The 72,089-nt window shown below is 37.7% G+C and overlaps 1 long non-coding RNA gene across 1 annotated transcript; it reads left to right on the top strand.

Moving 5' to 3' along the window:
- Window positions 1-52,039: 52,039 nt before the first annotated feature.
- Window positions 52,040-66,271, top strand: LOC116586345. The gene is made up of 3 exons (XR_004283994.1): window positions 52,040-52,102; window positions 65,460-65,517; window positions 65,966-66,271. It is a non-coding gene; the product is annotated as an uncharacterized LOC116586345 (long non-coding RNA).
- The last annotated feature ends 5,818 nt before the right edge of the window (window positions 66,272-72,089 follow it).

The raw sequence follows: 72,089 nt of genomic DNA, 5'->3' as shown, positions 1-72,089 counted from the left end.
ATTATTGTAATAACCTCTGTACTAATTTGCTATCTTCTAACTTTGCTCTTCTCTTACTCATTCTCCATACAATAGCAAGAGTGATCTTCTCTAGAATGTAAATTGAATCCCATCATTCTCTGATTTAAAACTTTCTGTGACTTCCTTTGCACTAAGAATAAAGTTCAAATTCCTTAATGCAATCTGCAAAGGCCCACAAGACCCAGCTTTTGTCTATTTTGCCAGTCTAATGCTTCACTGCTATCCCCATTGTTCACTGTGTTCTGACCATGCGGTTCTCCTGGAAGTTATTTATAGGCTACTTGTCCTCTCAAGACCTTTGCATATGAATTGCTTTTCTAAAGTGCACTTTTCCAATTCTTGGTAAGGTGCTTCCTTATCCTTAAAGTTGCAGTTTATAGACTACCTTTTCTTAGATATAGTCCCTGATCATTCCATCTAGGGAAGTCACCCTAATCCATTGTTATATATCATTGTTATGTATACACGTCATTGTTTCCTATGTGAAATTTAACATTTTTTTGGGGTAATTTGCAAATTTAATTTTTAAAAATCTTTTCCCCACTAAGATCTAATCCCCATGTGGTAGACAACTGCCTGTCCCTATTGCCTTTTATTGGTCTTCTAATGTCTAGTGCAGTGTTGGGCTCTGTGATTATCCAGGCTTTCTATCTCAGGGCATCACCCAAACTACAGAGTTGAGAAGGGGAACAATATAGATACAGGTAACCTTACTGAGTTGAGAGGATAAATACCTGACTTTGTGGGGTCTGAAATTCCTAAAATTGGTTGGTTGAAAGGATTAATGTATCTTTCTTTAAAAGAAAGAGCTGAAAATAGAGTTAATTGATATATCTGGTAGAACTCTATAGATCAATTGATAAATCTGGTAGAACTGGATGTAAAATGGTGTAACATGAGAATTTAGCACAGTATCTGACTTAGCACTCAATTCATTATTGCTAAACCTGTGAAAATTGACAGGAACCTTCAATTACACAATGTTGCCTCTTCATATTGGAGATAATTAACATAGAGCCTCCATTTCATTTCATCCACAGGAACATGGAATTCATTTCAACTTGTTTTTTCTCTGACTGATAGTAGAGTGAACAAGATTGTTTAAAATACAAAAGCAAAGCATTCTCCTGCACTGCTCATCCTAGTTCCCTTTTCTCCCTGAAAATAAAGGGCTGTATACAGTGACAAAACTATCCCTTTATTACCATTCTGCAGATTATCACAATGTATTCAACACCTAGAAATCACTGGGAAGGCTTAATGGCTTTCTGATATCCTGTAGTACAATGTGTGAATGTACAAACTGCTTCACACTTAAACACCTTCCTCAATACCCCAGTCCACAAACATGTAATGCCTGTCAAGCCTCAGGCCATGGGGAGTAGAAGGTTATATTTATGAAGAACGTTCCTAGTCAGGATCATCCTTCTTTCTTCTTCCCTGTTGTGATATTTCTAAAACTCATGATGCTAGTGTTGCCTGTTATTTTGAGATTAGTTACTTCAGGTTCCATCAGTTTCTTCCTGTTGTTTTCTGGAAAGAAGACAATTTACTTGGCCCCCAAGAGATTTCAAACACTCTTTTAGAGCCTTTACAGTGATAGATTTGTAATCTCATGTATTTGTCATATTAGCCATAATAAAAGGTTGCTATTGACCACATTTTATGGATGATGAAGTGAGGTTCAGATAAGGTAATTAACATATATGTTCACACACCTGGTACCTAGGGGAACTGGGGTTTGAACCCAGCTCTCTTTCACATTACTAAACAAGAAAGTTTATTCATCTTAACACTTCTTTAGTCAATCACATATGGAATAATCTTGATGGAGTGAATGTGGTCTTTTGGAAGTTGTGTGACAGGCCTTGAGATAGTGACCAATGTTCTGTTCTCTACCTTGTTTGGTAGGGAAGTTTGAACTCTCCTAGCCATGTATGTGCCCTTTGGGGTTTGTTAGACAAATATTTCAATAGTTTGTCTCAAGCTTGTCTTGCTTATATGTAACTTTTATTTTTATTTTCGGTTGGTAGAAGAGAGACAACTTTTTGAATTTGCTAATATTTTAAAGATAGCAAGTGTCATAAAAAAAAAAAACCCAAACAAACAAACAAAAAAAACAAAACCCAAGCAAACAAGTCTGCAGTAGTAAGTTACTGCAGAGGGCCTGTTTTGTATTAGACGGTCAGGGAAGATCTAGTACCTGCATGAGGATTTAGACTATTTCATGTGGGATACATAGGGAAACTGAGGTCCAAGATAATTAAACAAATTATCCAAAGACACATAACTTCTTTTGTGGCTAAAATAGGACCGGAGACTGAGTTCTACCATTACATTTTATTATTATTATTACTGTTATTATTATTTAATTAACCTTGCTATCTGGTGAAGTGAGTCTTCCTTTTCAAAATTACCTTTTAAAAAAGATTTTATTTGTTTATTTGACAGAGAGAGACACAGCAAGAGAGGGAACACAAGCAGGGAGAGTGGGAGAGGGAGAAGCAGGCTTACCACTGAGCTGGGGGCCCAATGCGGGGCTCGATCCCAGAATCCCACAATCATGAACTGAGGCAAAGGCAGATGCTTAGCAACTTAGTCACACAGATGTCCCTCAAAATTGTCTTGGGTACTCTTGTCCTTTCAAATGATTTTTAGGATTGTTGACAAAGTTTCACCAAAATACTCCACTTATTTATATCAGCATTAAATTAAGTCATTGATTAAATCAATTTGGGCATAATTGTCACCTTTACCTTATTGCGTCTCCCTATCCAAGGGACTGTGTGTCTCTTTGTATGTTAAAGTTACGCTGAATGTCTTTTTACTAGGGTCTACATTTTATTCTTAAAAATTGATGTATATTTTATTATTTTATTCTTAGACATTCCAGCTTAGAGGGTGAGTGGAGCATGTATTTTTTTAAAAGTACATTTCAAATCACTTGCCATGGTTATATAGGCATGAAGGCAATAGATTTTTTATATTGATTTTTTGTATCCATTTGGCAGCCTTGCTGAAGCTTGTAAGTTTTGATAGTGTATTTGAAGTTTGTCTTGTTTATATGTTATGTTTTCTTTATCCATTCTTTTTCATGAAGAGTTTTGACTCTTTTGATCTCATTGGCCTTTTAAAAAGACAGTCTATTCTGAGAATTTGTTGTTATTTTGTGAGTTTAAAGCAGTTCATTTATTGTAATTACTAATATATTTGGGTTCATTTCTGGAGGCAGCAGAACATCAGAGTTACTAGTACAGACTTTGCTGTATAATTTGTGTCTTTTTTTATCAGTGTCTGGTACTTCATAGCTCTAGCTGTTGAACACATTGCTTAAGGTCCCTCTGCTTTTCTTTTCTCTTCTGTGACATGACGGTTTATTATTGGGTAACTTGCTTGATGGCTGGGAGGAATCCTTACTTGATTGTTGAAAGGAATAAAGGATTGATACTTGTAAAACATTGAGAGCAGTGTTTAGTGCATAGAAGCTTTATGGAACTGTTAGTTGTCATTATTCACAATATCTTACCTGTTCTTTAGATTTCATTGGCTTTTTATTTGATTTTCTGCTTTCTGGCATTTTATGGATTCACTGTTCCTTTTATTATTCCTTCCCTTCCATTATACACACAACAATGATTTGGAAGTTTTCTATTTCTTTGTATTAGAAGTAATCATTAGCTCCTCTGAATTTGTCAGACTTAGAATATCTTAACCTTTCTCACCACTTCTGACTTTTATATTGTTATCAAGTATTTTAGTATCACCAAGTATTTAATTCCCCAAATTAGTTGTCCTATTTCTTTTTACGTAGTCAGTGCATGCTTAGATTTGTTAAAATGTTTGCTAATTTCTTGGTTTGCCTTTGTTCTAGTATCTCATCCCTTCTTTCTCTGTTAAATTTCCTTAAAAACATTTTGTACTTTTGGGGTACCTGGCTGGCTCAATCAAAAGAACATGCGACTCTTAATCTTGGGGTCATGGGTTTGAGCCCCACAGTGGGCATAGAGATTACTTAAATAAATAAAACTTTAAAAAATATTTTGTACTTTTAATGTTTCTTTCACAGAGGGTCACTTAGGGCTTAGTGTTCTCCCTCTGTTTTAACTATCTTGGTTTCCCTCTCACTTTTAAACGACAATTTAGCTCAGTAGTTAATTTTAAGTTGACAGTTATTTTCTTCCAGTTCTGTGAATTATCCCTTTGCTCATTGACTTCTGTGATTGCTCTTGGGAAACCTGCTGTCAGTCTATTTCTTGTTTCCTTTTAATGTTTTCTTTTCATTTTAAAAATTTCTTTTCAGTGTACCAGAATTCATTGTTTATGTACCACACCCAGTGTTCCATGCAATACATGCCCTCTGTAATACCCACCACCAGGCTCACCCAACCTCCCACCCCCACCCCTTCAAAACACTCAGATTGTTTTTCAGAGTCCATAGTCTTTCATGGTTCATCTCCCCCTCTAATTTCTCCCAATTCTCTTCTCCTCTCCATCTCCCCATGTCCTCCGTGTTATTTGATATGCTCCACAAATAAGTGAAACCCTATGATAATTGGCTCTCTCTGCTTGACTTATTTCACTCAGCATAATCTCTTCCATTCCTGTCCGTGTTGATATAAAAGTTGGGTATTCATCCTTTCTGATGGAGGCATAATACTCCATAGTGTATATGGACCACATCTTCCTTATCCATTGGTCTGTTGAAGGGCATCTTGGTTCTTTCCACAGTTTGGTGACTGTGGCCATTTCTTCTATGAACACTGGGGTAGAGATGGCCCTTCTTTTCACTACATCTGTATCTTTGGGGTAAATACCCAGTAGTGCAATTGCAGGGTCATAGGGAAGCTCTATATTTAATTTCTTAAGGAATCTCCACACTGTTCTCCAAAGTGGCTGCACCAACTTGCATTCCCACCAACAGTGTAAGAGGGTTTCCCTTTCTCCACATCCTCTCCAATACAAGTTGTTTACTGTCTTGTTAATTTTGGCCATTCTAACTGGTGTAAGGTGGTATCTCAGTGTGGTTTTGATTTGAATCTCCCTTTTAATGTTTTCTTCTTTTGATCTTGGGTTATTTACAAAATTTCCTTCAATTTTGGTGTTCTGCAGTTTTGCTGCAGATGTGTCTGAGTGTGGATTTATATTTTTCTTTTTATCGGTACTCAGTTTGCTTCTTAATCAGAGAAATACGCCTTTAATCAATTCTATAACCACCACTTTGTGCTTGACTGGTGCCTTTTCCAGTGCTTCCTGTTTTACACCACTCCTAGTAGGTGTAAGGTTTTCCTATTTCTATCCATCTCTCTTTTATATTTTCTATTGCTTTATCTCTTAGTGTTGTTTTCTGGTTAGTTCCTTCCAATCTATTTTTTCTTGGTGTTTACAAAAGAACCCTTGATATTTATTTTATTAGTTTGTTCTCTGTTAAAGATATGCCTTATCTTTATATGTGAATAAACTTTATCTCCTACTAGTTGCTAAGCTTTCTGAGGGCAGTTGGCTATATCTTCTGTGTCTTTGGGGGTATTGTTTCTTAAATTGTTTATTCTAGAAACAGACTAGCCTGAGTTGAATTCTGGCTCTGTCACCTACATTCTTTGAAATCTCAGGCACCATTACTTTGCTTCTCCACAGCACAATGAAAGTATTAATACTACAGCCTTCAGAAAGTATTTAGGTACTTAGGTAAGGCACTTACCTGAGGTACTTAGAAAGCACCAAGTGAAAGTTATACTTTTTCCATAGAGAAAACTGTTAAATGACCCTGACTTCACAAAATGATTTGGCACTTGGATTGAATTTTGAATAATAAATCAGTTAGTGCTTAATGATGGAGGAGGAAAAGAAAGAATAAGTGAGCACTTTAGGCAGAAGAAACAGCATGTACACCATTAAGGGAATTGTAATGTGTGACATATATTTGAGAAATGCACTGCATTGCCTTTGACCAACTACACCCTCTCAGCACCCAAGTGTCAGTATGTAAGCTCATTTCCTACTGCTCTTTACTTGAGAACACCCCCTTGACCTGGCCACCCAGCACGTGAAATTCATACCTTCAGGGGTTGCTCTCAGTCAGTGGTGGATGGGGCCGGATAACAAATCTGCCTTTCAGATGTGATAACCCTGAGTTGTGTTTTACATTCTTTTTTTTTTTTTTTTTTTTAAGATTTCATTTATTTATTTGAGAGAGAGAGAAAGAGAGTGCAGAGTGAGAGAAAGAGAGGGAGAAAGAGCAGGTGGAGGAGCAGAGGGAGAGGGAGAGGAAGAAGCATGCTTCCTGCTGAGCAGGGAGCCCAATGTGGGGCTAGATCCCAGGACCTGGAGTCAAAGGCAGAGCCTCAACCTACTGAGTCTCCCAGGTGCCCCGATCAATCTTAGAACTATTAAGTTGTATATAAAAGCGTTATGGTTGGGCTTTTTGGCCCCAGGTATACAATGTGTTTCATAAATAGTATCTATTACCATATGCATCCTCAGTATGTTTTTCAAGTAATTCAAATCTTCTTTTCTGTTCTTTCCTATTCCCTTCTTCACGTCACTTATTTGATTTTGGGTAAAGGGGAAAAGGAAGATAAAAAGTGCCCCCTTCTCCTATGTCTCACTGTTTTAAAATGCACCTGTGTTACTTGTATATGAAAACAAAAATCTAAAATAGAATTTTCAGATGCTGAATGATTGGGTTTCTTAATTATATGTCCAAATATTTCTAGGTAATTATCTCTTTTGTTCTTCCACTGTTATGTGTCAACCTTCTGATAAGACTGCAAAAACAAGATATGTTTGAAAGTCTTTCAGTCTATTTCATGCTTCTGAATGTAAATGCTTTAATTATTTGAAATTCTCTGAGGTCTCCCAATAAAAGCCTGTCAGAACTCTGCAATTCCACTCATGAAAATCTCTCTCAGGAAACAACTCAGGGTTTGTGATTTAATGAGATATGCATTTCAAATAGTATGACAGCGACTCAGTAGGTATTTCAGAACAAAACTTTTGATAAAGGTTCTGTGCTCCTCAAGGGGATCTTTAATTTTTTGGATGAAGTCAATTCATGAGGTTTTTTGTTTTTTGTTTTTTTGTTTTTTGTTTTTTTAATCTTGCAGGAAAACAAAAGTTTCATGTCTCATTGTGCTTTCCTATTTTGAAGGATTACGAAACTACCCAAAGTAAGGGGTAGGCCACTTGCCTTCCTGGAGTCCTTGAGTGTCCTCTGAGATAATGGAGTTGTATATTATAATATGTAATCACACCTGTAATTATATGACTAATGGTTAGAAGGGTTGAGAGGTTATCTAGTCTAAGCAGATTCTGAAGATGAGAAATCTAAGATCCAGAGGATTAAATGGGTTACCTAAGACCACTAGTCTGATTAGTACTGGCTGAGGACTTCTCTTGACTCCTCATTCAGTGCTCTTTCCATGTTATAGAAGAGTTTCTGTTTTTTAACATTACTTTGAAGAGTTCCTTCATTTTGACTGGCTTCAAAAGAAAAATAAAATTATTCATTTTTAAGCTCCTGCCTTGTATAAGAGAATGTTTAAGACATAATATGATGTAGGTATTTCTCATTATATAAGCTCTCTCCAAACATTGGAACTGAATAGATTATGATAAAATCGTTGAGATGGGGCTGGTATCTCTTGCTATACACACTCCTCCTCTTTCACTATTGAAAGTGCAGGAATAAGTTTTGTAGATTCACTCAATATCTCAACTTATTTTTCTATTCTTCCTCTTGTATCAACTAGATTCAATAATGAGGTTGCTTTGATTCACAACAAGACAGATCTGGGAAGATTATGTATTTTAACAATCACAGAATCTCTGAATTTAAGCAATTTAAACGGTCATCTACTTCAAACACCGATCTTTCTGCAAAAGGCATTTAACAACTACCGCATTTGATCCAATATGTTTCCTAGTTGCAGGGGCCAGGGACCAACATGTGGAAGCTTTGGTGTACATGGAGGCTAATTTGAGTGGCCTATTTCTGTCAATGACTGCTCAGGTGATAATTCTCTCACCCGCAATATCTAAAAGTCTCACAGTGTTAAGTAAAAGATCATTTTTAGTCTTCACCTTACTGGAATTACCAATCATGATCTCCACTCTTTTGGCCTTATTTATTTATTTTTTTTTAAAGATTTTATTTGTTTGAGAGAGTGAGCAAGCAAGAACACAAACAGGTTTAAGAGCAGAGGGAGAAGCAGACTCCCCACTGAGCAGGGATCCCAAAGTGGGACTCGATGCTAGAACTCTGGGTTCATGACCTGAACTGATGGCAGACACTTTACCTACTGGGCCACCCAGGTGCCCTTCTTTTGACTTTTGCAATAGCCACACCTTTTCTCTCTTTGAAATTGACTGATGTTTCTACTGTTCCATCTTACTTCTTGAATGTTGGTAATTAGCTATCGTGTTCTGTTCCTGTCCCAGTTCTTCTCACTCTGTGTAATGATACTATACGCATGCAAAGTACTTAATATGTATTTGGTCCAACTGAAAAAAGAGCACATGAATTCTTCCATTTGTTCCCAAGATTTCTGATGCACTTATATACCCAAAACAGCAAATTCTCTGTCACATTCATGATCTGGACTCACGTTTATAACCAACATGCTATGTCTCCATCTATATGTTAACTAGATTATTCTAACTCAGTATGCAAAATAAATCTATAGTGTTGTCTATCTCAATTGTAGAGCTTACTCATTCCCCATAGTTAGAAACTAATTGCCCTTTGTCTTCTCCTGCACTCTTACCAATTCCAATCCAATGAATTACAAAATTCTGCTGATGTTTATTCTAAGAAGTTCTCTCATTCATTTTGCTCTCCATCCTTGTCATTACCAACCTTGATTGGACGTCCATCATTTCTCTTGCTGGCTACTTAAAGAGCCTCCTACCCTCCATCCTTGCCTTGAGATTATGCTCCATCTAATCCAATTCTCTGTAAAGATCCACAATATGAGGATCTGAAATATAAATCTGATTCTATTTTTTTTTTTTTTTGGTTCTTGTTGTTATTTTCAATGACTCTCTGTTTTCCAATGGATAAAATCTCAACTGTTTGCAATAGCCCAGTAGGCTCTCCCTGTGAACCACTTTAGCTTTATCTATCAGCACTCTGTCTCTCACTTCATGCCTCATTTGCATAATATTGCTTATACCCCTTATGCAGATGCCTTGTTATTCTTCACTTTCACACCTTATATATTTGAAGCCATTTTTCCCTCCTTCTCTCTTCTCCAGTCTATTCCTACCTATTTTTATGAATCAGCCTGGGAAGCATTCAGTGAAGCTACCCACAAAGACTTTAATAATTTCCTTAGTTGGATTATGTGTTTCCATATACTCGGTCAGAGTAACTAACACTTCATTAATGACATTGTTTTATAATTATCTGTTTACAGATTGGACTCATCTATAATACAGAAATCTTAGAGTGTGGAGGCTGTGTCCTTTTTATTCTAGTCCCAAGATGTGGACTAATGCTTGAAATACAATAGATCCTCAATAAATAAGAATGCTAGTGAGAGAGGAACGCTTCTTTAGTCTTCATCTCATAAATCCAGAAGGCTCCAACTGGGTAGCATTGGAGATAGAGTGCTTTACTCTGGGAGCTTTGTTGATGGATTCATCTGTGATCTCCCAAATTTATGGGCTATGGGGCAAGAGAGGAATGAGCCCTTGGGTACACTCTTGTTTGCCCTGGTAAAAACATAGTTCTGTCTATTCAACTGCATAAATACTTGTCAGGGCATTCCCAATTTTAATTCAGACTACCACATTGCTTGCCTGGATGTCTGGGCTGCCCTTCCATAACTGGTATCCTTGCCTTAAATCTTATCTCTTCCAATCCTTTCCCCACATATAATGTAATTTCAGTAATCTTTCTCAGATGCTAAAATTCTTTCTTATGTTCTGAAGCTCTTAGACAAAATCCCAAGCTCCTAATTCAGCTCCTAATAACTACATTTTATGATCTGATTCTTGCTTGCTTCTCTAACCTCATGGCTCACCATGCTATCTTGGACCATCTGGTCTCCTGATAGACTGAATGGCCTTTGGTTTATCCAACCTGTCTAGGTCTTTGAATTTGCTTGGGACACTGTTCATTTTTGCCCCCATCCTCATTGCCAAGTTAGCTCTTAACTCATCATTCAGGTCATAGTTCAGGTATTGCTTCCTCCAGAAAGCCCTCCTTCTGTCCAAATTGAGGTTAGGGATTTTACTTCCTCCCCTCTAATGATTCCCCTGCCCATATTTTTCTGTAACACTCCTGTACTTTCTTCATATGTAAATATCACACTATAATAATTGTCTTTCTTATTATCTGTGTAACCCACTAAGCGAAGTCCTGAAAAGATAGAAACCATGTCATTTGTGTTGCTTGTTGTATGCTCAGCACCTAGTACAAGAACTTGCACAAACAACCTAAATATTTATCAGATGAATGAATAAATACAGTATAAAGCCATTTTATACTATCTACTGGATTTCATATAGCCATGCTTCTGGGAAATTACAAGATAAAGACCTGAAACTCTGGATTTTAAAAAAAAAAACACTTTACTAGGTGTGTTTGATGTTTTCAGGTATACAATTAGGCATCTGGATTTTCTGGCCTCTTGGTCCCTTCCAGACTTAGTGAGCCTGAATTTCTGAATAATCATTAAGAATAAATTACTAAAAAGGGTAATGTGGTGATTGATGGAGTAAAGGTAAATAACCTCATTTCTACTTATGTAAAGAGGAAAGTCCCTGCTCTGTACCAAAGTGAGTGGGAGCCTTTAAGTCACTGACCGTGGTGTAATATGCCAAGAATAGATTTCTGGAACCGTCATGGAATTTGGATCTAGTTTCATGATAAGAGCACACACTCAGGAAGACTGAGTATTGTAGAGCATTTTGTCTTCTTGTGAGGTGTAGAGCTGAAATTTATTAGTGACTCAGCAAGCCCGCTCTATTTTTAGGCCTAAAGGTTAGCTTGCAACACTTCTGAGAGTGGGAGACAGAGAGGAAGTATTACCAGTTCAACTGAGCTTCGTTTTATTTATAAATTCTTTGTTGATTAATTTTAAATTGGTTTTATTTAATTTAGGACCTGAAATAGATCAGATGCCCTTCTTAGTTCCTTCATTTGAATCAAAAGAAGCCAAAATTTAATATAAATATATATATTTATAAAATATATATAAAGAAATAGTGGGTGTGCTATATTTGTGGCTTCATTTGGTGCAGTGGGAGTTAATGGAATATGTAAAAAGGTACATCTTTCTTTCCTTGTATTTGAGTGAAGGGTCCAAGGAACTGTCCCTTAAGAAACTTGTTTTGTCTCCCATTTCTCCTATAGAGAAATAATCCCTAGCTGTAGCTTGCCTGGTTATTTCTTATGTGTGACATTGGTTATTAGAAGATCCAAGGAGGGAAATGATGACTCATTCTGGATGAATCAGGAGCACTCATGTGTAGACTGAGCAGCGTGGGTTTTATGACCTCTTCTACTCTGAGTTCAGGAGGTCTGTGAGGGTGAAGTTTTGTCCCAAAATAAATTCTAATGAGAGGAGTCTGGTGATGGATTGAATTAAACACAGACTCTCTTTCTAATTCGAACTCTGGGTCAGTGGTGTTAATTGGGACAGACCGGCATATTGTTTTTAGACAACTGGAGTTTGGTCAAGCAAAAATTCAACTTAGAATAACAAGAACTGGCCTCTGCCTCAAGCTGTGTGTTTCTGCCTCAAGCTTAAATGATCTGTGTGATCACTTAAACTATTTCAGTTTCAATTTCCTCCTCTTTAAGAGGGAGATTAATTTGAACATGGCATGGAGGTCAGGAAAATGCACCGTGTGGGTCAATGGATATTTTTTTGGTGTTACTGACTACACTAGGGAAGTCGGAAGCTATAACAAGTGTCATGGTTAATGCCTGTCAGTAGACTTAGCCCCACTCAGCTCATATACATGTGCACAATGAGCTTCCCAAGTTGTTCTCAGGCCCTCCTTCCCATGCCTTCATTAGGGATTTGTATACACTTCCCTGAACATCCAGGAGGCGGTTGACAAATTCATGTGTTTAGTTTCCTTTTAATGGAATAACTGCCACATCTATGTGGAAGGAAGAGCTGAGATTTACGGTGCATCCATTCTAGGCCAGACAGAAGCTGTGCATAAATTACCTCGTTGAAGCTTCAAACTGATCTCTTGAGGCAGGTATTACTGTGGTTCTCACCGAAAGAATAATTATGGAGGAAATAAAGTTCAGATCATGAAGTCTTGTTTCTGTTGCAATTTTCAGGGGTTAACACAAGAAGGAGCTATAAGAGGTATTTGATCCAAGATGTGCACTGAGGTCGAATGGACATCCTGGTATCAGTTTTGAGAAAGATTATGGGCAGAGTCCCTATGTACAAACAGGCAGGTGTTTCACAGCAGGAGGGAACAGGAGCCACAAGGGCTTGAGTTGCCAGTGAACCCACCCCGTGCTCTGCTCACCAAGCTGCGTGCCCAGGCAGGGAGCCGTGACTGCCCAGAGAATGGGTCTGGATGCCTCACATCTCCTAACAGTGATCATGGCCAAGCCATCTGCCTGTGGAGCTGTCCTTTTTCTAATTTCCACAAAGATAACATGTGGTTCAGCTGAGGCTTTATGAGTTAGAAGAGGCTGAGGGGCACCTGGCTGGCGTCGTCAGAGGAACCAGTGAGTCGATCTCGGGGTTGCAAGTTCAAGCCCCATGTTGGGTGTGGAGATTACTTAAATAATTAAAGCTTAAATAAAAAAAAAAAGAGTTTGAGAAACAAAAACAAAGCTACTTAGCTGAAGACTGAGCTATTGTACACGGAGTGAAACAATCCAAATTGTTTATGTTAAATTTACATTGTTTATGTTAATGACATCTTTTGGCTGCAGAGCTTGGTATTTTAATACTTAGAGCTCAGTGTTTTCATCTTAGTTTCAAGGTCTGCAGTGCAATATGGTAGCCATTACCCATAAGTAGCCATTTAAATTTAAAGAAAATTAAATAAAAAATTCCCTGGTTATGCTAGCCACATTTCATGTGCTTAATAGTTATAGCTACATGTGGTTTGTGGTTGCCATAGTGGTCAGTGCAGGATTATAGAACATTTCCATCATTGCAGAAAGTTCTACTGGGCATTGCTAGCATTATCAACTTTTTCTAAGCTATAGACTGTTGCTTGATCTGCCTTAAATTATTCAGACTACTGTAATTTTATTTCCTCTAGTAAATGACTACTTCCCAAACCTGAGTAGCAAGCAAATGCATAGAAAAGTTTTAATGCAGTTTCCCAGTTTTCTAACTCACATTTGTTTATTCTTTAGCTCTATTCCTGGCCCTTTCTCCAGAGGCAACTCATGTTATCAGTTGTATGTACTCTTCCCGAGATTTACAAGGATAGAAATAGCACACTCATGTATGCAAACACATGCCTTGTTTCATTATTTTTCAGTCAAGGGATAGCAGACTTTACAACTTGTTCCACACCTTAATATTTTTCACAGTATATCTTGGAGATCATTTTTTGTTAGTATATAAAGAGCTTCTTCATTCATTTCAGTATGGTATTTAATTATATGGTGTGTGTGTATATTATGGGTGTGTATATATATTGTTTCTTTATTGTTTCTGTTATAAATGCTGGAAAGAATGACTTACACATATGTCATTTCAAGTTTATAGGATAAATTTCTGGAAGAGGAATTGCTGTGTCTAGATGTTATGCATTTGAATTTTGAATAGATAAAAACATATTTCCCATAATAGAATCATATTGATTTCCACTTTGGTCAGCTGTCCATAAGTGTGGATATTTCTCTACATCATCACCAACAAGGTGCATTATTGATTTCTTCTCCAGTGTTTTAAGTGGAAGATTATACGTCTGTGCAATTCTGATTTGGATTTCTCTTATTTTAAGAGGAGACAACTTTCCTGTGTTTCATAATCATTTTTTTTTTTTTTTTTTTTTTTTTTACTTTGCAAAGAAGTGTTTCTTTATATCTGAGGTCTTTTTACCTGGGATACAACTCATCTTGACTTACCCGGCTCCCTGTTCCCTGGGATATGGCATGCCCTATCAGTACTGAACTGGAGTTTTAGAAATGTTCTCTTAAAATGTTAAATAAATATGCTGCTTAATTGTTTTTAGATTTCTTCTTTGGGTATTGTAGTTCTGTAAGTGTTGAATCCACTTTATCTAGCCTGCTTGTCTTTGTCTCTCAAAATTTTAAATTATCATGATTTACTTTATGTTTTTGTCTTTGCATCGGTCATCTCCCTCCATTATTGTGTTTTTTTTTAATTAATTTTTTTTTTTTTTTTATAAACATAATGTATTTTTATCCCCAGGTGTACAGGTATGTGAATTGCCAGGTTTACACACTTCACAGCACTCACCATAGCACATACCCTCCCCAACGTCCATAAGCCCAGCCCCCTCTCCATTATTATATTTTTAATAATATCCATTCTCTTTCATGTTTCTTTCACATTTGTCTTCATGTAGTTATTTTGTGTGTGTAATCTTTCTCTGGGCTTTTTAGTTCACAAACATTGTGTCCTTTAGTGTCGACAACTCATCCTTAAACACATGTAGTCTTTTTTTTTTTTTTAAGATTTTATTTATTTATTTGACAGAGATCATAAGTAGGCAGAGAGGCAGGCAGAGAGAGAGAGAGGAGGAAGCAGGCTCCCTGCTGAGCAGAGAGCCCGATGCGGGACTCGATCCCAGGACCCTGGGATCATGACCTGAGCCGAAGGCAGAGGCTTAACCCACTGAGCCACCCAGGTGCCCCACACATGTAGTCTTTTTTTTTTTATAGGGATGATTAATTCATTAATCTGAGGGACTATACCTAGTGGAATATTTTGTGATAATTTTTATCTGTTTCTTTCTTTTTTTTTTGGTGGCTTTCCTTTATTTCACTTTCATTTCATATTTTTATTTCTGCATTTCCGTGACATTTTTATATAGATACTGCATGGTTTCTTATGTTCACTATGCACCTCTAAAGGAAGCAAAATTGTCCTGGACCTGGTATTGATAGAAAATTGGTATATAGAAGGGTCGTTATTATATTCAAGACTAACTGGGATTATTTTAAGGTCCTTGGGTTTGTGGGGAGTTAATAGAGCAATTACTTCTCTCCAGCTTGGGGATTTTTGACAATGTAAGGTCTCTCTTCTGCTTTGTTGGTTCGGAGACAGACAGCTTCCTGAAAATATAGCTTGTCTGTGCAGTAAAATTTTTAGCTCCACCATTATTTACTCCCCCCCTCCATATGTGTACCCTGTTCTGCTGGCAAAAACAAAGACATTAGCAGTCATGACTCTTGTTATGTTCTTTTAAAAAGCTCTCTTTTACTGTTTGCTTTTTTCCTTAGTCTTACTATCATGATTTCTTCTACCTGATTCTTTGCCCTTGCTGCATTCCCATTGTGTGAATAGCCCCTAAAATTATCTACTGGTTCTATGTTTTATGTTTACCATTTTTACCAAAAACAGAATTTTAACTTTATTTTAAATTCCTAATCTTAGGAAGAAAAAAAAGTGAATGCTCACTTTAATCTGCATTATTAAATTGGGCATCATAACATTACCCATTGGGATATTTGTACTTTCTTAACTTTTCCAAAAAAAAAAAAAAAATGAAGACATGGATCTTAGTATTTCGGCCTTTATTAATTGTTTTATTTTGCTCCAGCTCAAAATGTCCAGTTATTTAACAAAACTTCTTTAGGGAAATTCTACCAATACCTCAAATTTGTATTGTTTAGAGATACATTTAACTTCTTCCCTCTCAATAGTATTTTTCTAAAATTATGAAACCTCCCTGTCAGCAGGTTTTAAACATTTCCACTGTGCTTCATTCCTTTATGTGTTCCGTACCCCAGGGGCTGTGTAACTAGTCACCAACTGCTTTAACAACTACATTAATTATAACCTACTATGTGTATGAGACAGTGTGATGGATGCTGGATAGTAATGGCCTTGGACTTGGGTTAAGGATATATCTACCTTGAGCCCTTAAGCTTTTGAGAACCCTGCATGTCATAAATCTACATTCAGAATTATTTTAAAACTCACAGGCATCTCTCTCACTTAGGGTGAGAGTCCAGAACCTGCACAGATGTTTTTGTGGCCCAAAAAAATGCTTCTTCATGTATCTTGCTCATTTTCTTGAAAGAAAAAGGGCTCCAAAGCCCCAAAATTGCTGGATTGTGCCCCTGTCATGTTGAATATGGACACTCCTTTGGAGTAGGGGGGATTTGAGTAGGGAAAGCTCTTAGAAATAAAAAATACAAATTATTTTAACCTGTCATATTTTTTTCTCAGATAGCTTGAATTCCATAAATTTTAACACAGCCAACTATTTTTTCCCACTAGGGCTGAGCAATCATTTTTTCTACTTCTTATCATTCATAATTCATGGTTCGAGAGTTAACACATTATTTATCACAGTTAACACATTATTTATCACAGTTGGACATGGAAATAAAGAACATCTTATAGTATTAAATAATTTATATTACTCCTAGGTGAGTGTACTTACAGGTCTTGCTAATACTGTACATTAGCAAACTAGATGAAGGTTGATCACTAAAATTTCCTGTAGTCTCATTTATATAAAAATACCTCATAAGAATAAATTATATTGGTTTTAAAATTAAATGAAAATCTCCAGCTTTACTAAAATAATCATAACTTAAAATTTGGTATTCATTAAATATAGTATTTATCTTATGCTTTTGAGTAACTTAAAAGAAAAAATAATATTTCTGAAATTATAGCTGAGAAATACCTTCACTTGTTTATACTTGCTTTCATATGCAATTTTGACAAAAGTATATTCAAATTTTGGTAACTATATTTTTACATCTTTAATCCTTTAGACCACTGATGTCAATAGATCATAAATTATATTTAAAAAAAGGATCTTGCCTGAGTAACATAATTCTTATTGAAATAAAGTCAGAAAAATAAATTTATTGAAAAAACATATACTTGTTAATGAATTATACATGTTTTTTACTTTATTACTCATCTAATTGCTGATCCATTAACAAATTACTCAGGTATGTACAATAACATATACATGTAGCTGTCTTTTAAATTTTGCTGACTTTTAGTCACATAAAAACATAATTATGTTTTTATAAATATATATAACTTTGTTTTATAAATCTAAAGTTATAAAAATATAACCTTAATATTTTTTCAATTTTTTTGTTTAAAGGTAAATATGTCAAGGTAAGAGAATAAAAAGTGTGTCAAATCCTCATTTGTGAGTACAATTTATTAACTTTCATATTTTAAGGCATTGGACATGTGGGACTGTGTTCATAGTTTTGCCTTTGGCTCTATAAATACACAGGAAGATCCTGACTCCGTCGTTTAGGAGCTCATCCTTTAAGTTCTACCTTCTCAACTTCTCAAAGTCCCTTTCCATTTCTCTCTCTACTGTTTTCGCTGAATTCACCCTCTAAAGAGTCTCTAATTCCAGTGGGGAGATGATGCTTTATTAATATTTGAAATCCTCACAATATGACTTAACACATAAGGGCTTAATAAATAATTGAGAATTGGGCTGAATTGAGTTGAAGGAAAACTAAAGAAGAAGAGAGGCATTGTCCATGAAGAGAAATAAGCAGATGGGATTGAGGGAGGGAAGGGGGACTGCCACTCAGGAAGGTTACTTGAAGGCTCTTACATCCATTGGAACTGTGTTGGAAATCACATAATTTCCTGAAATAAAAAGTAGCTGGCTCATGTTTCACATTATGATATAGTTGTTCTTGGAGCCAGACAAAATTTCGAAAGAAACATTATGTGTGAATTCAGAGAGTCTTATTTGTTATGAGACTCTTTGGGAGATAGCTGGAAAGAATTCTTATCCTTAGATGCTTTTGTTCACAATTGGAAATCTGATCAATGTCTTGCCTCCAGGCTATAGACTCACAAGTGATTTTTTAAAAAAGCTGTGTGTGGTTTTCCATTCATAATATGAACCAAGCTTTCTTTCCTACATGCCTATCACTAAATGAAAAAAATGTACTGGGGAAAGCCTGAGAAGCCTTGAGAAAATTGAGCAGTTGTCATTTCTGTGGACAGAAGATAAAACACTGGGTGCTTTGAGACTAGAGTTTGGCAAAGTCCTTTTCTGAGTGATTCTATTTACTATTGGAGATACATCTCTGTATCTATATCTATATATTGATATTGATAAAGATACAGATATATGTATTAGTTTGCAGCCTGCTGTTTTGAAAAGAAAGCTTTGAAAGTATTACAGTGTGCCATTGCTCAGATGACATGAAGAAAAGTCATGTTTCCATCTCTTAAAGGCAACCAAAAACTATTTGTGATTGTTTTGTCACTCCCCGTGTAAAGGTCAAAGATTAACTTGATATTTTCAAATATTATTGTTAATGCTGGGTGGGGGGTTAGTTTGCTTTCGGATCTTTAAAAAAGAATGGAAAATTTGAGGGAAAAAAAATCCAAACCTGTGAGTAAATTTTTAAAAATTCAATGTAAGTATAGGTATTCTTGCTCAGGAAGGACAGTAGGGTAGATGCATGGCTTTTGGCTTGAATTTTTTAAAACCATATCTATGGTGTCTATATTATTTGCTAAGATCATTAAGAAAATAATTGCATTTGATGAAATGAGTTCCTATTTAATTTGCTACTTTGTGTAGTTGTCAGCTTCCTAATCCATGGCTTAAAAATGTATTTCCAGCTAATCTAGGGCAGAAATGCTGCTCAGAGGAACCAACTAAGAATTGATAATTGACAGTAATTATACATAGATACTTCAAATAGATGCTATTTTTAAAAGCCGTCATGGAGGATGGAGGGCAGGGGAAGAGCAAAGTTTTGATCTGGACTTCTTTGCTGGTTTTTCTCTGTTGAAAAGGTATTTCCTAATTAATAGAATTACTTGCAGATATATAAAACAGATTTTATGTAGTTTTCATCTATTCTACTTTTCTTTAACTTTCTACCTCAAAGTCTTAGGAAGAGGGCTGGAGAGTTAGTTAGTGTACTAAAAAATATGTGAATAAATATAGCAGGATAGAGGTTTTGCCTCGTTCAAAGAAGAGGAAAGATTTCATACAGGGAGTAAATGAGAAGGCAGCTTAGATAATGTACCAGGAAGTTTTCATCAGAAATCCCAAAACTGATTTTTCACAGCTGGAGACTTTTGCCTCCAAGTTAATTTTGGTTTAAGTGATCACTCTTAGTAATAGGAAGGAAATATACCTTATAGAATTTACAGGTTTCATGTGTGTGTGTATGGGTGTGTGTGTTTAATGTTTATTTTATGCTATAAAGGTAATCTACTTTTATGGAATACATTACTTCCAAAGCAATTTATGTCTAATAGAAAACTTGAAATTCATGCATGGGTGAAGACTCAGTCACTACAAAAATTAAAGGCTGAAGTTAGAATCACAGTTAATTTTCATCAGCTCCTATTAGGTAATTATTTTACCTGGATCTCTATGCCCCACACCTCCGTTCCAAGGGCTAGTTTTTACTCTCTTCTCTTAACTCTCAATAGGAAGGTAACCAGAGGGCTTCTTTCATCCTTAACCCAAATGATCTAAGGCTACAATGAAGACAAAGCCCAAATTCATCTTTCAGCCTCCATCCTGATTCAATTTCGATTCTACTGACTCTGCTTCTCACCTAGATTTGTTAAAGACCCTCTGATTTTGCTTCTGACTTCACATCTTTTGGCGACCTGCTGAAGTCAAGATAAAATTCCCAAGGAATGTTGTTAGCTTGGGCTTCCCTCTTTTCCGTACCAAACTTGGTAATAAAAGTCCTATGTACATATGACCAAAAAGAAATATGTAAATGATCAGAAAAATCCTGTGTCACAGCAGCTTGGATCTGTGAGACCTTCACATTTTAAAGAGGCATTAATTAGAAAGCTGTTAAACCCCTGTATAGTTCTTTGGCAAACTGAATCACAGGTGCAAACTGCCACTTAATTTATTCAGTGCATTCGCAACTATTTATTGTGTACACATTATATGATATGCATTGTTCCAGATGCTGAGTATATGGCTGTGAATGAAACAATCAAAGTCTCTGCCTACATGAAATCTATCTTCTAGTGGGTGGAGCATATAGTCAGCAATTTTTTTGTTTCCTTACTTGGTAATGCGGCTTGGTAGGCTCTTACTAGAGCCCATACTAGCAAGATTTGGTTAGGAAAAGCAGACTTAAAATAATAGAGGCCATTACCATTACTTTTTAAAGGTTGATGCCCCTAGCGTTCACTAACCTATCACCCCCAATCTGACAACTCAGGAAATGTATCGTTTTCATTTCCCCTCTTTTTTTATTTAAAAAAATTTTTTTTTTTACAAAAACGTTCTGTATTTTGGTTATCCAAAAATTGTCATTCATCAATTAGGGAAGTATCCCCAAAACAACTGAGGAGAACCTCAGGAGTCTTCCTGGGATCGTCTTCTGTCAAGTACCGTCTCAATTTTCCATAAGGTAAAGTCTCCCAGTAATCAAAAAAACTGAATTGACCCCAAAGTCGTTCCAGACATTTGATTTGCTGATTCAGAAGAATTAAGAGGGTCAAATAGTTGAAGGACATAACAAAGGCACTAAGAAAGCCTATGGAGCTGGCTGATAGGCATTTCGACTGCTAGAAAGGCAGAACAAATCATATTAGAGAGCATAAGAGAAAATCAGAGTTTCTCCGTAAGATCATTCAGATTCTTTTTGCTTTTTTGCTTTTCCCCCATAAACTTACTTATATCCATAGTGAAAAAAACAAATAGGTTTATTTTATTCAAGGTCTTATAGTTCCTATGAGCTTGCCTAGACCAGCTAATCTGGTTCTATTCATAAGTCTTTGGTAAAGATCTGATATATTTTCTCTGGCCATATTTTTCTTTGACTGTGTTTCACTGGAAAGATTCACTCTTTGAAGAATTTATCTCCCACTGATTGGTTCTCTGGCTGCCTGCTGTTGCCTGCTCTGAAGTTGACCTCATGATTTGCAATGCATTCTGAGGTGAATGAGTCACTTCACTGGCAATAGTCATGCAACTGTGAAATCTCTCTCGTGGTTTCCCTGGGCATTTCTGCCAACTCAGAATTCCAGAGACTCTACAATACTGACTTCAGTCCACACACCCAAAGAGGAGGAAGCTGGTTACTTAAAGCTGGACAGGGCTTCTGTGTATGTTTACGCAAGAAGGTGGGAAGGCTCTGCAGAGACTGAGCCTCATGCAAATTTTCAGAGGCATGGCACTGCCCCTCTTTCTCCTTAGTATCCAGAGGATTTCTCAAATAGAGAGTAGAGCTGGCCTTACCTCTCCATCTTGAAGACCTACCGACATTCTCTTGGGATCTAAGGTTCACAACTGGTCTCTTTTTCCTCTTTCTCAGTCTCTCTCTATCTCTCTCTCTTTTTAATACCCTCAAGAATAACATAAACCCCATTAGTCAGAAAAAGACCAACCATTGAGAATCACTGCCATTGATCACGAGCTCCTTGACAGTTAGCCCTGTACTATTATTGTTGAAGATAGTTGCAGGCACTTAATAGGTACTTAGTATGTGTTGATGTGCTGAATAAATGAGAAACATTTGCTATGTTACCGTTGTAAATGAGAACAGCTGTACAAAGTGTGCCAGATTCAAGCTAAACGAATGTGATTGGCTTGCCATTCACACTGCTAGTTTTGGTTTGGGATTTTGTATCATCTAAAGGACAGTGTCTGCTGAAGAAAAACTTCCTAGCAGCAGTAGGCTGCTCTTCCAACAGAGATCATCCTTCTGCATCTAGACATTTTATATGCGGAAGGAGAGTGCTTCCTTTGCATGTCTGAGCTATAAAGCTTTACTATCTCTGTCTCCAAACTGTTGTAAATGTTTTTAAGAGCATAGTATGGAATGGACCCAAAGAGAGCCAAGACTAGTTTGTATTTGTTGAGAAGTTGTGATACCAGCTTTCTAAATAAACAGCAGATTCACAAAATCTCTGAAAATGTTCCTATTTCTACTCTGAATGGATGTATCAGGTCTAACCCATTAGAAACAGAAGAGATTTGTCACGAATAGCTTGGGAATAAAGGAAAGAATTGCCTTTCAATGCAGAAGTCTTCTCTCTTGAGCCACAAAATGCCTCATGTTGAATTTCCAGCCACACTGGAAATGGGTTGCATGTGGGAATATCTTTTTTCCAGACCAATCTAGTGCCTCCCCAGATTGACTCCAGAAGTGACATAGGCTTCTGTTATTTCCTTTTAAAATGCCTTTTAAAAAGTTTGATGCCCAACTTCTAGCTGTGCTCAAAACGAAGATGCTACTGCTATTACAAACCTAACTTACAAAGACAACTGGAGAGACCCGCTTTAGTGATAATCCTTCCATAACAACGTGATGTTGCTGTTCAGTTGAAAGAGTTCCTGACATTGGAGAGGGTATGTGCTTTGGTGAGTGCTGTGAAGTGTGTAAACCTGATGATTCACAGACCTGTACCCCTGGGGATAAAAATATATGTTTATAAAAAATTAAAAATTAAAAAAAAAAGAAAGAGTTCCTGAGGGTGAAAGTGCAGTAGACTCAGCACATGGTGAGTAGCAAGTATGTTGCAAGGCACCAGTTCCCAGGGCTTCAGTATTAGCAGTTGGAAGCATGGTGAATCTGTGCATCACTTGTAAAGTCTGGAACCATGAAGGCCATTTAAAAATCTATAATCTCTTCTTAATAGGAAAGCCAATTGATTAAAAAGTAGATCAATCCAACACTTTATTTGGCATGAATTTTGTTGGTTTTTGTTTTTGTTTTGTTTTGTTTTTGTACAGACAACAGTGTCTTTTGGTCAACTCTTAGCGAAAGTAAAAATTCACAGAATCACGTTTTGTATTTTTGTTTAGGATTAATTTCCTGGCATATCTGTTATCTGTAACCAAGGTTTGCTGGTCTCTTGCTGCCCAGGTTCAACTCCATTAAGAGGCAGATGTTTGATTCCTCTTTTATTGGGAAGGCATTATGTGCTTTCTCAGCCACACAGAAGATCAGTGCTTATAGAAGAAATCGGGACTCTTGACCCTATTTTTTTTTCTTTTATTCTATTAAGACAAAATGGTGCTTCTTGGGTGCAGATTTTGCTTTTGTGTCTCATGTGTCAGTACAATAGGCTTTCTCATTTGTATTTTGAGAGAAACTAATTTTCAGGTCAGTGTTTAAAAGTAATACACCAGAGGTGGATATAATTCTAATTATTCCAATATCATAGAGGTAAATAATTACAGATTCTCTCTTCTTCCTCTCCCCACCCTCCTCTAACTTATGGAGCACTCTGTGCTAGATACTAATTGATGAGTCCTACATTAATTAATATATTTAATCCTTGCAACAGTTTTTTATGGTATATAGTCAGAATTTCTTTTTTTTTTTTCACATAATAAAATTGAAACACTGAGAAGTTAAGAAAATCCTAAGGGGTTAAACAGCAGCAAATAATGATGTCACTGAAGTGGTGTGAATCCTGAAACTACACTCTTAACTGGACACTATAGAAGCTCTTTTAGCTACAAAATCTCTCATCAGATATGTGATTTACAAATATCATCTCCCATTCAATGGCTTGTGTTTACAATCTCCTAACAGAATCTTTGAAAGAGTAGCAGTTTTTAATTTTGAAGAAGTCCAAATTATCATTTTCTAAAATGTATTTTGATTTTGGTGTCATCTATAAAAAAATCTTTCACTAATTCAAGATCACCAAAGTTTTCTTCCTTTTTCTTCTAGAAGTTGTATAGGTTTAGGTTTGAAGGCTTTGTGACCCATTTTTTAAAAGAGAGTTATTTTAGAGAGAGAGAGGATGCATGGGAGGGGCAGAGGGAAAGGAGCAAGATAATATTAAGCAGACTCCATGCTGAGCATGGGGCCCCACACGGGGCTCCATCCCAAGACCCAGAGATCATGACCTGAGCCACAATGAAGAGTTTGTGTCAACTGACTGAGTCACCCAACTGCCCCAGTGCTGTGACCCATTTTGAATTAATTGTTTATATGGTGGGAGGTATTCATCAAAGTGTATTTTTGTTTATTTTTTTGCATAGGGATATTCGATTGTTCAAGCATGATTTGTTGAAAAGACTGCTCTGTCTCTACAGAATTGCCTTGGCAGTGGTCAAAAGTGATTTGTTTGTGTATATGAAAGAGTATATTTCTAGACTCTCTGTTCTGTTCCATTGATCTATTGGGCAATTGATAACAGTGCCACACTGCCTTTTTTATTGAAGCTTCATAGTCTTATAATCAGATCATTTGAGTTCTCCATTTTTTTTTAAGTTGCTTCAACTGTTCTAGATACTTTGCATTTCCAAATGAATATTTCTAAAAGCCTAATAGTACTGCACCAGTTCTATAGGTATTTGAGGAGAATTGACAATTTAATAAGATTGAGTACTTTCACTTATGAATAAGATGTAATCTCTCATTTATTTATGCCTTTTAAAACTTCTCTTAGCAAAGTTTTACAATTCCAGTACACAGATCTTATATATCTTTTGCCCAGATTATCTGTAAGTAGCTCATATTTTTTATCTCTTGTAGATGGTAACTTCTAAAGCTTTCGTGTCGTTTTCATTGGTAGTGTATAAAAATATGATTGATTTTTATATTGATTTTATATCCTTTAGTTCTCTTAAATTCACTTATCTGTTCCAGTAGCTTTTTGCAGATTCCACTGGATCTTTTTTATAAAAGATGATCATGTGATATACAAAGAAATGTAGACAATGTCAATACAACTTGACCTAGTTGTCATTTATAGACTACTATATCCCAAAAGAGCATAACATATATTCTTTTAGAGTATAGTTTTAGAGGACTCTTTTAGAGGACACATTTACCTAGAAAGGCATATTCTGGGTGTGCCATACAGTAACTTACAATAAATATTAATGTTTTCCAGTCATAGGATGCTATTGACCACAGTGGAATTAAATTAGAAATAAAAAAGGTAGTATTTGTGTAAGATTTATAGATGTATTTGTGTAAGATTTGTAGATGTTTTGGTCATTATTTCTTCAAATTTTGTCTGCCTCCTTTCATTTCTACTTTGAGGACTCCACTTACATTATATGAGACTGCTTGAAATTGCCCCAAGTTTACTGGTGATTTTTTCAATTCAATTTTTCTTTTCTATGTGTTTTTCAGATTGGATAGAGTGGTTCCATTGCTATATCTTCAAGTACACTGATTTTTTTCTTCTATAATTACTATTGTCATTATAATTCTGTTATCTGTATCAGTTCTTGGTTGGTTTTGATCATTTAATTCCCCCCACCCCTTCATTATTGGTCATATTCTTTCTTCTTTCATTCCTGGCGATATTTAAGTGGATATCACATATTATGAATTTTATCTTGTTGAGTGCTATTTAGTATTTCTGTATACCTCAAGCTTTGTTCTGAGATACAGTTAAGTTACTTGGCAAATTTTATTTTAGTTCAGTTTTTGGTCTTGCTTTTAAGGTTTGCTAGGTAAAAGTGAGGCAGCATTGAGTCCAGGGCTAATAATCCTACGCTATAGAGGCAAGACCCTGCTGAATATTCTAACTATAGCTTGTGGAGAAGCTACTATTTTCAACAATATGTAAGAATCAAATACTATTCCTTTTAATCCTTTTAGATGATTCTCTTTCTAGACTTGACGCACCATCATCACTGTTATTCAACAGACCTATATAGATGTCCCCATACAACTATATCCTGTCTGGTATTCTAGGCACCTTGTTCTCCCTGGACTTTGTGCACTATCCTTTCAACATAAGAGATCCCAGACTCTACCTGTTTCATAGTCTGAAAACTCTCTCAAGATACTGAGCTGGGCTCATCTTGCTTGTTTCCCGTGTCTCAGGGATCGCTGACCTAAGCTGGCTGGTGTCCAGTGTTTTGAAAACAATTGTTTTGAGCATTTCTTCTTGTTTCGTTGGATATTTCAGGAAGAAAAGTAAATCTAGAAATAATATAAAATTAAAATTAATTAATTTGATTTTAGAAAATATGAAGATCAAAGATTTCTTACCTATATGTATTCATTAATATCATACCTACTGCATAAGGAAAAGATCTCTTGAATTTCATTTCTTTGAAACTATAACCTTTTTATCTGTCTACATTTATCTTTCCAAAATAGATGGTTTCTTGCTTTCTCCCTCTAAACCTAAAACATTCATGATCTCTTAAAGGAACTGGGAGGACAACTCTTGTTTGCCTATTAGTAAATAGTTAAATTAGTATCTTTCAAATGTGCTTAGATAGCTAAACCACCACCATAGCAAATGTAATCAAAGATGAATACATTTCATTCCATTTTATACACTAGAGAATTTTTTTTACTTGTAAAAAATATAATCACTATGTGTACACACCTCCCACATCTCCAGAAGTATTACTGGCTTAATCATCCATTAATCTATTCAGTGTGTGCTTATTGATTATTTATTGTGATACATGCATGATCTTGGATATAAAGTTTCATTACTGTTCATAACTATTTGTTAACTGTGTATTTAGGTCAATCAGAATCTGAGCTGAGACTTCTATTATAATGATTTGTTCAATAATAGAATTGTGCCTGTGAAACTCATTGCTACCTTCTGATACAAGGCAATCCAATTTGAATTCTACTCTCAAATGATTATAGTGTTGAAATCTTAAGAATTGATGAGAGAACTCTGGAATATCAAGACTGAAGTTCATTACTTCCAAGAATATTACTGAAAAAACAAATATAAACTTAAAGCGTCATTAACTATATTTTTAGCTATGTGATATTTTGTGATACAGTATTTAGTGTTTTTGTGATACAGTATTTAGTGTTTAGATATTAATTATATCAACTATCATGCAAGTTCACAAAAAATTTCCAAAAGTTTTCTAAAATATGATCATCACTTTAGTTTTTTTTTTTAAGTAATGAGTCCTCTCTAATGCAAAGAATACCTATAACTAGAAGTGGAAATTGATAAAAATCTGTTAAAGGGAGATTTGGCAGTCTGAATCAAATGTCTTAAATATATCATATCTTTTTATATGATATTAAAAACTGTTAGTGGGTGCACAAAGTTGAGCTTTAAGAACATAGTCAACACAATGCGTCCTATAATAGGAAAAATTAGAAACAACTTAAATGTTAAAAAAATGCATTTTAAAAATAAATTGTGATACATGGGAATAAAAGGCACAACATGAGGCCCACTAAGTCAATTATAATAGTGATGTAATGGGACAGGTAGTAGCCAACTTGTGGTGAACTTAACATAATTCATAAACTTTTCAAATTTCTAAGTCGTATACCTAAAACTAATGTAACATTGTGTGTCAACTATACTAAAATAAAAAAGAACAGGAAAAAAAAAAAAGAAAAATTGTGATATAATAGTATAAGGAAATACTATGCAATTATTTAAATGTGAGTAAAAAACTTCACATTCCAGAGTGTATGCATTATATGACCTCTTTGTACCTGCTTGTGTGTGTGTGTGTTTGCATATATGTGAGATTTACATGAAGCAACACATGCACACATGTATATAAAGACCAAAGGACACACATGGCAAATACTAGTAGGTTTTTGTTTTGTTTTGTTTTTATCTAGGGTAGGTTTTTGATCATTTTCTTGTTCTTCTTTTTCTTTGTTTATATTACTATATTGTAATGGTGTTAGACTTCCTGAATTGAAAGGTTACCCTGAAACACGCCCATGTCACCTCTGTGACTGGGGACTGAGTAGAAGAATGCATAGGAAAGCAGGCAGAAAAAGAAAGTCTTATCAGCTGAACCTGGACGATACAGCCAACATCATAGTCAGGCCTCCTTGCCAATTGAATATTAGTCCCAACATAGCCCAGCTCCAGCATCCAATAACACACAAGATGAACCCAACAGTTGTTTAGTGCCTGCTCTGGGTCACTGATTCTTGACTTTTTACCTCTACCTAGATCCCTGTGGGACTTTTTGCTCTTTATCTTCCTCTTCTCCTGCTCTCATTTTTTCTGCTTTTACTCCTCCCCCCACCTAGCAGGTACTTATGGATCTATAGACATCAGATTTTGAAAGAGAAAGGATCTGATTGACTTTATTAACCATTATCCTTAATAGAGGGCCCCACTGGACTAGTATCTCAGGCTCAGTCAACTCACTGGTTGGGGCCTTTGGCTTAGATGCCCACCCCTGTTCTAGTCATCTTTAGTCCACAGGGCATGTGCCACGGAGCATGGCAACTCTGTGCAGAAAGTTCCTTTTATGACATAGTAGCTACTTAGAGGTTTCTTTAAGAGGTCAGTGTAGTAATTAAAGAAACAAAGAAAGGGACAATCCATTATTCCAGAATTCTAGAGAGTTCTCATGATTAAAAAATGTTTTCGAAACCTTATGTTGTTAAAATCTGCCTCTACCCCCAACCTGTTCTGTTTTCTCATACTTCCCTCTTAACTGTTCTCTTCAAAATTGGAGAAGAAATATTTATTTCCATCTCTTTCAATCATTCCTCAAATGACAAAGTTTCCAACCTCTCATTAACTTGAACGCTCTGTTCTATGAGGGGGACAGGGTCCAGTTTGTCCATATGCCATTAAAATGTGACTCCCAGAAATAAACACCATAGCCAGATGTGATCTACTTACCTGTAATTGCAAATGACCTAAACTTTCCAGCAGCTATGTCAGACTCCTGGTTTCTATCGAAATGCTCTCTAGCGAGGTCTCTCTCATTTGACACTCGCACAATGAATTTATTGTAATGTGAATGCAAGAATTTGCATCCATTAGGTTTCACCTACTGTATCTTCAGAACAGTTGTTAGTGTTCTCCAATTTACAAGCACTTTCACAGACATTATCTCATTTAATTCTCCCAACATGTTGATTTTGGCCCATAGCTCCTGCTCGGTCTCTAAGATCATTTCCAGCTGCCAGTTTTTCCTATGTTCATCATCAGCACTGCACTTTTCCACACAACCACTAAGGGAAGTGGAGTAAATTTCCCCTTAGACCATTAAAGAGAAACTGCATGGAGCCAGGACCAAGCAGGATAGGATGTACAGTGTTTGGGGACATAAACAGGGCAAGGATGAAAATCATTATGGCATCAAGAGAAGGCAGAATAGAAGTCAGTAGAACAATATTTTCTCCAGAATGTTCACAAATATGCCTTTCTCTTTGTGTATGTATGATGGCAGTCAAATGCAGGGATGGGGCTTTCCTCAGACATTTATAAAGTCATGAGTCAGATACAATACATGACATTTGAATAACTTTTATACTTCTGTGTTTACCTTTGTCTAAGTCTTCTCAAGTTCTGTCTTCATGTCTTGATTCTTTCTCACCATGGAAATATGAAAGCTTTGTGGTTCAAGGCGGTGCTCTTCAATCAGTGGGTTGCTGCCTAGTCGGCATGATTCGCTTGAGAGTCATTCTGTCCATAGCATTGCTTACTCAGTCATTACCTTCTCGCCTCATTCCATTGCCTCTATTCTATATAAGGAGAGTACTCTATCTTGTTTGTTTCCCTGCCATATTTTCACTGCCTTAGATCATAGATGAAATGCAGGATTTTTTTTTCTTCTTTGTAATAGTCTGAATGCTACTCAGCTGTAGAATATAGATACTAATCTATTGTTTTATTAAAATGAATTGGCAAGTACCCAGTTTTGAACAGAGCATTCTCTATTGACTATCCTGATAGCTTCAAAAATTTACCAAATTTGGATCAAGAAAATTGTATGATATCTATGATGCATTTTCTTTGTGTAAAGCAGCACAATCCAATGTCAAATAGAAACAAAAGCATAGCTAGAGTATTTTTGTAAGTATTTGAATTTTTTAAGTATTTGAAAAAAATTGATCTATAATTTTTAAAAATCAAGCATAGCTGATATTCTTATGGAAATCACTTAGAAACCCTCATAGATCCTAATAATTTAAATGAAATTATGTGTTGGATTAAGATCGTCTCATAGGTAGCTGCATGTATCTCTGTGTGTATGTCCATGACACGGTGTCTCTGAGGGGTATGTACGTGTGATTGTGGAAAGGACAGAGCATGAGGAAAAACCACACTCCTACTAACTCATTCCCTATATTTGGTATCAGTTCAGCACTGTTAAATGTAAACGGAAGCAAAAAAATAGCAAGAACTACTTGTTATTGGCAACAAAACACTTGGGAAAAGATGAGGGCGTACATACAACATTGCTTTCTTACCGATCCCTTTTCCCACAGTTGTTAGGGGGACTGCTAGTAGTTTTAGCATATTTCATGAATGCATAACAAAGTAGAGTTTTTAGAAGTTGAAAATCAGTTGCTGGTGAGTCTGCTGAAATGGGTCATTTTACAACTATTGCCACTCTCAAGAACTGATTAGGATATTTGGTCCAAGCACTGCATATTTGCTTGCTTCCTCAACTGCATTTTTTTCCACAGGGGTAGACCTTGCCCTGTGTGACAGGTTATAGGCATTACTTATCTCATTTATCCACATGCATAGTCTTTTACAATAGATATTTTTACTTCCATTTGACCAATGTTGAAAGGGAACTTCAGAGAGTTGAACAGTTTGCCATAGGTCATTCAGCCAGCAAATGGTAGAACTAAGACTCCAGTTCTCTTGGACTGCATAGCTGACACTTTGCTGTGCTTAGAGTGCTTCCCCCGTCTCTTTTGGACTTGTTCCTGTCTGTCCTGTTTACTCTGTGACTCATAAATGGGATGACCTAATCTACATGTTGCTTCCTGATAACTACTTTAACACAATGCAGTAATTAATGATCAATATTTTCAATACTTGTTAGTAGCAAACCATATGTTTCAACCCTTTTTCCCCTGAGCCCAGAGACCTAGTGAGCTGTACTCCAGAGGAAGCTCTTCAATAACTGCTTACCCTTCCTGTCACCCGTCTGCCTCCATACGCTAGAGCAAATCCATACCTGTATCAAGTTTGTTAGTCTCCTGTTAGAGACAACACCTCTGCCTGGAGTTTAAACGTAGTCCTCCTTCAGGTGCTCCCTGCAGGAGACCACATTTATGCATTTATTTAGATAGTCAGTGTTCAGAGAAGAACAAAGAGGCCCTCCCCAGTGGGTTCTGTCTCAGGGGACCTGAGAAATGGTGGTCCTTGTTGGGTTTTATCTAGGCTCCTTCGACAGTCTGAAGAGGATCTTTCTTCATTCATAGCTTGGTTTGCTGTTCATGAATAATAATGCCTGTGCTATTTGAATTAATTTGAAGCCATTATATTGAAGCCAAAACATGGAACAAGATGAGTATCCTGGACCTCCCTGAGTTTACTATGCTTTGGTAAATGGACATTAGTAGACTTGTTGCCATTTTTCTTTACTCAGGCCCTAGCTGAATGCTACCTCAGCTCTGTATTCATTTGTATCTCTTTGTATTATATGAGAAAGCAAGTTTATCATCTTAAAACTCTTCAGGACTATGTCTGCATCCTTGAGGTTAGTCATACCCTTTTTTATTCTCTGACCCAACAACCTCCTATTTTCATTTAAAAAATAAGAATTAATAGAACAGTATTTGGAAAGAATATCTTTCCTTAAAAGGTCTTATTAAGGGGTGCCTAGGTGGCTCAGTGGGTTAAAGCCTCTGCCTTTGACTCAGGTCATGATCTCGGGGTCCTGGGATCAAGCCCGACGTCCGGCTTCTCTGCTCTGCAGGGCGCCTGCTCCCCTTCCTCTCTCTCTGCCTGCCTCTTTACCTACTTGTGATCTCTGTCTATCAAATAAATAAATAAAATCTTTTTTTTTTTTAAAAGGTCTTATTAAATAGTATTGCCTATTTCTCTACTTAAGGTTTTATCTTCTTAGAGGCTCTAATTCTAGAAACTCTAATATTCACTTCTATTTGCAGTTTGATTTACACATTTTTTTTTCAACAACTATTTATGAGGCTCAGGCTCTCCTTGAGAGACCATGCCAGTTGCGAAGAATGCACAGCTGAGAGCAACCATCTCCACCCCAGCCTTTACCCAGAGGCTTTCTAGGCAGAAGTCAGATTTTAAAACAAATCTTATTGCGAATATTTCTTTTCCCCCCTCTACTATGGTGAGGATAGGATAATTTTTACTTCATGTGATTTAATAAAAAACTTTTAAATGCCTTTAAAGTTGAAACACCTTGTTTATAAACAAAGGGAAAACAAATTAAAGTAACTTACTTTGTCCATCTGAAAACAATTTGTACTATTACTGGAATTTATTGAAGATGTAGATGGATCAGATGCACTAGATTAGTTAACAAAGTACAGGTGAAAAAATTGGCAAAACAATGAAATTTAAAACATGGATATTATTTGAAGACCCATATAGCAAGCAAATCCTATGGTGTTCCTCAAGGGAAGCTATTTGAAAGAAACTCTGATTCATCACTGAATTTCTTACAGGAGTATAAAGTGATCGGGCTAATACCATTGGAAAAGTAGGTACTTAGGTAAGAAGATTCACTTATCAGATTTACTTCCTCACTGTGAGATAATAGAAAGTGTAGGTATTGGTTTCTGCCCTCCAGTTCCCAACATGGAGCTTCTAAAGCCCTTGTAAATTCCCAAGTGATAAGAACACTAAGAGCAACTCTTGTTCTTTTTTTTTTTTTTTTTTTTTTAGAGCAACTCTTGTTCTAACATTTGGTCTTTGACCCTGTTCTTGATAGAGAGCTCCTAAGACCCTTGTAAATTCCCAAGTGATTAGAGCACTAGAAACATCTTATGTTCTAATGAGATGAGCCTGGACAGGCTGTTGGATATGAACTGGTTATCAGAAAGACAAAGCTGTGATTAGAAGCTTGGAATTTTCAGACCTTTCCCTCATTTCCACCGTCTCTAGATAAGGGAGAAGAGTTGTAAATGGAGTTAAGGAAGACTCCATAATATCCCAATAGTATGAGGTCTGGGAAGCCTCCAGTTCAGTGAACATAGCTACATACCGGCAGACTGACATGACCCAACTTCATGCGGACAGAAGCTCCTGCACTCAGACCCCTCCCAGACCTCACCTACATATATCTTCATCTCACTCTTCAATGTATCCTTTATAATAGCCTTTTTAAACTGGTAAGCATAAGTTCTGTGAACCATTCTAGCAAATTAACCAAACCTGAGGAGGGCATCATGGGAGTCTCTCTTTTATAGCCTAGTTGGACAGAAGTTGTGGGTAACTTGTGACCTACTGATTGTGATTGGTATCTGAAGTGGGAAGCAGTGTTTAGGACTGAACTCTTAACCTGAGGGATAGGATGCTATCTCCAGGGAAATAGTGTCAGAATAGTGTTAAAATTATAGGATACTCAGCTGATTTCACAGAATTGCTTGGTGTGGGGAAAATGCACACATTTGGTGCCAGAAGTGTTGGGAGTAGGGTCATAGTGTGAGAGTAAAGGAGATAAAAAAGGAAAAATTAGAATTTTCCTACTCACCTATCAAATTACTAAGCATGCAATAGAATGTTATCACAAATAGTAGAAAGCTAACAAGTATCTATTAAACATACTTGAAATCAATAGCACTGGAGCATATTAAAAGAATCAGACTACATTAAAAATATTTAAAGTCTACTTTAGTCCTTTAAGAGCAAAGTTGATTATATCTTCTATTTACCTAGATATTTAACAAGTTCAGCTTCTAACAATGATTTACCCAAGCTGTACAGATTCTTAGAAGATACTATTTTAGTTCATTTCAGTTCTCTGCCACCCCAAAAGTAATCAAAGGTGTGTTCCTAATGAACACCAGGACCAAAGGAAACAAACCTAAAATCCAAACTAGTGTAATATCAATGCTAGATGTGCTTTCAATAAATCTTCCTCTATCTCCATACAAGCTTTGGCAAAATCCTCTTGTCTATCATCATTAAAAATATATAGCTAAGAGATTCCACAGGTACTGACTTATTGATGCATTACTTATTTGAAGAAATTAGCAGAGGAGAATGGAAATAAAGAATGAGCTTTGCTTCTGAGTCCAATCTCAAAAGCTTCTTAGTTCCTGGGGCTGGTTTTGGTATTCTTTAAGCACACATATAATCCTAAAAAGTACCCTTTTTGGTGCTCTGACACTGTCTTTGTCATTCATAGTTTAGAGGAAAAAAGGGCAAAAGTTGAGATATCTAGAGACATTTTTGTGTTTTGCTGTTTCATAAACTTGGAAGTAGAATTGCATAAAGTTGAAGAATATTATAAAGCTCAGTAATTATGTTTTAATTAACTTTTTGGGGATAACTTTTTCATTAAGTGTTCAAAATCAAATCAAGTTTTACTTTTGTTATTCAAACACAGGTCAGGCCTGGTCTTTTGGTGACTAATATGGGTCTATCTAAGAAGCTCACTTTGCAATGTATATAAATTTTGCACTATGTACAAATATTGAATCATTCTGTTGTATATTTGAAACTAGTATAGTGTTACATGTCAGTTATACCTCAATTAGTAAAAGAAACTCAGACAAAAATGAATTAAGTATTTTATGCATTTAATAAACACATATCTCTGTCTTGCCTGATAATTGTCTTCCTGATACTTTTTTAAGGATAAAAACCACAAAAGAGTAGGCATGAAACAACTAATTATTTATTCAGAAATCTCTTACTGAATGCAGATTTTCTAAGATTCCATTCTGCCCTTACGCTATTGATTCTGTAAAATAATTGATCAAAATAATGAATGATTTACTAATTCATAGGACAAATCTTCATTAAGTACCTACTAAGCATAAGGCTTCCAGCCCAGGAGGTACTAATGAGCCCAAAAGACCTGGTTCTTGCCTTCATGGAGTGCAGTCCTAGGGAGAACAAAGACGTTCATCACATTGTCAAGCTAGTGCATGTAGAGTTATCACAGAGAACCTAAAAGGGAATGAAGAGAAGAATATGGTCCTTTAACTAAAAGTACCAAATTGGCGAATACTATTTACTCAAGAAAGTCAGAGAATTGTTAATTAAGTTGAAATCTAAAGTGTGGGTTGAAGTAAATAGGAATGCCTTGAGAAATAGAAGAAAGCAGCACATTCCTAGCGGAACTAGTGTCAGGGCTGACTTGTGTCCGCCCAAAAGATATGTTAACTTTTTGACCCCAGTACCTCAGAATGTAATCTTATTGGAAATATGGTCATTGCTGATATAATTAATTAACTTAAGTTGAGATCATACTGGAGTAAATTGGGTCCTTAACTCATTATGACCAATGTCATTAAAAGAAGAAGAGAGGATACAGAGAGAAGATGGCTACCGAGCCAGAGATGAAGTTATCCTGCTATAAGCCGAAGATCATCTGGGGCTAACAGAAAAAAGTTGCAAGGAATAGGCTAGCCCTGCCAGCACCTCAAATTCAGACTTCTAACCTCCAGAATTATGAGTCAATACATTTCTGTGGTTTGAAGTTACCTGGTTGATGGGTCTTTGTTACAGCAGGCCTCAGTGAATACATTTAGCATTTGTAGAACTCCTGTGGCAATGAAAAACATTCCAAAATCAAAGGACCAGAAGATATTCAGGTTGGATTATTCTATGTGAGAGAGATAGAGTTGCTGGATAAAATATGGACAACTCCTTTGAATTTCAGATAAACAATATATACTTTCTGGGGTGCCTGGGTGACTCAGTCAGTTCGGCATCTGCCTTCAGCTCAGGTCATGATCTCAGGGCAGGCATAAAGAGGAGGAAGCAACTCTGCTGATCTGACCTTCTGGGATGATTGGGATTTCCCTGGTCTGTAGAAGGTAGGGTGGGAATATTTTGCTTAGTGGACAGAGAAATGAAGGTAGGGTGGAAGAAGTTCTGTTATCTAGCCCTCATTGTGCCTATGATAGGTTTAAATTTATCTTTGAGAGAGAAGAGATAAATACTGCAGGAATTCATAAATGGGAAAAAAAAAAATCACCAAAGGTCGGGATAGTTGGAAAGACTTCTGAGAAGAGAGGTAGACTTGAAAAGAAGGGCTAAGCTTTCTTAAGTAGAAGAATGTTGGAAAAAGTGGCTTAAGAAAATACAGGATGCCTGGAAAACCAGGTTTTAACTTCCAGAATTTCTTTTTAGATGCCTCAGAAGTTTTTTTTTTTTTTTTTTTTAATTGGGCTTTATATACCGACAGAATTTTGACAATCATGTTATCTTCCTGCCTATGTCGGTATTTGAAATTACTGATCTTACATGGGCTACTGTATTTATGTTTCAGTCCTACCTTGTGCCAGGGACTTTCTTGCCCTTGGATATGAAAGAAATTCTACTCATCTAGAAAATATGTATGGAATGTAATGTAGCCAGAAAGTGCTGTGAGCTGTCAATATCAAAGATGTGGGATTAAATGCCAAATGGTGTGGCTAATCATGGCCCCATGGGAGAGTTTAAAGGCAGCAGGATGGCACAGTAGGAGAGCTGAGGCTAGGCTGTGGTCTCAGCCACAAATCTATCTCAGGGATTTTGTCATGTTATTTCCAAGATTCCATTAACCCAAACTCATGCTTTCATGAATTCCAGAGCAAAACTCCTATGTGTATACCTTAAACACGTGTTATTGATGGGATGTGCTCCTTCAGGATCCATTAGTCACATTTAAGAATTTTCCAGAATATGAGAAACACTCTGTTTTTTGGGTTTTTTTTTTTACATTTTTATTGGTTAGTAGTTTTGTAAGAATCGTAAGAATATGTTTTAAGAATAAAATACTAAATTACTAATTTAGAAGACTCTTTTATTCTGAGATTATGACTGTCTTCCCTCTTTTGTTGTTAAAATGTTCTTGTTTTATAAAATAATGGTAGTTAGATCATGGTAGGTTTTTGAAATTTTGCTTTCTTATTTTTAATAATTGTGCTCAGCAGATTGTTTTCAGTGGATCTACAAACTTGGGAAGTCTGGGAAAGTTCGGTTGTAATCATGATATAGAGTTGGGTCTTGCTTTCACTGGACCCAGGTCAAGGCTGTTTCAGAATATCATCAGCACTTATTACATTGAGGGTCAGTGTGTGGTTCTTCTGCACCTGGCCCTGGCTTGGGGAAAATCTCCTTTCTGTTTATGAGTTGGATGCATGACCACCCGGATTAATAAAATCCAGTGGAAAGCAACTAAGTCCATTGCTGGCAAGAGTCAGAAGTCCTTCCTTGGAAAGGGTTGGGTGCCAGATGTAAAGCCAAAGCATGTGTTCACCTCCTTCTTCGGGGAAACAAAACAAAACAGTAACAACTGCCTATGACCGCTCACCATCAGTAGCTCTGCTAGACACATTATATCTTACTTTTCCATTCTCGGGAAATCACTGGTAAGGTTTCTGTCAGAGTAACCAACTTCTTTCTCACATGGGCATAGATACTGCTTTGGACTTTTCTTAACTGAGATGGCAGGCATCCTGGGCACTGACCTAGCAGGGCTCCTCTTAAAGATCTGAGGCAAAGATCTTGCTTTCCTCCATTGTTGGCCACTTGGTCTTTAAAATGAGTGGGAAAAATTAGCAATCCCTACTTCAATTAGAACATGAGGCCAGATTCTCAGGATACAGATAGCAAAACCGTTTTGGGTGAAAAACTTGCTGAGATTGATGGATAATAAGATGTCTTTCATTGTAACTAGGGTTGAAGGAATCTGATTCTCATCAGTATGGAATTACTTTTGTGTTACTCTAATTCATGGCTACAGTGTAGGTGGATTCTAACATGAGGTGAGGGAGGCTAGGGTGGGGCCTTTGCTGTCAGGGAGATGAGCAAGTACGTAAAAATGGGCTGCCCCTTGATTACCATCTCTCCATGGCTCATGGTCTTGTTTTCACTCTTCTCCCTTTAATATCTTTTCATCACAGCCTTAGCAACTGTCAACAGATCAACATAGCACCTTTAAAAATAAGGAAGAGACTCATTATAGTTCCGGGATGGACCCAGGTCTTCCTAGTTTTCTTTGAACCATCCTTTTTGTTTGTTTGTTTGCTTTTTTTTTTTTTTTAATGACTAGATTTTTTTTAATGACTAGATTCTGGCTTAATCAATAACCTTTTCAAAATCCTCTTTCCTGAAGAAATTAAGAGATGCCTTCCTCCTTTCAGGATTTTCTTTTGCCCAAGGATGTCTACAGGATAATGATCATATTCAGAATTATTTAATCATCATCAATTAATTACCAATTAACAGTTTATACTAATAATTGACTAACATTTATTTGGCCTTTACTATAAACTAAACATTGTGTTAAGCCTGCCTTCATGCATGTCATCAGTTGGTATGTGGATCGTATGCCTAAAGTGTGAGAGTTAGTATGGATGAAGTAAGTCTTACAGACAATGCAATATAGGGGTTGTGTAGTTAGACACACAGGGTTTTGATTCACTCACTTGTTAGCTTGGCAAACTTAATCTCTCCTAGTCTTGATTTCCTTTTTTATAAATAAAGGAAAGTATAATCTGTGTTGGAGGGTTGAGAATCTGAGAGCATTTATGGAGTTCTCAGCACCTAGTTAGGTTCAAAAACCTGTGATCTCTTGTTACCATTGGAAGAAAGAGCAGAAGTGATATAGAAAGATTCACTGAGCATGAAGTATAGAAGAAGAAGCTGTGAGAAGCCAGTCATTAAATGAAGAATGATAATGCTACAAGAGCAATAGAGGAGGAAAGGCACAATGAATAGAATATATATATGTATATATATATATACATATATATATATGATGTGTGTGTGTGTGCGGAGGGGAGGGCCTATTATTTGTTGGAAGCCAGTTGTGAGTCAGGCACTGTGCAAAGAACTTTTTTTTAGATATTGTCTTGTTTAATCTTTACTGCAAGTCAACAACAGGGGAAGTAAGAGCTCCATTTTTCCAGGTGAGAAATTAAGGCTGAGGAACTTAAAATAAGTTTGCTAAGATGACCCAGGTAGCAAAAGATGGCTCCTGGATTCAGTGCCACACTCTCACATTCCCAAATTCATTTGCATTCCCCTGAGGCAGAACGGTGCGGTGGTCATTAATATGCATGGTGGCCCACCTCATGTTTGTAGCACGTGCAGCTCTTTCTAGTGTGGGTTCGAAGAGTGGAGCTGGAATGATGCTGTTGGGGTAGTGGTGGTGTCGGCATGTACTTCAGGGATGGAACTCAGCTTGTCCTGAATGTATTCCATTTGAATGCTCTCCTAGCCATGGTCAAACTGCAGGGGAAAGTACTGGAGCTAAAGGCACACTGATGCTCCTCTCTGCAGGGGCCTGTCTGTTCTCGATCCTAGACATTCTAGAGTCTATAGACAAACCTGAAGGAGCAAGTGAGCTTCTATGAGTATCACTTATGCCTGGATCCCATGACAAAATGATGGGTGCCATACTGGAACAAATGAGGTCTAATGAAAAACGAAAGATCTTTGTCAATAGAGGAAAGAAGCAAATATTTTTCTAGCACTGTGCACTTCATGGGATTCATATGTGACCTTTGTAGTTTCACTGGGTCCTCACTATAAGCTTGTGAGGTATACATTACCATGGTTTGTGCAAATATCAAAGAAAGGCTCTCTCCTTGTCCCACAGACAAGAAGTTTCAGAATTCAAATTTCTACTCAAGATGATTTAGCACCAATGAGCTAACAGTCACAAAACTATGAGGATTTGAATAAAAAATATATATGCTGAGAAACTACAAGTAATTTGAATAAATTGCAATAAATTGTATTCATCATTTATTATTCATAAAATGATTCTCTTTTATTTCCTTTTATGGTGCTCCTGCATTAGAAAAAAAAATCACAAAAGATTCTTTCAAATAAATTTTCATCTTTCATCTCAAAAACACAAAACTCAAAGCTTTCATCTCAAATACAAAACTTCCAGTCAAGACAGGTGATGTTTTACATACTGCATTTGGCTTCTTATAGTGGCACAAATGGTGTCTGTTAACCAAGAGCAAACTAAGCTTATGATTGAGCCATGCCCTCCAAAGGCTCCAAAAGTCCTTAGAAAAGATGAGAGAGAAACCACCTGTCCTCTTAGTCTAAAAAACTAGAATGGATTTATAGACCAAAGGATGTAAAGATGATCTGTGCTTTAAAAAAAAAAAAAAAAAAGATTTTATTTATTTATTTGACAGAGAGAGAGAGACAGTGAAGGCAGGAGCACAAGCAGAGGGTAGTGGGAGAGGGAGAAGCAGACTTCCCACCAAGCGGGGAGCCCGATGTGGGGTATGATCCCATCATGACCTAAGTGGGAAAGCAGATGCTTAATAACTGAGCCACCCAGGTGCCCCAGGGTGATCTGCGTCTTATGTGGCCTTTAGCTGCTTGGTGCAGCTGTTCAGAATACAGCTGTTAAAAACATAGGTATGGCAATCCTACTAGCAGGTTGTCATGTTGCTGATAATTTACTTTTAGATACGTCAGCATTAACATTGTGATATATGTAGTGGTTAGTTTCTTTCTATTCCTTGGAGTGGTTAGTAGTCCTAGTTAATGCATATTCTAGATTCCATGGTGTATCAGTTTCCTAATACTGTCCTAACAAGCTACTGAAGACAGGCTTAAAACTAGAGAAATTTATTCTAGAGGCTAGAAGCCTCTAGAGGCTAGAAGTTTTGGAGGATAGAAGCCCAAAATTGAGGTGTCAGTAGAGCTGAATCCTTCTGGAGGTTCTGAGAGACAATTCAGTCCATCCTTCCCTCCTGACCCCTGCTGGTTGCCAGCGATCTTTGATTTGCCTTGGCTTCTAGATGCACCAATTCAGTCTCTTTCCCATCTTCCCAAAGTATTCTTCCTTTTGTATGTGACTGTGTCCAAATTTCCCTCTTGTAAGTATACCAGGTTTTGGATTAGAGCATATTTTAATCCACTATCACCCTATCCAAACTTGATTACTTGTGCAAAGATCCTATTTCCAAATAAGGTCACATTCACAAATGCCTGGTCAACATGAATTTGGAGGGTAGGGGTAGAATACTGTTCAACCCAGTTCACAGTTTATTAGTTAGCATCTAACTGGAAGACCCTGCTCCAGAGTTAGCTCTGGCAAGAAATTCAGCTGCCCAATGAATGTGAACGTTTGTAAAATGGCACAGCAAATGCAATAAATGGGTTTTCATTCATGAAATTAGTGGTATTGGGTGTGGACTAGCTAGAAATATGAAAGACACAATGCTCATCCTTGCCTGAATGAGACATAAAAGTGTAGCAACCCATGTAATCGGTGCCCTTTACTGTGGTGCCCAAGGCTTAACTCTCCAGTAAGCTTCCTGATTCAGACTACTTATTACCCTTATTACCCTGAATGGAGCTAAATCCTTCTGCTGAAATACGATTGCATTTGCTTTGAAGGAACTTTTCATACAGAATGTGGTCCAAACACCTTAAAGTTCAGAAAACTGGTACTATATAAGGCTTACAGGACTGGGTATGCTATGCTTTTTGTAACTGTTTGATAATATTTGTAAGAGCAGAATTTGGTCTGAGACTTGCTGTCATCTCTGGTAGTGAAGTTGTGGGAAGGAGACCAAGACCACTCACGTACCTCTTTCAGTAGAGCATATCTACTAAATAGAACTTAATGATTCCGAACAGCAAAATTGGCTGGCAGTAATTCACTGCACATATGCACTGACATTTTCTACTAGTCTTCATCGGACCACCATTTTTACCCTCTTTCAATATCGACAGATATAGCCCAGCATTCAGATAATGACTTTGTGCTTAGGAATCTCATATTGTTGGAGATTTTCAGTAACAAAACAGATTCAATAAAACTTGAACTCTTCACCTGGGACTTCCCCGGATCCCTTGCCATCACCAAGAGTGGCACACTGGCTCCAAGACTGACTCAGTGTTTCTGGAATCCCCTCCTTCATGCATTCCATGGGAGCCTCCCGCTGGCGGTATTTAGTACACGGTGCCAGGCATCTGTTGATTTCGCTTGGGTTGAATCCGAACCTTTGTTGTTTGACTGGGTTTTGTATTTCTAAGGGGATTATTAATCATAAATCACCAGCTCTGCTGAGCAGTATGTGTGGCTGTTGGGAGAGAGAGTTTAATTTATTGTTACTATTGGAAATATAAAATAAAAAAATCTTCAAAAGTACACATCATCTGGATTTTCAGAAGCAATCATTTGGGAGAAGAAAAGATCTCTGTGGTCCCCTCATGATATTTTTCCTTCACGCATCTCCACAAACAAACAAATATGTAAACGGAGGGAGGGACCCATGACCTTTCTCCTTGGTGGATCTTCATTGATCTTCATTGATTTGTGCTTCCGTGAAGAAGTTGCGGCCATGGCAGGCAGGGGTCCCAAAAGAAATGAAACAGTGGTGTGGAAGGGGAGTAAGCAACTCACCGAAGAGGGTCGGTTTCTCTCTTCCTACCTGTTCTCTTTGTCCTCGTTCACCCTGATGAAAGAATGCTGGAGGGGACAACTGCAAGGATGGAAAACTCCAGAGAGGAGACTCTTCCTGGAGAGAGGAGGACATACAAAACAAACTGTGACGTGGGCTTGGAAAGATGGTCGTTGCTTGTTTGTGCCATGCAAGTTCTGAGCCTGTGTGTGAATATGCTAATGGGTGGCAAGCTCCCCAAGAGTAAACCTACCCAGACTTGGGGAGCATGTCCCCTGGTCACCACGAGTGCTAAATCAATCACCACCATGCTTGTGGATTTGGAGGCGGGGTGTGGGGGAAATGCGAGCTCATGTAAGAGTTGTGACAGCAAAGGTCATTTTAAGAGTTGATGCTGTCCGATTAATTTACCAGTCATGTTTTAGGTCGAGTATGGTATTTTAAAGGTGTTTTTCAAGTTAAACATAATTCTCATATTTCTCAGGTCATGTCTTTGGAAAAGATACCTGATTTCCTATTTATAGCAATTTCTCTCTGTCCCTCCCATAAGAAGTGCCAAGGAGACCAATCATTCATTGTTCGAAACTTTGTTCTTAGGTGACAGTTCATTTTTTACATTATAAAATCTAAGGTAATTAACGTGTCCCTTCCTTTGTTCCCTTCTGAAGATGTTGGTGATTTAGAATGTGAATCTTCATTTGTTCAGTCATTTAGTAAACATTTAAGGAGAACCGACAGGGCAATAAATATGAACATAAATAAATAAAATGAACAGGGAGTAAAATAAAAATGAACAGAGATTAAGAGAGCCAGCAGTGTTTATTGACTTCCTTCTGAAGCCCAGCATTCATTTGAAAGTTTATTTTTCATGATTAAAAATGTATATATTTAATCATATATGTATATATAAAAGTCAAATCACTCTTCAAGGATTATAATGCAAAATATTAGCCCGTCTCACCTAACTAACTTCAGTTTTTGTCCCTTAAAGGAGATCATTTTTACTCCTTTTAGCTTTTTCTTCTGGGCATTTGCCTTCATTGTTTTACGTAATGTGCTCTACTGCTATTTTTTTAATTTTTTGATTTTAGATATTGCCTGAGTGGAAGACAAAGATTTAGCTTCCTTAAATACCTCCTCTCACCTCAAACACACTTCTTCTCCATTTTTATAATATAATGTACATTATAACTTTTGCTCATATTAATATCCAGTCTGCATATTGTTTTGTTTACATAAGTATTATTCACAGTTAAGCCATGTAGACACCTGGTTGTGGGGGGGAAGGGAAAGGATCCCAGGGTTTCACTATTCCTTACAAAGACCTTCAGTGGTGTTCTTGTTTTCATCCCACCAACACCCACTTCCAGAGTGCCTCCTGCCTCTAACTCCCAAGCCTTCGGAGATCCTGAAATGCAAATGAGCCTTCTTCGTGACTTCATTCACTGAAGGGTTTCTATGTTTGCTGATCTGCCAGATCAGATATCAGTCACGGCTTTCTGTACAGATATATGTTTTTCTGTCTTATCTCTCTTCCCTTGTTTTCTTTGCTTTTATGGGCTTAAGAGGTTTTTCATTTATTTACTAAAACTTTAATGTGTTTTTGGACTAAAGCATATCCATTTCAATGGGAAAACAAAGTCCCAAATATTCTTTTAAAATTCTAGCTAATAATACTACATGCCATTATTAACCTCATATTATAGATGAATAAATCAAGGATGAGAGAAGTTAAAGAACTTGCCCAAAGTTGTACAAATAGCAAGTGGTAATTGTACTTACCAGTAAAAATCTTGCTCTATCCAGCACACTGCCTTTTACTGCAAGACACAGTTCCTGTTTTAGAGTTTACAGTTTTTGCAGGGAGATAAGTCCAGTCCACAGACATCAGAATACAATGCATTAAATGTCAAGACCAAGAAAAATGGCCCAATGTGCAATGGGAATTTAGAGGAGGGAGAAATGTTTTCCTGTGCACTTCTTTGAGTCTAAAACTCCATTTGGAATTGAAGTATATTCCTTTCAGTACTGCAGGAACATTTCTTCATACAGAAATCTTAATTTAATGGGATTTAACATCTATTCTTTAGCCGCTTGGGATTCCACAAACTCTGTGGAGTGAACAGTTAATTTGTATGTTCACGTAACAATCCTCCAGGTGATATTTTAGGAAAGAAAAAAAAAAAGCAGGCTTTTGATTCACTAGATCTGTAAGACTGTACTTGACATTAAAGCATTCAAGAGATATTGTTTATTTTTGTCAGTGATGATACACAATCCTTGGTCTTCTTAAACCCGAAGTGTGTGTTTATTTATCGGTGTCCCTAACTATGAAAGATGGTTTTTAAATGTGGGCACATCTGCCGAGATAACTCTCTCTCTCCCTGTCTCAGATTTCTAATCCGTACAATGTCAATAATCACGGAATCTATTCACAGTGTTGTTATGATTATTGGAGTTGATAGATACAATAAATGTGATGCAGAAAGAGACGTGTCTGGTACATAGAAAAGATGCTGTCATCAACAGCGCTCCTTCCAAGGAGATCATGAAGAAGCGAGCTCTGAGGGTGACATATGCGTTAGGGGCCATTGTGTTTGCTGTAAGGGAAGCCTCTTCCATGACCTGCTCATCATTTTATTTTGCCCCCATTTATTGAGCCCCTGCTCTGTTGCAAACTTACTGCCGGGTGCTCTGAGATCACGGAGGCCACCATCAGACATGCCCCCACCCACGTAGAATCCCCAGCAAAATGGGAGAGACAGTCACAAATGAACCAATTATCCAAATAAATAAAAGATTGCACTTGTGGTAAGGGCTCACAAAGACAGCTTCTTCACACAACCCCTTGTTGCATTTCAGTACGGGGTCTTGCACCTGGGAGACTAAAACTGCGTGCTTCTGGAAGAATCCAGGAAGTGCTCTGAGGCCAAGGAAGGGAAGGGCTGCTCAGTGCAGAAACTGAGCACATCCTGAGAAACTAATTAAAACCTTCCTTTTTGATTACACCCGGAGGATGGGAATAGCTTCCTCTCCTGCCTTGCCTTGACACAACTTGCTCAGGAGGAATGCAAAGGAGGGGTGGGATCTTCCCTGATGGGACAGTGAAAGGAAGCCACATACCAACGCCATGACGCTGGAATAAATGCTGCAGCTGCTGACTCCACCTCCACCCTGCGGGACAACTGCTTCGCAGTATTTCAAAGGCAAAGGCAACTTACAGGAAAGAAGGGAAAAAAACGCATTTAACAACTTCCTCGTCTGGAGGTCTGGATAAGAGTGGAGCACATTTGAAAGCTGTGTTTATGGCAGAGATAGACACAGCCTTACAGACATCTGTGCCTTGGGTTCCCACAGCCCCAGTGTGCTTTGATACACGGAGCACTCAGGTTTTCAGGCCTTTTGGCAAGAAACTTGAGTGTCGAGACCGTTCAAATACAATCCTTGCTCAGCTCAAGCGCACTCACTACCTAGGCCAACTTCATCCGATAGCTGTAGCTAGGAATTCCATCCAGAATTCCCTCTGCCACTCTTCATTACCAATGCTTGGAGGAGCAGTGTCCTCCTGCTGAACCTTTTAATTGTTAAGCTCAGAGAAAGCCATGCCCTTTCAGTGTCAGGTAGCATGTGAAGAGAAATGGAGGGAAATAGAAGCGGGCACAGGAGGTGGTATAGTGATGTCTGGAAACCAAACCTAAAGTGGTCTGCCTCCGTTTCACCTGTGTCCCTGCATCTCATTCACTTTCTCTTCCTTCAGGCTTTGACGTTTCATGATTTCAGGTGGCTGGAAGATGGCTCTTCATTCAGTGTGTCAAACAAGGGACTATTTCCTGAACATCTGCTTTGAGATAGACAGCAATGTCCTTAAACTCATGATCTTCCAGTTTGGGAGTAAAGGTCAATATGTAACACATAATCAAAAGTATAATGTGTGTCAAGAAAAGAGATACCAAGGATATTCTGGAATCATATACAAAGTAATAGTAATAGCAACTAACACTAATTCATTGTTTACTGTTCTAAGTGATTTACATGTGCTATTAATTTGAATCCCCATATTCCACCAATGAGGTAAGGTACGATCACTCTTTCCATTTTGTAGATTAGGAAGCTAATGCTAAAGGGATTAGACACAAGGACTTTTCCAAGGCTGCAGAGATAGAAAAGAGCTGACCGGGGTTTGAACCCATATGATTTGAGTCCTTTGCTTAATGCCTAAATACATTCTCCTAAGAGAGAAAATTTAGCCTGATTTTCCTTGGGAAAATTTATTAAAATTTGGAAAAACACACACACACACACACACACTCCATTAATGAAATGAATGAGGATAACTATTTTTCTCTTTAAGAAATAAGATAGATTGAGAAGAAAACTAAAATGCTTCTAAGTGCAATGCACTGGGATCCACAGGGGGAGCTATGAGGGAAAATACTAGTGCTAGTGTGAGTTTAGTTTGCAGTGAGGTACAAGTGTTGGTTTCAGTGACAACCGTACCATGGTAATGTAGGCTGGTAACCGAAGAAAACGGATGAGAGGTACATAGGGACTCTCTGTACTCTCTCTGCAACTTTTCTCAAAATCTGAAAGCATTCTAAAATAAGTTTACTTAATGAAAAATAAAATAGGGGCACCTGGTTGGGCATCCAACTCTTGATTTCGGCTCGGGTCATGATCTCAGGGTCCTGCATCAGGCCCCATGCTCAGTGGGGAGTCTGTTTGAGATTCTCTCTCTTTCCCTCTGCCCCTTCCCCTGTTCACGCTCTTTCTCTCTCACTCTCTCAGATGAATAAGCAAATCTTTAAAAATAAAACAGTATAAAATTAAATAAAAGAAAAGAAAACATGTATTAGACTGGACAACCCCCACTGAGCCTTTATTTGTTGTAAACTGACTAGTTCTCTGGGCTAGATATACCTTGTCTCTGACATCCTCCCTCTACTACTTAGTTGGCATGATATCTCCAGCAGACTCCAAGTGCCTGTGACCACTTGTTTCTAGGTCTCTTTCCAGGCCAGGCCAGGCATGCTCTAATTCATGCTGTGCCATCCTCTGCTACCTGGCTATCCATGTCTCAGCATTATCTCCTAGTCCTTTTCCTTCTTGGTCACGGGAGCTTTATGTTCCACCTTTATGTTCTATCTGATTCCACCCAACAAAATCATATCTTAATAACTTTGTCTGTTGGTTCTTCATGTGTCAGGTTCTAAATGAAGAATTGATACCTGGGGAATCATATCTGGCCTTCCCTAGCAGGGTTCACAGGGTTCTCTTCCATGTTTGTGGAACCTGTAGCCTGGGAGACCCGAACAGTCATTTTGGGAAAGATGAGCACCTGCAGAGACCTCTCTGGCCCACACTTGCCACACCCCATTGTTTTTTCTTTAATCTTTTATTATTGTTACAAGGAGTTTGAGCACTGTCAGTCTTCCATGTGGCACATAGCATCCCATGGAAGAGGCGATACCTGGCTGGGGAATCAATATTTAATAAACATCAGTTCAGTTCAGAATGCGCACAGGAGTGAGGGCAACTTTGAGCTAGGCTATAAAGGGTCATCTTCTTAAAGTCCCAATGACTCTGCCTCTTAAATATTTCTCAAATTTATCCTCTCCCATACCAGAGTCCAACCGTGGAAAGAAAACCTTCAGGTATTTAAAAGAGACAGCTTTATACTAGGAATCAGTGACACAGGTGATGGAAGAGATGGAAGGGATGGAGAAGCCAAATGAGACCATGCAGCAGCTGAGATGTTAGCAACAGCAGGAAGCCACAATCAACCCTGGGCGGGAGGGACAAAAGGAGGAAGTGGGGTTCCCAGAGCCCCAGGCGGGCGGGATCTTTGGGCAGAAGCCAGAACCATGGTGTGTGTGCACGTGCCAAGAAGGAGAGGCAATGGAGTGAGAGGGTGGAATACACTGGATTTTTCTGTTTTCCTATTTCCCAGTCTTCTGCTGGTAACTACCACTCACCCAGATTAATCAGGAATCAGCCGACAGGGAAGCCCAGTAAAGGTAGCCCAGAGAAGTCAGTTCTCCTTCCAGAGCACAGAGACACTGCCATTTTGGAGATCAAGGATGCCTCCCTCTCATCCTGGCACATTATAGGGTATCTGTCTCCCTCCAATTCATCCTCTATACTTGAACTAGTGACGTTGCCGAATTACAAATACATAGGTCAAACCCTCATTTAAACCCTTGGACGACTTCCTGCTGACTATAGGCTAAGCCTAAGCTTTTCAGAGTGGAAGATACAGCCTTGGCTGGCTCCTGCCCCCCTCTCCAGCTTCATTTCCCACAGCTCAGCACGTGGCACAACTTCAGTGCACTGAACATTTCTAGGGACACAGAGTGGTGTCGGCTGTTTGAGCGCTGGTTGGTTGGTGGACCTCTGAAGAGGCTCCCTGACCTGGACATCAGGGTGGTCATGGAAGGAATTACAGGAACAGCAGTCTTAGGCGACACTGTCAAGTGGCTTCTGGAGCACCTGAGGGGGCCTGGAGCACAAGAGAGGGCTTTCAGTGAGAGCACATGAGCACCTGTAGACTTTAGATCCTTCAGAGACTCCCAGAAAACAAATGGGAGGAGAAACTAAAGAGCCCTGAACTGTGTCATCTAATGGGGGCATGCATGAGTCAATGAGATGTGAGTGACTCAGTGAGATGTGAGTGATTCTTAATGAAATCCATCCGATGGGTTAAGTTGGAGGAAATTGAGGTTGTGTTTGCTAGAGAATAGAATTGAATGTGATATTTTGCTCAGGTTATTACACTAAAATTCATCCATCATCAGAAGATCTCTAGAAAAATGAATGAAGATGCGAGGCTTCTGATAGGCACTTTGGGATATTTATCTGTCTTTGGGGCTCCATAAAAAAGAAGTAAATTAACATACAGGAGCCTTGTAGGGAGTAAGTGAGTTCTAGAAGATATTTAGAAGACACAAGTTAGCAAGTATGGGTTTGGGACATCAGAGAAAGTTTCAGTGAAGTTTCTTTAACTTCTAGATACTTAAAAATACCTATATTGTGCCATACATACCTATAACCATTCTTTGTATTTCCCTCTAGTCTTGCTGTGATGTGAACCTCTCTTAGCGTGCAGCTGAAAGATGTTGCTACCCTACATCATCAAGGGAAACCGAACATTTATTGAGCAACATAGTGTGCCAAGCATTGAACTGGGCAGGTTACATAATATATTTTATTTTGTCATAAGTTTCCCATGAGGGAAGTGAGGCTCAGAGAGGGTAAGAGACTTGCCCAAGGCTGCATATCAAGTGCAGGCATTTATATTTAAATGCAGGTCTTCTACTTTGCCACAGTTTTTACCTGTCACTAAGCAACCCTCAGGATGAGTGCAAGTTAGAATAACTTAGTATTCAGCTTTCTCACCAGGAGCATTAAAATAACATTTGGATGCATTTCTAAACAGAATTATTCTAAAATCCTATGTACAGGTTTCTTAAAAATGTGGAATTCATCTTGAAGGTTTATATTCCTATTGAGTTATAAGGATCCTTGACCCTACATCTCTCAAAATTCAGGCAAAATCATGGTATCCTTGATCTGCTCAGTCTTTGGACTAATATATCTATTATCTTATCATTTTGAATCTTTGAGTTACGTGTTGGGAGAAGTCCTCAGAAAGCACATGTTGACAAGGAAATAACTGTTTGTGGCATTTGTCAGGAAGTGCTCTTGGGAACCAGCCCTATGAGAGGGCCAGGAAGTAGAATTTGGCAGAGGAAAAAAGTTGAGCTGTATTTAATATGATTAAGGGTCTAGCAAGCTTGTTGGCAACTCTGGAGCTAAGATGGCGCTCCACTGTTCTGAGTTGGGGCAAGGGGGCTGTCCATCTTGATCAGTTCCTGAATGTGGAAGACCAACTACCAGAGTCTCACAGGAGGTATTTTTATTCAGGTGAGGGAATCCCAAGGCAAGACTTTGAGCTGAGGGCTGTTTTCTGGCACCATTCCCCATAGCTGAGGAAATAAGTCCTTCAGTGCTGAAGGGCTGTGTCTGGGTGATACCATTCAACATGCACCGCCATGACAAATGTAATTCTTCATTAATCTGTATGCATACAATAAATATATACATGCATTGAATATATAAGACATAGTAAAATGTATAAATGTATGCATTATGTAAACAAATATTTACTTCATTGAATTAAAAAATATATATTTATTGTACACACTGTAAAGGCATTAACTACTGGATCAGGATAAAAGCTGGACTTAATTAATATATTTGTCAATGTAGTGCCTACAGACTGCAAATGCAGGGTACCCATCTCTGGTTCAAAAGGGAGCAGAAGTGCCTGACTTCTTAAAACTCTCTGGCTTCTTACCACCACATGGTATATTGTAGCTGCACCAATAATAAGAATGCAGTGATCCATCAAGTGATGTGTACTACATTCTGAGAATGGTCTTGGGCTTATTGGCTTTGTTTTTGCAAGTTTGCTTCTTCTGAAGACCAATAAATGTAAGTGAAAAAAAAAAAGTAGAAAATCATTATGCAGTTAAAACTTTTTAAAAGATAAACATGGGGGCACCTAGGTGGTGCAGTCAGTTGGGCGTCCGACTCTTAATTTCAGCTCAGGTCATGATCTCAGAGTCCTGGGATCAAGCCCTATGTCAGGCTGTGCTCTCAGTGTGAAGTTGCTTGTCCCTCTCCCTGTTCTTCCTCTTGTACTCTCTTTCTCAAGTAAATAAATACATAAAATTTTCAAAAAAATAGAAGATAAAAGTGAATTCCTCAGAAATTGCATTGGTCCTGCCTCTATTTACTTAGTCAACTTCTTCCTATTTTAGCTATTCCCATCAACTAATAGTTCTATTAGAAATCTGAGAAGGCAAATCTTTAACTTTAGTCAGTCAATAAAGAGAGAATCCTCAAACATCAAGGCAAAAAGAAGAGACCTAATGTATTCACCCTTTTTAGGCTTAGTAGCTTTTGAGATTGCCATGTGCTTCCCTCTACCCATCCCTGTTACTGACTCAGCAGTCTGAATCAAGAGGACTTAGGATCTCTGTGGTTCCTTGAAGCACAGTCCCTAATAGCTGGTGCCTGAAGGGTATGTGTAACTTGCTCACAAAGATTGAAAGGGCAAGTGGCTTCAGTTTGTTCAGGTTGGGCTGCATTTACAGAGTGTGTACCCAGAATGAGCTGAACAGTGTGTTGAATTAGGAAGTATGGCCACCCAGGGCAATCTGGCAAATGTTGGCCCTCCTAAAATGACAGTAACCTTCATTGTTGACATTTTTCTGCCAATAGTCTTGTTTCCTGTCCTTTTGGACAATGAGTTAGGTCTGATTTAGCTGTTCTCTGTATTAGGAAGTCTTAGTTACACCCAAAAGATGTGAATAAGCCAAATATGTTATTTTTTAAAATTTATATTTTGTGTATTTATTCACTCATTTATTCATTCATTCAATCATTTGCTCATTCATTTATAGTTAAGTAACTATTTTGTTTTGTAGTCAGATAGTGCAGGTCATTGCTTAAAGGCTGAAGTACAGAACAGGTGTCATGCACATAGAATATTGTTTGAGAATTTAAATCTGGATATTTAGGAAGGTAGAATTCCAGTTAATCTGATGATTATTGCAATTGAATCGGAAGCAACTGGCTTTTCTATTTATTTTCTTCTTTGTTTTTTTTCTGAGTAATGTCATACTTGAGAAGCCTGACTGTTTCTTCCTTATCCTCTTCAAAGCCATCACTAAGGTAAGGGCTCTAATTCACTTCTTTCTGATGTGTTTTAATCTTTGTTAAACCTCACCTGATCTAGTTTTAATTCCTTCAATTTGAATTGTAATTTTATTCCATTTGTCCTATTTATGTCACTGCTACATACCAGGAGCAGACTTTATTTTGACCCCCCCCATCACCTCCACCCCCAAATTTTGTCAGGGCATCTTGTTTTCTGACAGCTCAGTTCTGAGTGTCAATAGATTCATTTCTCTTGTTGGGCTGTTTTGTGGCTGTGGGCTGGTCAAACTCCATGGTCCTCAGCTTCTCCATTTGCAAAATGGGATAATAATACTTACCTCCCACACACCATGGGTGTTGTGAGAATTAGAAAGATAATGTTTGCAAAGTGTTTTGTAAAAGCATGGAGCCTTTCATCTAAGGAAGGAGCTCAGAGTGTTATTATTTTTGTTGTTACTGATGGTCATGTTCCCACATGGCTTTATTTTTATGGTGTACTTAAGTGCAACAGGGTTGAATTACAGAAATGAGAGATGGTGAAGATTTAGCAGGTCATCTAGTTCAAACATACTGTGGAATTCTTCCCCTACAACATGCTGTTTGTACTTTGCTCCTTCTATTTTTAAATGCAAAAGCATCAAACATTACATGGTCCATTTCTTCCTGCTGACAACAGAACTCTTCTAAAGAACAATTTCAATGGCAACTTTTGATCTAAGTGTTTTCTTAATGGCCCAATTGGAATAACTCTTCAAGTCTCTGCCAGGAGGATATTTTTGTCCAATGTGAGGGTTACAATTATTTTCAGGGCCTTTTTACTACTTTACACTGGGGAAATGGAGTCACAATCCATTAGCTCTCCTTCTGATGATGTTCTTTACAATGTTCATCCAAAATGTTCAGTTTAGGAATTTCCTAACCATTGGTCCATGGAGCAGACCGAATCTTGTTCAGAGATAACTTGTTTCAAATGCAGTTAAACGGCTTAAATTCAATTCCAGAAAGAATGTGTTAACTTCAATCTTGTGAACTGCACGTATTTTGCTATTGGCAGGTCTATAATCTATCGCTGAAGAAAGAGAGATTCTAGCAGCTGGTAGTACTAAAACATTCAGTACTAAATATTCATTGAATGGATAAATGGATAATTCATATTATCACATATCTAATTTATTGTTCCTTAATTCATTGAGATAATCATAGTCCTTTCTTAAAGGTTTATATATTAATATATGTAGATATTATATATTATATAAAATACATAGCTGTGAATACATTATATGGAAGTATCACTACCTACAATATAAATGCAACTAGTATCTTGACAAAGGGACCATCTACAATATATAGACTTTCAAAAAATGTGGAACATTTACGATGTATTAGGAGCTGAGAATATACTGATAAGCTAAACAAATGTATTTCTCTTCTGGCAGTACTTACTAACCACTTCAGGCAATGAGAATTGGTTCTGAAGATACAATGATTTCTTTTTACACCCCCAGTAAATGGTTTTCCATCCTTCTGCTATAGAGAGAGGAATCTAAGATTAAATCAATACTCCAAATATTTCTTTCCTTTTCTCCTACTTTATGGTAGTTTAATTATTCTCCATTAAACTAATCCATTGACTAAAACTAGGCTTTTATTTTATATGCTAATTATTATTGTTTTTAATGCATTTGTGGTGCCCAATAGAATCAACTTCATAATAGAATTTCTTTATAAATGAAAAGATTTTGTTTTTTATCAATCTCTAGATTTCCCAAATCCAAGGATTTGAGCAATAATTAGGCTTCCCTAATAAACAAAAGGATATGACTTTTAAGAGGGAACTCTATTCCAATCTCAAGCAGTCAAAAAACAAAAATTTTAAAAAAAAGAAAAAAAAATGAAACTCTCTCCTTTGAGGTATGTGGGAAATTAAGGAACACAACTTTATTCAAAAATGTTCAAGTTTTTAATCTGTTGAAACTGGACCAGAAAGCCTGTGACATTTGAAATCTTTTTGTGTGGCATATTTCCAGACAGTAAAATCATTGGTGGTCAACTTTTTAGGTGCTCTGCTCTTCAATTCCTTGTGCCTTTAACCTGGTTAGTAGCTAGGTAGTGAGATAGGTGAGGGTAATTAGCTTGCTGAGTCAGTGGGAAGGAGCCCTGTAATACTGAATAATTGTTTCTTTGATGTGTGGTGTGGTTAACATGCTTAAGATTCTTAACTCAGGACCATCTGTGTGTCAGATCTGGGAAGAGGAAGTAAAATCAATTTTGTATACCATGTAAAACATGAAATAGCAAATCTCAAAGTATAGACTTTACCATTCTTTTTCTTCACCTTTTTGTTCTTTTAAACTTTACACATTAGTTTAAGCACTTATCAATCAAACACATCAAATGAAATGATATCATTATAAGTCTGTGAATCACCTTACCTGCTATGATCCTTATTCCAGATAACATGGAACAAAAATCTGGACAAAAATATAAAGGCACAATGACACTACCACTTTAGAAAGTGAATGTATGTTAGCGTCCTTAGACTTATAACACTCATGTATCAGTAATGGGTTTAGTTTACTGGATATCAAATATTCCCTGACATTAGTCTCATCATGCTTTCATGTCTATGAGAGACATTCCTGCTAGGCCAAGCCCAGGGGTTGACTAAAGAGAATATAGAACCTAGAGTTGAAAGTCATTCATTTTGACCCTCTCTGTAATCACCAATTTATTACCATGAACTTTGGTGAAATGGAAAATCATTACATCTTTATAGATCTCAGCAGTTTAAATGGGAAGACCCTCTGGGTCTCTTTCCTTTCCTCACCTGCCCTCTTCCAGGTTCTGTTGCCTCTGATGCCCAAGAGAACAGCAACAAGCTGGGATTTGGAGTCACCATGAGGGACCCTGCTTTTTGAGCCTCATTTGTGGTTGAGGCACAGACTGATAAGGAAGTATGAGTTGCAGAGAGATGCAGTGGGAAAGAATGGGATTCCTACCATTATGTGGAAATTACAAAACCATAGAATGATAACTGTCATCATCACATGGATTTTGTGCCTCTCATATAAATATAATTAGCTAAGATTCAAATTCAAGTTAAGGCACATTTTTTCCCATCTCTACCACTGGACACCATAATTTTTGTTTTTTATAAAAACCAGCAGTAGCTTTATAGGCCTTTTCCCAAAGACAGCTGAATGGTATTTCCTGGTCTCTGACTAGGACCTAAACTTATTTGCAATGGCTGGGTGAAGTTGACTTGCATGAAAAGGATGTTTCCATATTGCATCCTTGCTGGGGTGAACTCGGCAGGTGGAAAGATGAACAGCAGCCCTTGTCTTCACAGGCAGGGCGCACTCCCCTGAGTTGACTAATATTTACCTAAGCTTCTCTCTACCCCTTCCTCCTCTCTCAGAGTTTGTTTTTCTTGTTGTCCCAACCTGGATGCTTCACCTACAGCTCCGCTTCCTTGGAATTGTTCTTGGCTCACCTTGTACATTTTTCATTTCCATGATTATTATATTTCTTAACTTGAATGCTTCTCTTTGTTCTGTAACATGGCATTCAACACTGCTTTCCTGCTCTCCCCCAGGATGCCCTTTGCTGTTTGTGTTCTTCCCACCTCCACAGATATGCAACAAGTTTCTTTAGCTAATTTCTTGGCTTATCCGGCCTTTTATATTTCCTTAACATGTTGTGTAGTTCAGCCTTATTTGATTTATCACCAGCACTTCCCCATACCTTTACCTTTCCATTTGCTCCTGTAGATGTGAATGTCCATCAGGAGAAACTGATTTTTATTCCCAATACAGAAACAGTATCTGAAACTTTTATTAAAAAAAAAAAACAAAAAAACCTTAGGACATCCCACAAACATGATCACTTTCATCGTTCATGTTATATCTATTAAAAAAACATAGATGGAAAACAAGCATTCAATTTTGAGATCAAAAACTGTAGTAAAGGCCAATTGTTTACATCCAGTGAATAGACAGTAATCCTGAGAGCTAGCTTATATCTTTTCTTAAAACAAAGGATAATATATCTTCCTATTCTACACTCTTCTATCTTTCGGAGGAACTATTCCTAATAACACAATTATGTTGTTTTGGCTCATTTCAACAATACATATATAATTCTTAATATTTGGAAGTCTAATAATTGGAAGACATAGAAGAATGGTCCTTGTCTTTGAGGAAGTGGGGAGACAGCCACAGTAGAACAGTATCCACTAAGCTCTATGACAAAAGTAAAAACAAGCGTCCTGAGCCACCGATACACTAGATGGTTGACTGGGTTGGTATAGAATTCTTTGTGTAGCTCTGCACTAGAATCACATGAAAAGGGGATGAACAGAAATGGGATTACTGCTTCTAGAGAAAAATCTCTGAGCCATATTCTCTCAATCCCTGGTCCACCACTTCATTGTCCCTTTTAAGCACAAAAGATAGCTTCTGTAGATTCTATCTTGCAAATTGAGAATGTGCTTTTTGCTAGGAGCTGCCTGAGTTTGGATAGTTGTGCATTATATAATAGAAAGTAATTATAATTTCAGCTCTCAAAGAGATGAGTTTAAAGATGATTATATAGCAAAATGATTGAAACTCCACTGGCCTAGAAATTGTGATGAAAATAATTAATGAAAATGAGAGAATTTAGGAAAACGTTTTCTGGATTTTAAGTTGTGTGTGTGTGCTTCACTGAAAAGCATATTGTAAAAATTATTCACAATGCCTTGTTTCCCAATGTTGTGATTAGTCTCCTGAGACAGTCACATGTGCTTATTTCCTCTAAATCAAGTATTAGAGAAGAGTGTTTCAGGCAGACCACCTTGAGGTGATAATTGCTTTTCTCAGGAGACAGTCACATGTGACAGGTCCTCTGGGAGGAAATGAATGAATTGCCTATTGTGCCTTAAAACTCAGACAAGAAATTTTAAAGGTGAATTTCCAAAGTGTTAAGGCTTAGAGTAATCACCGGAGTGTGGCAGCTAGCCTGGGGGGCCCGCCCTTCCTAGAATCAGCAAACTCTTCCCCTGTAGAAAATTACATAAACATTTGAAGATTTCCTTCTGCCCTCAGAATTCGATTTGTCTGCCAAGGTTATGGTCATTTGGGCTGGCCATTTGCAATCTCTATTAAGGCACTGGTGCCTGTGCTCTTTCCTGCACTTGCTTATTCATGATCTTGTGATTCTCTGAGTCTCTGGGGCCTCTTGGGTCAATTGCTGCGTCTGAGAGCTATCAGTAGGGAGGAAAGGACATACTTACGTCATTTCTGTCCAAATAGCGGGCCTCACTTTGGAGCTGACCCAGAATAGCGTCTACTCTCCCCAAGTAAAAGCCTTTTGCAAAATCTTGGTTGGGCAGAAACCCAGAGATTGAGTTGTAGGGATCCTTCTTCATGAGGACAAACAATAGATCTACGAAATATATGACATTGGCCACATGGCCAATTTTTCTCTTTCCTACTATCCCCATGCCATTCCTCATGTCCCACATCTTGATAGAACTTCTAAGTGTCGAGGAACACAAAGCCTGGGTAGCTTCACTCCTTCCTCACTTCTATTAAATAACTATTCTTGGCTCATTAACACCCTACTGCCATACTGCTTTCAGAAGTAAGAAGTATTTTCCTTCTCCAATAAGCAAATGGCTCAGAATTTATTTCTTTTTCTAGATGTTCTAATCTATTGCTGATTGGTTTACACTGAAAAATTCCAAAATGGAGTTTTGAGTATAGAATATTTATTATGGAGTGTGCTTGGGATCAGCATTTCTGGAGGGCTGGCAAAAGCAACATGTTTGGAAAGAAGGATCTGTTGAGCTGAGAAACACACCCAACAAGTCTTAGTCAACTCCACAGGGATCTCTGGAACTGGAATGGCCCCTCAGAGTTTCCCTGACTTGGGCCACGATGGCAGGCCTCTATATTCCCACAGAGATAAATCATCGGATGTGGGCATTCTTAACAAGGGTATTCCATGGGTGAGAGGGCTCTCTGTAGCTCAGGCAATCCCGAGGGGCTGAGAGCTGATGGCTGTCTGCTGGCAGCATTCCAAGTAGCTAGAATAGGAAGGAAAGAGATCTGGGTGGTGCACAGTGCCCATCAGAGCCTGCCCCTTGCTCCATTCCGATTCACATTTCAATATACATTTAGGAAGCAGCTCTTTAGGATTTGGGTGACTTCTCTTCCTGGATTAAACTACAAAGAGCATGTTAGTGAGACACACTATTGCCCAATACTATAGCTGGCCTCAGGCTCACAACTTATACTTACTGCCTCCTGCCTCCCTATTGTTTATATATTGATTCTATATATATTCTCACCTTGCATTTCTGTTGGTCTCATTTGCTTACCTGATGGTATGACCCATACCCTCAGTCTTAAGTGGTCTTAGCCTCTGGTCACTGTGCTCTTCTCAAACCATGATTTCTGCACTTGCCCATTTGCCATCATACTTGGGCAGGGGAGGACCAAGAGATGCCCAAGTTGATCACCAAGTGGATGACAGCCCTACTACCTGATGATTGGTCAATTACTCTGCCAAAATGACTATTCCTCCTCCTGCCAGCTGACTCCTGGGCACATGGATCCTGAATACCCAGGCTGTAGTCAGAGTTTATATTGTGTTCCTTGGCCAAAGTGTTTTACCTTTGAGAACCAGGGTGTCTAAATGCATAGAACCCAGAGTTGCAGAAAAAAGGATGCAAATGATTCAAGCAGGTCAGTGGTAAAGATGAGCAATGGGACAACTTTTGTTCTTACACCTTATTTCCTAGAACCATGTACTTATCCTTTTGGGAATATGACCCATATGAAGGGCTTTGATTCATAGAGCATACTAGCCTTAGAGGATAATACCTTATCCTAGGAAATCATTAGTCCTGAGCTAGAATTTCAGCTTATCCAGCCTTTTATATTTCCTTAACATGTTGTGTAGTCAGCCTTATTTGAAGCTGACTTGCATGAAAAAGAGGTTTCCATATTGCATCCTTTGGAAGGATATTCTGGTGCTCTGTCTCCATGGTTGTTTAGTGCCTCTTCCATGTTGGATGCTATCTGGTGGGCTTGATCATGTGATAAAAAGATTTTATAATTTGTGTCCACTTCTATGTGCTCATTTACATGTCTGTACCCTGGATTACCTTATCCCTGGTTTTCCTATTTTTTCTTTCCAGACCCTTATCAGCCTGCCAAGCCAACTGCCACTGTCCCTGAATCTATCTATGTATTCCCATCTTGTATCACTTCTCTTTCTACACAAAGTAGATGGCCAGGTGTAGATAAGTGACTTTGTGCTATTTCTTGGAGTCCTTGCTAGGATTCTAAATCCTGTGTACTGGAAAGGTATACTGTCTTTCTTCTCTTATAGACCTGTATGTCTTTGGCTTGGTTATCCTGAAAGTTAACCTTAGCTATGGGTAAAGTGTACAGAATGGGAGATAGGAGTATATGCTGAGGGAGGCCTCTGCATTTCCTTTTTGCAAAAGGGGAGTGTATTAGTTGTTGATGGTAGGGTACTTCTGCATCTGTATAAGGTTTGGGGAATCTTAGAATTTAGGATTTTTGTGGACTTCTATGTTAGATAATCTATCTGATGTGTCAAGGTCCTGTTCTTTCCTAGTTAGGGTCCCAATCTTGGCATGGAAGATCTATCTTAATTAGGAGCTAAAATGTGGGCTCAAGTGCAGCCTCAGCCAACATCACAGGGACCCTGTAGGCTAAAATGGCCCCTCATAAGCATCTTGAGCTGGGCCAGCGTGGTCAGGTCCTTATACTCCTGCATTGATGAGATACTGGGTGTGGGTGTCCTTGGGAAAAGGCATGACCTCTGATGAAAACTCTATGGCTGAGGGACTTCTTGAAGGTGCTAACAGTTAAAAGCTACCTGACAGCTCTCCAAGCAGGGGGCAACAAGTCCTCTATTGAATAGGGATCTAGACACAAGAGTAACTTGCAGTAAGATTGTGCCATTTTTCTACATGGCTGTGCCTTTGTACATTCCACTGTTTCTGTCCCAAATGATCTTTCCTCGACTCTTAATTCCTTTCTTAGCTAATTAGGGATGTCCTTCAAGCACTGGCTTCCCAGAGAAGCTTTTGCTGACCAAATTTTCTTTCTCACCATCCTTAACATCAAGTCTACTTGCCTAACAAACTCCCTGGCTGGTAAAATATTCTGATTGAGTCCCTATGACATTTTAAAAGTGCTTCTCTGTTAACTGCCTTAGTCTGTTTGGCTGCTATAACAGAATACCATAGACTGGGTGCCTTATAAACAACAGAAATTTATGTTTCACATTTCTGGAGGTTGGGAAGTCCAAGATCAAGGCACCAGGTTCTGGTGTCTGGGGATGACTGACTTCCTGGTCTATAGATTGCTGTTTTCTTGCTTTGTCCTTACATAGCTAAAGGGGAGAAGGAGCCCTCTGGGGTCTCTTTTATAAGGGCACAAATCCCATTCATGAGAACCCTGCTCTCATAACCTAATCATCTCCCAAAGGCCCCAACTCCAAATACCATCACATTGGGGATTAGATCCTAACACTTTAATTTTTCTGGGGGGTGGGGAGACAAAACACTTAGTCCATACATTAACACTTAATACACTGAGGTGTAATTGTGTAGTTACTTGCTTATATTTTACCTTGGACCATACATTTCTTGCTTTTTTCTTTTCTTTTTTAAAAATTTCTTGACAGTTATAATTTTTTCTTTCATTTTTATGTACTTAAGGACCAGAATGAATAGGAATATATGTATCACATTTATTAAATAAGTAAATGCTCCCCAAATACTGTCATTCACATCATAGTATAAGGACATTGGGCTAGAGTCAAGAGATACAATATGAGTTCTTATTTGGTTATAAACAGACAATAGATAATTCATTCAATCTCACTATATCTCAGTTTCACCATCTGTAAAATATAGAGAATTATACCCTCCCTACACTATATCATTATTATAAAGATAAAGGAAGATAAAATATGTGAAGGAATTTTGGGTAATAGAAGGGCTCTATGAGTGCCAGAAGTGATTACTGTTTATCCCTCTATCACTTTCTTCACCAGTGACCAGTGTTCACCTATGTTGCTACCTCTAAGTGTTTCATTTTCTCTTGTAACCCTCCAGGTTAATCACAGATACAGACTCCTTACTGTTGTTACAGTGTATCTGTTCTCTTCAATTCTTGTCTATATGTATATTTAGAAACTAGTGAAAGCATAAGCCAATGAAAACTGTCACCTCTAAAAGAACACCACAGAATAGCCAAAGGCTAGCCATAAATGGTAAAAGGATGATTGAGATACAGTTTCTAATTGTAGGGAACTGGTAGTCTTCTAGATGGAAAGAGACATATAATAGTTTAGGAGAAATAAAATGTAGGTATCTTATAAATGTAAGAACGCGATGGGATCTTGGTGCAAAGGAAGGAGTGATTGTGGTGGTCAAGAGGGCCTTCATTAAAGAGATGAACCTTGTGTAGAAGTAGGTCTGGTCCAGGCAGATAAGAAACTGAAGGACATCCAAGATGAACAGAGGCATTAAGGAGTAAGAAGGATGGAGGACTCTAAACTATGTGACCAGAACATAGGATAGATGGGACATGAGGAAAGAAAACAGCCACATCATGTGTCTCCACTTTGGTGTCATGAAGGCATTATGAGACATGTTACCTGAAAAAGCTTCCCATATCTTGCAAGAAAAATTCTTGCTCTTGTTACTTGGGTCTCAGTTATTGTGCTATGAGGAAACCATCTTTGTTTGTTTGTTTGTTTGTTTATGTAACTGTCTTCCAGCCTAGACTTTGGCCTTTATACTAAGGATTTTCTGTGTCCCCAGGTTTCATAATGGTAACTGGCACACACACAAAAATGCATATCCAGAGATGAATGAAAAGATGAACTATCTTAGCAATAGTTTTAATAAGCAAATCATTAGGGATTTAAGAGAGAGAGAGATTTATATCTTAACAAGATACGTTTCAGATGAAACATTACCAGAATTGGAATCTGAGGACTTGAATTCAAGTCCTGTAGGTCAGGTACTAGTTGTGCGATTTGAACCCATGGTGAACCTTGCTTAATTTCAGGTGATTACTTATACTTACACTCAGTATCTTTGCAAGAATGAAAACTTATGTTTGCACCCTTAATGTGTCAATACTAGATCCAGGTCTCCACACTCAATTCTTATAGAACTTTTATTGTTGAATTAATTATAGCTATATCCATGGGGGAAAGAACTAGGCTTAACCTGGTATAGATGACGAATTACAAAAAATCTGTTTTATTTACTTCTAAAATTTATTTATTTATTTAAAAATATTTATTTTAAAATAATTTTATTCATTTTTTAAATAAATAAATATTTATTTATTTAAATTTTTTTATTTATTTAAAAATAAATAAATTTAAAGTATTTGGGGGGCACCTGGGTGGCTCAGTCTGTTAAGCATCTGACTCTTTATTTTAGCTCAGGTCATGATCTCAGGGTCATGAGATTAAGCCCTATGTTGGGCTCTGTCCTGGGCTTGGGACTTGCTTAAGATTCTCTCTCTCTCTCCTTTTGGACCCCACCCTCCTTGCCCTCTGCCACCCCACACACATGCCATTCTCTCTCAAATTATATATATATACATATATATATGTATACACACACACTTAATTGAATTATAATTAACACACAGCATCATATTAGTTTTAGGTGTACAATGTAATGATTCAGCAATTCTATACATTTCTCAGCACTCATCATAATAACTGTATCTTAATATCCTTTTTCTGTTTCAACCCCTGCCCCCAACAATTACCAATTTTCTCTCCATATTACTCTGTCTTTGTTGTTGTGTCTTTTCCCCTTTGTTTGATTTGTTTTTAAAATTCCACATATGAGTAAAATCATATTTGTCTTTCTTTGTCTGACTTCTTTCACTTAGCATTATCTACTCTAAGTATATCTATGTTGTTGCAAATGACAAGATCTCATTATTTTTTTAATGACTCAATAATAGTTCATTATATAAATGTCCACACACATCACATCTTCTTTATCCATTCATCTGTCATTGGACACTTGTGCTGCATCCATGTCTTGGCTGTTGTCAATAATACTGCAGTAAACATAGGGGGGTAGATATATGTTTTTGAGTTAGTGTTTTTTTTTCCTTTGAATAAATACCCAGTAGTGGAATTAATGGATCATAAGGTAGTTCTATTTTTAATTTTTTGAGGAACCTCCATACTATTTTCCACAGTGGCTCTACCAATTTACATTCCCACCAGTGGTTCATGAGGGTTCCTTTTTTTCCCCAAATCTTCACCAGTACTTATTATTTCTTGTCTTTGATTCTAGCTATTCTGAAAGATGTAATGTCATATCTCATTGTGGTTTTGATTTGTATGTCCCTGATGATTACTGATGTTGAGCATCTTTTCATGTGTCTGTTAGCCATCTGTATGTCTTCTTTGGAGACATGTCCATTCAGGTCCTCTGACCATTTTTAATTGGATTATTTAGAGGGTTTTTTTGTTGTTGAGTTGTATAAGTTCTTTGTATGTTTTAGATATTAACCCCCTGGTGGATATATCATTTGCAAATATCTTCTCTCCTTCGATTAGTTGCCTTGTCATTTTGTTGATGTTTTCCTTTAGTGTATAAACCTTTTTATTTTGGTATAGTCTAAATAGGTTAATTTTGTTTTTTGTTTCCTTTGCCTTAGGAGACATGTCTAGAAAAATGTCTCTATAGCCCAGTATCAATAAAATGTTCATAGCAATCTATAGATTTAATGCAATCTCTATCAAAATACCAAAAACATTTTTCACAGAACTAGAACAAATCATCCTAAAATGTGTATGGTTTCACAAAAGACCCTAAATAGCCAAAGCTATCTTGAGAAAAAACAAAGCTGACAGTATCACAATCCTAGATTTCCAAACTACACTACAAAGCTGTAGTAATCAAAACAGTATTAAAAATAAAACAGTATGGTGGGGTGCCTGGGGGGCTCAGTGGGTTAAGCCTCTGCCTTCAGCTCAGGTCATGATCTCAGAGTCCTGGAATCGAGCCCCATATTGGGCTCTCTGCTCGGCGGGGGGCCTGCTTCTCCCTTCTCTCTGCCTGCTTCTCTGTCTACTTGTGATCTCTCTCTGTCAAATAAATAAATTAATAAATAAATAATTTTAAAAAACCCAGTATGTTAATAGCATAAAACAGACACATTGGTCAATGGAACAAAATAGAGAGTCAATAAATACACACAGTTATATGGTTGATTAATCTATGACAAAGGAGGCAAGAATATTCAATGGGGAAAAGACAGTCTAGTCTCTTCAATAAATGGTATTGGGGAAACTGGACAACTACTTTCAAAAGAATGTGACTGGAAGGCCTGTTGTAGTGCCCGAATGTTTATAGCAGCAATGTCCACAATAGCCAAACTATGGAAAGAACCTAGATGTCCATCAACAGATGAATGGATCAAGAAGATGTGGTATATATACACAATGGAATACTATGCAGCCATCAAAAGAAATGAAATCTTGCCATTTGCGACAACATGGATGGAACTAGAGCGTATCATGCTTAGTGAAATAAGTCAAGCAGAGAAAGACAACTATCATATGATCTCCCTGATATGAGGAAGTGGTGATGCAACATGGGGGCTTAAGTGGGTAGGAGAAGAATAAATGAAACAAGATGGGATTGGGAGGGAGACAAACCATAAGTGACTCTTAATCTCACAAAACCAACTGAGGGTTGCTGGGGGGAGGGGGTTTGGGAGAAGGGGGTGGGATTATGGACACTGGGGATGGTATGTGCTTTGGTGAGTGCTGTGAAGTGTGTAAACCTGGTGATTCACAGACCTGTACCCCTGGGGATAAAAATATATGTTTATAAAAAATAAAAAATTAAAAAAAACAAACAAACAAATAGCATGGAGGACATGGGGAAATAGAGAGGAGAAGGGAGTTGGGGGAAATTGAAAGGGGAGGTGAACCTTGAGAGACTCTGGACTCTGAAAAACAATCTGAGGGTTTTGAAGGGGCGGGGGGTTGGGAGGTCGGGGTACCAGGTGGTGGGTATTAGAGAGGGCACTGCTCGCATGGAGCACTGGGTGTGGTGCAAAAAGAATGAATACTGTTATGCTGAAAATAAATAAAAAATAAATTAAAAAAAAAAAGAAAAAAAAAAAAAGAATGTGACTGGACCACTTTCATACGCCATGCTCAAAAATAAACTCAAAACGGTCTAGAGTCCTTAAATATGAGACTTGAAACAATAACACTACTATAAGAAAACATAGGCAGTCAGTTCTTTGATATAAACTATAGAAACATTTTTTTAAATTTGTCTCCTCAGATCTGCTCTTAAATTGGACATGATGGAGTGCCAAAAGTTCAAGAGCTGAGCCACCTGAGTATGTATCCCCTCATAGCCTCTTGATTCTTTGACTTTATGCACATTATTTAATCTCTCTGCACTCCCATTCTCAACAGCACAATCAGGATTTGCTGATTCAATCATTCTTTTGACACTGGGAATTGCAGTAATAAATAGCATTATAAAACCCCTGTTTTTATGTAAGGTATGTTCTAGTGATGAGGATAATAGTACCTATTTTAGCATTGTGGTGAGAATTAATTAGGTCTTTATACATAAAGTACTTTGAACAGTGCCTGACATATAGAAAGTGCATAGTGACTATTAGGTATTACTATTATTATACAAAATACTGATTTGTGTAGACTTAAAATCTATGAGTATCTGTGGTATCCCTTTAGTTTTCAACATTGCAAGTACAATCCCTAAAGAAATGCAGTCCTCAACATATTAAAATTTAGTAACTTCTGTTTTTTTCTTTCTAGTGGGAAGACATCTCTCTAGTCCTATGGAAGTGGTTTTCTCAGGATCCTTGGTCCCAGCCTTGGTTCTCCTACCTCTGTCCTATGGCAGTGCCAGTTTAATCTCTCTGTAATGGTTCTGGGATCCTCCCCATTTGCTCGCTTCCTGTCTGTCTTGAGTTGTCTAAGTTCTCTTGTGTGATGCTCCCGTATACTCTCTAACCCTATCTCTAATTATCCAGGAACATTTTTCAGCTCTTTTCTCACACAGTGCTCCCTTTCATTACCACTCATTTGACCCTGAACTTTTCTGCTTTGAGTTGCAGACTTTCTTTCTCTTTTTGTTTTGTTTTGTTTTGTTTTTCAATAAATCCTTGTCAATAGGTGAGAAGGTTGGGCAATGATGATGTCTTGTATTTCTTTGCATTTTCCTAAAGTCCTTTGCACAATAGATACTTGTGTTTTAGGTAGGTAACAGTAGTTACAGATGGAATGAGTCTAAACATTGCAACTTACATGTTCTGTGAAACTAGATTGTAAAACGGTAGTGGGGAATGGGGAAAGTGGGCCTTCCCTGGCTTTTGTTGTTAGGACCGAACTACATGCAGTGGAAAAATCAACTTAGCACTTAAGGCGAGTTGCTTCTCACGTGTTAGATAATAGTTTTCATCTTGCTGCTCGAAGTGTTGAGCATGAACCAACAGCATCAGCAACACCTGGAAACTTATTAGAAATATGGAACCTCAAGCTTCACTGCTGTATTAAAATATGCATTTTAACAAGATTACCAGGCAATTCTTATTCAGCTAAGTATTGATAAGCACTGAATTCTAGAGCTTAACATTTAAATATTCCTATATCGGGGCTGCTTCCTGAACAAATGAAATGAGACTCTGTAGGTGGGGTGTGGGCATCAGTAATTTAAAAACTCTTCAGATTTTGATGTTTAATGAAATTTGAGACCCGCCAATATGGGATGATTTCTGGATTGGTAAATATCTAGCAAAGGAGCAGATATTAATCTTTTTACCTTTGGGATAGCTTTCTTTTCTTTTTAAACTATATGCCAAATGCACACAGTAGGTGACTAGACAGAGCTGGTTCGTAAATTCTCAGCCAGACTGCACTCCTGCCTCTGCCATGTACTGAGTGCATAGACTTAGCCCAATGCCTGCTATAGCCTGTATGGGCTGTTAGTTCTCATGGCTTGTGGATTGTCCATAGGGGCCAACATCCCTGCCAGTAAGCCCAGTCAGATATTACCAAGGCACAAAACAAAGGATCTGTCATTGGTATAGGCTCTGGACTGGAGTTAGTTTAGGAAAACCCCTTTCCTAATTATCTGAAGTAGAATGAGGCTTGAACTGAGTGTCTGGTTGTGCCCAGAAGTGAAAGCTGAGGGTTAGTATCAAAACATGTATCCAAGGGACAAGTGTCTGAAGTTAAAATTCCTAAATAAATTAAGAATACTTGAGTCAGGAGAATGCAAGACCAGTGTGGGTGTGAGGGTCAAGGCAGACGTAAAGCCATCAAGCACAGGATATTGACCATGAATCAACATGGGTTGTCTAAAGCTTGTTTTTCTTTGGCCACAGAATAAGCTGGCCAGAGTTAAAGGCATAGTACTTGTGTAAACAAGTAACTGCTATTGAAGGTCCAAGACCCTTTGATCTACGTCAATTAGTATGTTATTCTTTGGTTCTAGAGGAGTCTACTCCTTTATAGTAATGGTCTCCTGCAACGAATTTTCTTTCCTTATTGTAGATATGATTTATTCTAAAAATGAAAAAAACTTTGGTGATAGGAGATGAAGATGTCCATCAGGATTTCAAAAGATTCAGGTGGCTGTTGTTTGATAGCGTTAAGGATAAATTAAACCTAAGGTTAAAGAAGACTGTTTTGAGAAGTACAGTTCAGTGGTCATCAGTTGTTTGTTCTTGCGGCTGAGGTGGGGGTGAGGAGGAGATTCTTTCCTTTAGTAGAGAACTGTTTTTCTATGAACCTAGAACCTGGAAGAAACACCAAGGTATTTCTGGGTTTGTAAAGACTAAAAATCATCTTGGCTCTCTTTACACCAAAAAATACCTCAAAGATAATATATAGCTCTTTCATAGGGCCATGGCGTCTTAAAAGGTATAAAGAACTGAAGTGGTAGAGAATGACCACACTGTCCAGTCATTTATTGGAGATGACATAAACATTTCTAAATATTTCTCACCTCAGAGATACTCTTGGTGTTTCTAAAAGCCATAACATAGTTCAGCAGTGTGGAAAGGCTGGAATAAAAATTCATTTCCTTTTTTGAGGGCAGCATAGAGAGGCATAAACACCATCTTTGCTCCCCCGCTGCATGTGCCGCTAATGTATGTTCATAATGGTAGAAAAGCAAGGAGAAAAGTTTGAGAAAAGTTAATTCCCTCATTCTTCCAGTGAAGTAGAATAATGAAGTCATTGCACAAATGGCAGTCCAAAGGTTGTCACATAGAATCCAGATATATTAAGATCTTTAAAAATAATTAAACCAATGGTTTGTTTGTTTGTTTTTTCAAGGAAATGGAGTCCTAAGAGGACCAGTGGTTTTCCCATGGCCACTGATGGCTGGAAGTAGTCCTCCATACTATAATGCTTATGGGTCATTAGGCTTGTTTCACAGAGCAGAGTTCCTTCTGATCAAGAAGGGGTTATGCAGAACATAGCATCCTCCTCATTCACCACAAGAAAGCTACTTTCTTCTGAGAAGGACCACTTGCTCTGTATGTTTCAGGTGATCAGTGAACTTAGGGCTCCTCCCAATCACTGTAATTCATTTCTCTTTTCATAGTTAGTTCTTGGGAAGAGAGAAAAATAAGGGAGATAAAGCACATTGTCATTATTCCATATTCCAGCTGCTAGTGCTCTGGTGGGAGGTTTGTGTGCAGAAAGGGTGGGTGGGAAGATTGAAACGATTTTTTGTGACTACCTGTAGATTTCATTTGTTCTAAAATACTTTGAACATATCAAAAATTGAAAATTGCAGATATATTGGCACTCTTATCTTGCAAAGTCTCCAATGTTTCATGACTCAAAATTCAAATGTTAGATCTTATTCAGTCATATAAATCACTCATCTTCAGTCTATGAGTTTCTCTCATGATTTATATTTCTGTTAGAAACATTATGAGTTTCAGACATCAAGTTTTGTATTTGTAAATGTGTGAAAGTGGATGAGTGAGCGAAAGAAGGTAAGTTCCCAGGCTTTTCTAAGCTGAGAATGTCAACCTATGTGTGAACAAATGCTTTCTTAGCCGATACTGGGTGTAAACCACTTGAAATTTTGGAGGACAGCCAACATTTCATCATCTTGGCCAATCTCTTCATACACAATGTAATGCTCTCGTGTGCTGTGCCAGAACAATGAAATGCCAAAGGCTTGTCCAAAATGCCAATGATAATACACCTATTTTCATCTAGCACAACCACTGTAGTTCACGTAGTTACTTTCCCAACTGAAAAATGCTGGTGAACCAGCACAGTGAGGCCAAGGTAAGTACTGGCTTACAGTTACTGGCAAACAGCAAGGACAATTAAACTTCAGCATTGAGTCACTTGTCAGCTGGGCAGGCTGACTTTTAACTCCTCTAAACTGAGTTTTTAAGCTGCGTAGGATTTGCCACATTGAGCTTGGTTCGCATTAATAGAATTGTGCTGTTAAATTCTAGAAAAGCCAAATGTTTTTAATAGAGGCCCTATCCCTGGATTCTGGAGCATTTTCAGTACTTACCATTCTAGTTTCTGAACTGAAATTGGGTTGTTGATGCCAGGAGGGGAGATTATGACATGCATTAATGCATTGTGAGCAGACGAATTGCAACTCCTCTTTACTGGTTAAGAGCCTATGTGAATACTAAGTCAGCCTCCCACACACATGAATCTTCCCCATCACTTCAGTGGGAGTTTTATGTGGGAATTAAGAAGAAGAGGAAAATGTCACCCAGGGTGTGTGCCTGATCATGATTTAATATCTAAGCCAAGAAGTCCTCAGAGAGTGAAAGCTCCTGCCCACATAGCACTAAATCATAAACACAGGCAACCGTGGGCCTTGGAATAAGCTTCACAGTGCTTTGGATGGAATGAATTATAAGCTATATTTGATAGACCTGAATAGATAGTGACAAGAGACCATCATGTTAGGATCTTCAGTTGAGTACAAAGGATAGAAGTTCAGTATTTACTTTTGTTCTTTCTTTGTAGGAGACCAGGAAAGTACCAGTTAATGTCTGCTGAGAATAAAGGCTAAAATAATTTAAATACCTTCATGATCTGAAACAGTGGTGCAGGAGGCAAGAGGCTTCCCTGAATAAACCAATTAATTATACTTTCTGTATGATTAAGATGCATTCATGGAAAATTAGAGTCCATATAATTTTGATTACTATTAAAAATACACAAACACCAAACAAGCACAACCATGTTTTATTAAAATAAATAATGGAGCTTATGGGATCAGTCCACAGCACTTAAATGCAGTCCCATTCTGTTTCCCATGGGGTAATTACATGACTCAGTCTACTGGACACCCAGCTGAACCAGAGCAGATTTGCAGGGAGTGAGGAGAGATCGGTTTGGGATTCCTCTTGCTTGGCTTTTAAGTTGCTAAATTAGTGTAGAGCTGGGTGTGATCTTCTGAAACAAGAGGGAGGGCATTTGTAAGTGAAGAGGCAGTCATCTTGTGGCTCTGGCCCTACTCATGTTTGAAAAGTAAAGAAAGGAAAGAAACATTGAGAATGAAGTTTATGCAGCTATATCTAAGAGACCTGGGAAGGCTGTATTGAATCAACAAGGATAGAAGCCAAAGACATCTCTCTGTAAGACCTGCTGCTGTTCAACCTGATGTAATCCAGTCATTGTTCTTTATTGCAAATACATTCAACTGTACCCCCTGACTCCTCTCATGACAATGTGGTAGGCTTTCATCACCTTCCAGGAAAGATGTTTTTACTCATAACTTGGACATATCTTAGCTGCTGCTCCTAGAAGCAACATTATACAGGTAGAGCAGATTGTGTTCAAGACCTTTGTGAGGACGTAAAATTATATTGGGGTATCTGTATCCCATTTCCAAACCCAATATTAGTAACTTTTAAGACAGGTTAAAACAAAACAAAACAAAACAAAACAAAACAACCAACCAACCAATTAACAAACAAACAAACAAGCAAAACCCCACAACAGAACATCATGTTTCAGATAGGATTTTACCAGCATAGTGGCATCATTATTCCTCTGGAGCTAAAGCTCGTGCTGATTCCATCTAGTACATTTTTGGGTTTTTTTTATACATGTGGACTGAATTCTGGCCTTTATATGCTGCTCTCAATAATTGGATTCTCTAACTCAGTTTAAACAGGGTAAACGGTATATATGTGTGGATGTTTTTAAATACTTTTTCAGAGAACTTCTAGATTCACAGGAAGTTGAAAGAAAGGTATAGAGATTTTCCATATATATCCCTTGTCCCCACATATACACAGCCTCCCCCATTATCGACATCTTCTCCTCTAGGAGGGGTACATTTGTTACAATGGATGAACCTACGTTGACACATTCTCATCACGCAATCTGTAGTTTATCTTAGGGTTCACTCTTGGTGTTATACATTCTATGGTTTTGTAGAAATGTATATTGACATATATCCAGCATTATGGTATTAGATAGGGTACTTTCACTGTCCTCAAATCTTGTGTACTCTGCCTAATCATCCCTCCCTTCACTCCCAAACCTTGCAGTCACTGATCTTTTTATGGTCACCATAGTTTGTCTTCTCAGAATGTCACCTAGTTGGAATCATATACTACATAGCCATTTTAGAGTTGCTCCTTTCACTTAGTAATACGCATTTTAGTTTCCTCCTTTTCATGGCCTATAGCTTATTTCTTTTTGGCAATGAATAATATTTCATTGTCTGAATAAACCACAGTTTATTTATCCATCCACCTACAGAAGAACATCTTGGTTGCTTCCAAGTTTTGGTAAGTATAAACAAAACTGCTGTGAACATCTGTGTGCTGGTTTTTGTGTAGGCATAAGTTTTCAGTTTCTTTGGGTAAATATCAAGGAGCATGATTGCTAGATCACGTGGGAACATATGTTCCATTTTATAAGAAACTGC

This window comes from Mustela erminea, chromosome 3, assembly GCF_009829155.1.
Source record: "Mustela erminea isolate mMusErm1 chromosome 3, mMusErm1.Pri, whole genome shotgun sequence".
In the NCBI taxonomy this organism is placed as follows: domain Eukaryota; kingdom Metazoa; phylum Chordata; class Mammalia; order Carnivora; family Mustelidae; genus Mustela; species Mustela erminea.
Note: the sequence above shows the minus strand (reverse complement) of the source record. Positions and strands in the feature narration are given on the sequence as shown.